This window comes from Nylanderia fulva, unplaced genomic scaffold (genome assembly GCF_048542155.1).
Source record: "Nylanderia fulva isolate GAGA-0341 unplaced genomic scaffold, ASM4854215v1 Scaffold688, whole genome shotgun sequence".
Lineage (NCBI taxonomy): Eukaryota > Metazoa > Arthropoda > Insecta > Hymenoptera > Formicidae > Nylanderia > Nylanderia fulva.
Window position 1 is genome coordinate 1 of NW_028190795.1, and position 53,947 is coordinate 53,947.

Sequence of the window (53,947 nt, forward strand, 5' to 3'; positions counted from 1 at the left end):
GAGAAAATAATTTTATATCTTGGCCGTGTCCAAGTAAAAATTTGGTGCCTTGTGCACAGGTATTTAATTCTAACGAAAAAATTTAGTTTCGTTTAGAATAACGCACTGTCATCCGCGATTTGGCTCTTATTGCCTATCTTATATATGTTAAATTTATATTTATATATTACAGAGCCTAGTTAAACTCTTAATTTATACACGCTGGCTTAAAGGCGTTTATTTACCAACATTAATATATATAACAGAGAAAAGTATAGAATCGAAAGGATCTGAATAGCTCAGTTGGAAGAGCAGTCGCCCGGCAAGCGAAAGGTCTCGGGTTCGATTCCCGATTCTGCGACTTTCGGATCTATATTTTTCTCTCGCACTTTATTTCTTTAGGGGGAATAGGGGATACATGGAATTAAAAATCTCTTGTAGAGATTATTCCAATTTTATATCTTGGCCGTGTCCAAGTAAAAATTTGGTGCCTTGTGCACAGGTATTTAATTCTAACGAAAAAATTTAGTTTCGTTTAGAATAACGCACTGTCATCCGCGATTTGGCTCTTATTGCCTATCTTATATATGTTAAATTTATATTTATATATTACAGAGCCTAGTTAAACTCTTAATTTATACACGCTGGCTTAAAGGCGTTTATTTACCAACATTAATATATATAACAGAGAAAAGTATAGAATCGAAAGGATCTGAATAGCTCAGTTGGAAGAGCAGTCGCCCGGCAAGCGAAAGGTCTCGGGTTCGATTCCCGATTCTGCGACTTTCGGATCTATATTTTTCTCTCGCACTTTATTTCTTTAGGGGGAATAGGGGATACATGGAATTAAAAATCTCTTGTAGAGATTATTCCAATTTTATATCTTGGCCGTGTCCAAGTAAAAATTTGGTGCCTTGTGCACAGGTATTTAATTCTAACGAAAAAATTTAGTTTCGTTTAGAATAACGCACTGTCATCCGCGATTTGGCTCTTATTGCCTATCTTATATATGTTAAATTTATATTTATATATTACAGAGCCTAGTTAAACTCTTAATATATATAATTATATATAAATACAGGGGCGTTCCAACCCGGGTGTGCAAAGAGTGCAGGGCACACGGGCGCCACGGGGGCGGCACACTCATGAAAATTTTTTCAAAAACAAGTCCTACCTCTTAGAAAATTGTTTATTAAAAAAACTTTTTTATTGAGTCCTTTTAAATCGAAATATATAAGAATATAAAAAGATATAAGTAGAGGCGGCAAATTTAGTGTGGCACCCCGGTGACCCCGGCGCCAAGTACCCTAGGAACGCCCCTGTATAAATAAAAAATTCTCCTGTAATCTTTCAAAGTGAAAGCGAAAGACACAGGAAAGAAAAAAAAGTAACATTCAATATGTGTGTGTGTGTGTGCGCGCCGTGCGGCAATATCTTATTTGCAAACAAATAACAATCAGCCGCGCGGCAACAACGCACGAACTCGGAAGATGCACAGTCCACTTTTCGTCGCCGAAGATAGAGGAACCAAGATGCCGCGACGTAAGTATTTCATATAATATCTCTCTCTCTCTCTCTCTCTCTCTCTCTCTCTCCCTCCCTTTTTTATCTAATAATTTTTTTTATTTATTTTAGCAAGAAGTGAAGGATACGTCATCCCGAAGAGGAAGACAGTAGACGCGAAGACGGCGACGGCGCCGCTGCCAGCGGACGCGAGGACGGCGACGGCGCCGCTGCCAGCGAAGGCGAGGACGGCGACGGCGCCGCCGCCAACGGATGCGAGGACAGCGACGACGCCGCTGCCAGCAGATGCGAGGACGGCGACGACGCCGCTGCCAGCGGATGCGAGGACGGCGACGACGCCGCTGCTAGCGGACGCGAGGACGGCGACGGCGCCGCTGCTAGCGAACGCGAGGATGATGATGACTTCGCTGCCAGCGGACGCGAGAATGATGATGGCCCCGCTGCCAGCGGACGCGAAGATGATGATGACCCCGCTGCCAGCGGACGCGAGGATGGCGATGACCCCGCTGCCAGCGCAAACAGTAAGACAGGTACTATTATATGTAATATTTTTTTACATTCACACACACACACACACATATATATATATATATATATACACAGATTGCTATCGATTTATTTAGCTATCTGCCTCTCTGTCTATCGATCTACCTATCTATCTATCTATCTATCTATCTGTCTCTCTGTGTTCCTGTCTCTGTCTCTCTGTTTCTTCTCTTTTCTACATTGCATTCTTTCATATCTGCACACGTATATAATAATTTTCAACATTACTTAAATAATAAAAATAATTATATACATACATATATACATACATACATACATATAAATATATATATATATTTTCATGTATGTATGTATGTAATTATTTTTATTTAAATAATGTTGAAAATTATTATATACGTGTGCAGATATGAAAGAATGCAATGTAGAAAAGAGAAGAAACAGAGAGACAGAGACAGGAACACAGAGGGACAGATAGATAGATAGATAGATAGATAGATAGATAGATAGATAGATAGATAGATAGACAGGTACATAGCTAAATAAAACGATAGGTATGTATGTATGTATGTATATATCCGATCTTTTCTGTACACCCTGTATATGTATATTTACACACACATACACACACACACACACATCTCTGTGTGTTTTTGTCTGTCTCTTCTTTCTTTTCTACATTGCATTTTTTCATACATGCACACGTATATAATAATAAATATTTTCTACATTACATAAATAAAACTAATTACATACATGTATGTATGTATATATGTATGTAATTAGTTTTATTTATGTAATGTAGAAAATATTTATTATTATATACGTGTGCATGTATGAAAAAATGCAATGTAGAAAAGAAAGAAGAGACAGAGAGACAGGAACATATATATATATACTATATATATATATATATATATATATATATATATATATCACTCAGGAAAAATCGTCTTCAAATGATACCAGGAATCTGCCATAAACTTTTTCGCCAATTCTGGGACACCCTGTATATCTATACATACCTGTATATAAATATATATATATGTAAATATAAAATTTCTTTTTTTTTTGCAGCGAATTAACACCGCGGTACGTAAGGCGGTGAACAAGGAGCGGGCGCGTCAAAGAAAATACGCCGATTGCCGCCTTCATACTCCTGTAGCACCAGGATACGTGCTTGCGCCGCCGACAGCACCAGGATATATACCGCCAGCAGCACCAGGATATATATATGCACCGCCGACAGCACCAGGATATATATATGCACCGCCGACAGCACCAGGATATATATCCGCACCGCCGGCAGCACCAGGATATATATATGCACCGCCGGCAGCACCAGGATACGTGCCCGCACCGCCGGCAGCACCAGGATACGTGCCCGCACCGCCGGCAGCACCAGGATACATGTCCGCACCGCCGGCAGCACCAGGATACGTGCCCGCACCGCCGGCAGCACCAGGGTACGTGCCCGCACCGCCGGCAGCACCAGGGTACGTGTCCGCACCACCGGCAGCACCAGGATATATATCCGCACCGCCGGCAGCACCAGGATACATGTCCGCACCGCCGGCAGCACCAGGATACGTGCCCGCACCGCCGGCAGCACCAGGATACATGTCCGCACCGCCGGCAGCACCAGGATACATGTCCGCACCGCAGGCAGCACCAGGATATATATCCGCACCGCCGGCAGCACCAGGATATATGCCCGCCTAGATTTTTATTTTATAATATTTTTTTTTCATTTTATTACATATTAGTCACACTTTTTTTTTTAGTTATATATAATTGATGACAATATGGTATATGTTCTTTTTTATTTTTATATGGTATGATCAAATGTATTTTGTAAAATTAACAAAATAAAAAAATATAAAAGAATATTTTATTTTATAACAACACCTGCCGAGAGATAAGTTGTAGAAATCTCTACTTATAAAATAGAATATTGTTATTTCACATTGTGTGAGATAGCACGGATGGCATATTATATATATATATATATATATATATATATAATATGCCATCCATGCTATCTGCTCACACAATGTGAAATAACAATATCCTAATAATATAAGTATGCTGTCTTCTAAGCTGGGCAATAGAGCCAAGGAAACGAAACGAAAAATTAATTAAACGGAACTGTATCTCAATTTGAGATCCCAAAGTTCCACATATAAATTAATTTCGAAACTTACATATGGAGAAATAAGCGAGAAAAATATAGGTCCGAAAAGTCGCTGAAGCGGGAATCGAACCCGCGTCTTTTACTTTCCGGGCGACTGCTCTTACCAACTAAGCTATTCAGACCCTTTCGATCCTATATTTTTCATTTGCCTTTTTAGTAGATGTTAGTAAATACCGCCCGGAAAGTGAAAGACGCGGGTTCGATTCCCGCTTCAGCGACTTTTCGGACCTATATTTTTCTCGCTTATTTCTCCATATGTAAGTTTCGAAATTAATTTATATGTGGAACTTTGGGATCTCAAATTGAGATACAGTTCCGTTTAATTAATTTTTCGTTTCGTTTCCTTGGCTCTATTGCCCAGCTTAGAAGACAGCATACTTATATTATTTATATTGAGAGCCGATAAAAATATTTATTTCTGAACAATATTCTATTCTATAAGTATAGATTTCTACAACTTATATTATATATAATTATTATTTTATTTTATTTTACTATTTATTATTTTATTTTATTTTATTATTTTATTATTTATTATTTTATTATTTTATTATTTATTATTTTATTTTATTTTATTATTTTATTTATTAATTTTTCTTATTTTTTAATTTATTTATTATTATTTATTATTTTTTATTATTATTTCTACATATATATATAAGTATGTAGGTATATAATATGCCAATATTATATATATGTATATATATATATATATATATATATATATACACACATAAATATAATATTGGCATATTATACCATATTTTCTCTCTCTCAAATCATTCGCATACAATTATGAACGAGCAATTTGAGAGAAAGAGAGAGAGAGAGAGAGAGAGAGAGAGAGAGAGAGAGAGAGAGAGAGACTGTGTGTCAGAAGACAAGACAGCATGAGAGAGACAAAGATAATATGACTGTCTGTCCTTGTCTAACTGCACGATTGCAGCTCCATCTATCGCGACATCGCGCAACTAATTTTGTGCTCTGTATTATTCCCAAATGTCATTTCGCACATACACATGTGAATGAAATATTCCATAACCAAGATCTTTTTTATTAGACTTCTAAACTTATTTCTGCAAGCTCACTAATATTCCTTTATGCAATCTTTTCCGCGAAGTGGTCTTATTTTGTACGTATAAATTGTGAAACTTTTATACAAGCAAATATTGTTATGACGTGACGCGAGAAGCCAGAAAAAAAACTTGTATTTAAAAATTTTTTGTCTTTTTATCACAAATTGAGACAGCTTCGCAGTTTATTATTGTATTAATTTTAATCGTGGAAAAGCATTTGTTATTCTATTAACGCAATAAAAACTTCTTGGTGTTGGAAAATATAATCGGTTCGGCCGATAATAGTAGACCTCCGGCATCCCCTTAATAATAAATAAAAATGGACAAGTAACTAATGTTTTACCAATAACGACAAAATGTACACGTAATAAAACAACAATATTTTGGAAATGTGGATCTCTATGTAGAATAAATGATGCTATTATAATTGAACGATTCAAACAATTTTTAACAACAATATCAAAGTGTTCAAAAGTGAGAAATATTTCTACATTTATTAAATCAATAGAAACATGTTCATATTCATATAGACAATCGAATAAACTTGGTCATTCGCAAGTATGTTACATTGATCCCAAATTATGTAAATCTAAATTGTTGGCTTTGCATTTCTTGTCACCACATTATCCAAAAGTGAGATATATACAAAGACTTGCTTCTCGCTTGACATATTATTACGACAAACTATTAAAATTGGACGAAGCTTTACATTCTGGTGATGTGCAAATTTTGGACAAAATTGTTGATAATATATGTAGGAAAAGTATGTTTACCGATGTTAATATCGAAACAGTTATAAACTTAAATGAAGATGAAATATTATTAAAGTATTCGAAAGCTTTTACCGTATTGACAAAACGGTCTACAGATACACCTCAATTTGTATGTTTATCTTGTGAAAAACTTTGCTTTAAACGAAATGTTTTTAATGTGGGAAAATTAAGAAAGTCTTTATCAGGAAAACAATGGAAGAAATTAATAAACTATTTGCATATTGATTTAAAAAGTACAGAGTTATATATTTGCCGATACTGTTTGACATACTTTCGTAAAGGCACTTTACCACCAATATGTATTTTGAATAATTTATACGTTGACAAAACACCAGACGTAATAACTACATTAAATGAATATGAAAAAATTTTGATACAAAGAGCAAAAGCTTTTCAAGTTGTACAGAAAATGGGAACAGTATCAAAGAAAAATTTACCACAATCACATCTTCAAAGTAAAGTTAAAGGCAGAACGTTTCACTTACCATTGCCAGTAAATAAAACGATAAAAAAAATTTGTAACCCAACAGACGTATTAAATTATGATCACGAATTATACATTGTAGTTCGTGGTGTTCCAACTAAATCTAAAATAATGTGGGAAAATTTAGTAAATGTTAAAAAAATTTATGAAGTATTAACATGGTTCAAAAAACACAATCCGTTATATACAGCAATTGAATTACCAAAATCACATGATGATCTATTAACTGACAAACTAAACGACGTCGAATATCAATTGAATGATAATGTGGAACAAATTCAGCAAGCATTATTGACACAGATTACGGATCCGGACACGTATTACGAACAGTTTACTATTTATCCAATGTATGATAAAAGAACAAATGAGAGTGCAACAGCGTTGTATCAAATGTTAAGAGTTGAAAATATTCCAATAGATGGTCGAGATAAAACTTTGGATCTTTTGTGCTTTCCCGATTTATATCCATTTGGAAAAAATGGTCAATATGAAGAAAGACCAATACGTCTGTCAGATAGCGAGTTTATCAAATCACGATTAATGTCCAAACATTCTCAATTTCGTTTAAATATACAGTATATATTTTATTTATTGAATAATGCAAATATTCGACAATTAAATAGTGGTATTTATCATAAAATGAATATAGTGAATTTGAGAGAACGATTTACAACAAAAAGCTTCTTGAATGCAATGTCAGAAAATAAATTAGAAGGAAACATAAGTACAATATTTTCAAGACTTCGCAACAGTGAACAATATTGGCGCAAACCTAGATGTGATTTAAGTTGTATGATCTATTATTATGGACCTGCTACCTGGTTTTTAACTCTAAGTCCAAGCGAATGGCTGTGGTCACATATGATTGAATATCTTCGAGAAATAAATCCTAATATGTCCACAAAATCTGCAAATGAACTTATTGCATCTGATCCCGTGTCCGTATCTAGATATATGGAAAATCAATTTCACGCTATGCTCGATTTCATATGTTCGAGTGATCATCCGATTGGTGAAGTAACACATTACTTTTGGAGACGTGAGTATCAAGGTAGAGGTACTCAACATTTTCATTTATTAGTATGGATAAAAGACGCTCCTTTAATCGGCGAATCTTCTAATGAAGAAATTGTTAAGTTTCTATTGAAATATATATCATGTAAATTACCCGATAAAGATATTTCACCTTTATTATATCGAAGAGTCAATACTCATCAACGTCACGTTCATAATAATTACTGTTTACGATGTAAGAAAAGTAAAAAGGGTGTTACTCGTGTTTGTCGATTTGGATTTCCACGTCCAGTCACCAAAAATCTAATTTTAAAAGATCTAGTATCGTCGATAGCAGGAAGAAGAACTTTAAAAGCAAAAAGCAGATTATACGATCTTCCACGAGAAGAAAAAGAAAAGAATATTAATGATTACAATCCTGTAATTTTAACTGCATGGGAAGGTAACATGGATATGCAATTTATTGGTGAAAAATCAACTTTGTTAAATTGGTACTGTACAAAATATACTACAAAATCTGAGTCGAGTTATGCAAATGATACATTCGAAGCAGTTAACTCTACGAAATCATTACGTAGTCGTCTTTGGAACTTTGCAATGCGTAATTTAAATAACAGAGAATGTGGTGCTCTAGAAGCATGCGACACACTTCTCGGTATATCACTATATGGAATAGATCCATGTACAACAATTAGATGGCTAGATGTTAATCAAATTAGAAGCCGAAAAATAAAAACACTTAAAGAAATTAAATTGTTGGACGCAGATTCAACAGACATTTTTTGTAAATCAATGATTGATTATTACTATCCAACTAGACCACAAGAACTCGAATCGTTGAGCCTTTATAATTTTGCGAAATGGTATGATATTACAAAGAAAATACCTGCCAATAATTTTTATACTTTGAAAGGTGAAGGTAAATATCCACATTATATTAAGAAAAGACAGCGTGGATATCTGGTGAATCATTATAAATACAATGTTGAAATGCAACCAGAAAAATATTACTATTCGTTATTATTATTATTCAAACCATGGAGAGATTTATCAGAAATAAAATCAGAATATTCTACTTATGCAGAAACATTTTTAAGTATATGTTCGCAACTACCAGAAGCAATATCTTATCATGAAAAAATTGTTAATGATCAAAATTACTTGAAAAATATTAAAGAAAATATTGAGAATTATTTAAATAAAATAGTAAAATCACAAGAGGAAAATAAGCAATCTAATAATGAAACAGAATTTCTTGCTTTGGAAGCAGGAAATGCTATGCAAGAATTTAGAGATGTTTTAGCTAAACCAGACGAAACAAATATCGATGATTTAATTTCTGGGCTAAATGATGATCAAAGGAAAGTATTCGATACCATTACAAATACCATTAAATCTGATTCGAAATGCTTGAGACATTATGTAAGTGGCGAAGGTGGAACAGGCAAAAGTTATCTCATAAAAACTATTAAATGTTGGGTGAAACAAAATTTAAATAAGGATGTTGCGGTAGCTGCACCCACGGGTATTGCTGCCTTTAATATTGATGGACTTACTATTCATAGACTTTTTCAATTACCAGTGGAGCATGGCTATATTCCTAAATACAGACAATTATCCGACGTTGTTTTAAAAACATTAAGAGATGAATTAAAGAATACTATTCTTTTTATAATCGATGAAATATCAATGGTATCAAATATCACTTTTATATATATCCCATATAACATTGGATATTCTATGAATATTCATTTTTCTTCCATGATATGAAAAAAATATCCTGTATATTGAATGTTTATACATTTCATATACATGATTTGGATATACATTAGAATATGTAATATGTATATTCATTGATGTATTTCATATGTACGTACAGTTTATTTATGTACAATGTATGTGAAATGTAGATACATAATTTGTATATACCTTACAGTATGTAATATGTATATACATTTCTGTATATCATATATACATACATTTTATAATCTCTAAATATATACATTTCATATATATGATTTGGATATACATTAGAATATGTAATATGTATATTCATTGATGTATTTCATATGTACGTACAGTTTATTTATGTACAATGTATGTGAAATGTAGATACATAATTTGTATATACCTTACAGTATGTAATATGTATATACATTTCTGTATATCATATATACATACATTTTATAATCTCTAAATATATACATTTCATATACATGATTTGGATATACATTAGAATATGTAATATGTATATTCATTGATGTATTTCATATGTACGTACAGTTTATGTATGTGCAATGTATGTGAAATGTAGATACATAATTTGTATATGCCTTACAGTATGTAATATGTATATTCCTTGATGTTTTTATATATACATATGGCAAATGTATGTAAAGTTTATATGTACTTTATATGTACTTTAGTGTATATAATATGTATATACATTTCTGTATATCGTGTGTACATTATGTTTCATAATATCTATAAAACACACTGAGAAAAAAGTTTTGTGTCAGTAACTAAAGCTTTGGTTGATATGTGACCAATTAAACATTGCTATTTTTTTCAGTACATATAGTATATTTTAAATACATAATTTAAATGTATATCATAATATGTAACATGTATATTCATTAATGTATTTCGTATGTTTATATAGTTTGTGTATATCTGATATATATAAAATGTAAATACATAAATTGTACATACCTAATGTATGTAACATATGCATATGTATGTATACATTATTTACATACATATTAAGACAATCTTAAATATAAGACCACTATTTAAATTCTATAGTATTTACATATATATGTCATATAATGCCAGACTTTTTGGTCAATTTGGAGACAATCTTTTTATAGTGAAAATGTCGAAAGAAATTATCAATTTTTATAAACTTTCTGTTTTTTTTTGTTATATATATATTTTTTAAAGGTTTATTAAAGTAAACTTCACATAAAATTAAAATTAAAGAATGTAATTATATGTTAGTCTTTTAACTCCATAAAATTTATACACCCTATGTATATATTTATTTATAGGTGTATATTTTATAAAATATACATCTGACTTCCATGACAAAAAAAATATATATGTCGAATGTTCATACATTTCATATACATAATTGGATATACATTATAATATGTAATATGTATATTCAATTTATGTATAAGAAATGTATGAACATTCGACATACAGAATATTTTTTTTATGTCATGAAAGTCAGATGTATATTCATAAAATATACTCCTAAAAATGTCCAACATTACATGAAGTAAATATTATTATCAATCATAGTATAGGTTCTTATTACATGTCATCCTTAAATCAATTTTAATAACATTTATACTTCTAGAATTGGTCATACATAATTATTTCACTCTTTTGAGGAATAGCTGTAATTGACCAGTTTAAGAAATTTAGTGTTATTAAACCTGATGTCTAAACGTAGTCATAATAATAGAAAGTACTGATAATTTGTCCAATGTCAAGTAATATATTATTAACATTAATATTAATAATAGAAAGTACTAATTACTGACCAAATTTATTAGTATAGCTTCAATAAATATATCTGAGGCTTAACGGAAAAATATTAATTATGTATCTACATTTTACATGGAATGTACATACATAAACTGTATATACATATAAAATACATTAATAAATATACATATTATATATTGCAGTGTATATCCAAATCATGTATATAAAATGTATAAACATTTGACATATAGGATATTATTTTTGTCATGGAAGTAAAATGTATATTCATAAAATATACACCTAAAATATCAAATGTTATATGAAATAGTATTATCATCATAGCCTCTTATTACACGTCATCCTCAATTGGATTTAATAATCTATACTTCTGGTCAACTTTTAACCATTCCAATCTTCCGAGGATTAGCTATAATTGACCAGTTTTAGAAATAGTGTTATCAAACCTGACGTGTAAATGTATAGTTATAATAATAAAAAGTATTAAAGCTTCAATGAACGTAATATCTGAAGTTTAGCGAGAAAATATTAATTATCTACATTTTACATACACACTATATATACATACTTACACACTAGTCATATATGAACTATATATACATTTCACATACACTGTACATACATAAACTGTATGTACATATGAAATACATCAATAAATATATATATTACATATTTTAATGTACATCCAAATTATGTATATGAAATGTATGTGTTTAGAGAATATATATATTTTATATAATCTTTCTATAAATTATAATTTGTTGTAAATTAAATTAATTTTTTATTTTTATGCACTCAAATTTCTGTACAATTTTTATTTAAAATGCCTCAATAATTATAGGTACATGCTGTAATAATTTTCCAATAATTAAATTACAGTTTCTAAAAATGCATTCAACAATAATTGTACTAAATGATTATTTTACTCATACATTTGTATTAGCATTTATTTTAAATATCAATTTTACAAAGATTGACTCGTTACATTTATAGTAATTAAATTTATTAGAATTAATAGTTTTAAAATTTAAATTTAGAATTATAATATAATATATATATATATATAAATAATATTTTTGTATTGTGTTAGGCCTTACGCACAAAATAGAAAAATATAAAGGGTAAAAATACATATTATAAATTAGTAAGAAAGGAAAGAAAAAATCTTTTACTTTCTTTCTTGTTTAATAATTATTTCTATTTCTAATAATTTTTCTGTTGCGTTGGGCCCTATTAGTACCAGAGATATATACGAAGTGATACATGTCTGTCGATCACGTGTTCAACATGTCCTAGTCACGTGTGCGCGTTTCGGCAGACAAAGAGTCTTCCTCGCATATTGCGACACGCGATTGTTTGAACCGCTCTGCGCAGCACATGTACGCGATCAGGCCTGTGCACGTTACTACATTTCCGGCAGCGAGTACGAGCAATTGTTTCAAGAAGTACTGTTGCTGTGTGATTATAATACTGATATTCTTTCGCGCCTAAAATTTTGTGAGCTGGTGTATCTTTTTGAAGAGATATCTCCTCTGAAGAGCTGCGAGAAAAGCTGATATCTCCTCTGAGCTGACCCCTCCATATTACATAATTGTGTGCATAGTTTTTTCAAGTATCAGACGAAACTTTTTTAAAGTAAGTACAATCATATTAATAAAATACACATATTTATAACTTTCACTCTTTTTCATTGTGTTCAGTGTTAGTCTAACCTCTAGCTTTGACTATGGATAAGTTAAGGATTAAAGATAAAATTAAATTCCATAGAAATCTTAAAAATAAACTAAATCGATCTCTAGAACTTATTAATAATAATTCTGTATTTTTTAATTTTCATATCAATGATAACATCACAGAAATTGATAATAATATTGCTACTGATAATTTAATATTGCCTACAAATTCATGCTGTAATAATAATGTAAATGTCAATATTCCATACGACAATGAGTTAGTAGATAGTTTAATATTGCCTATAAATTCATTTTGTAATAATGATATAAATGTCAATGTTCCAAATAATGAGTTATTTAATAATGATGTCGAAGAATTACCGAATAATATTGAGTGCAATAATAATGAAAATAATATATCGTTAACCTCAAAATTAGCTGTATGGGCTGTAAAAGATAATATAACAATATCGGCGTTAGGAAATTTACTTCCTATAATACGAGAAATACCGGGATGTAGCAATATTCCAAAAGATGCAAGAACAGTACTAAAAACACCTAATAAAATAATTGTAACAGGTTTAGGTTCCGGGACATATTTTTATTTTGGTATAGAAAAAACGATAAATTTATTTTGTATAAATCATAAAATCAACTTAGAACGAGATGAAGAGTTTTTATTAGCTGTCAATACTGATGGTTTACCGTTAAGCAAAAGTTCGAATAGTTCATTTTGGCCTATTTTATGCTCAATCAAATCAATAAAAGTTCTTATAAACCACATATTTTTAGTTGCTTTATATCATGGTTCGGAAAAACCAAAATCTGCTAATGATTTTTTTAAAGATTTTGTAAATGAATGTATTCATCTAACAACTAATGGCATATTAATAAATTCTTTTCGATACAAATTCAGAATTTTAATGTTAATTTGTGATTCTCCAGCGAAATCATTTGCTTTATTTATTAAAGGTCATACAGGCCATTTTTCATGCACAAAATGTGAAGAAGAGGGTGAAATGTTTAATCATGTATTATGTTTTAAGGAGACAGAACGTTTTTACAAAAGAACTGATCATACATTTAGAACTACTGCTCAACCGGAACATCATATTGGCAAAAGTATACTATTAGATATACCTAACTTTAACATGATAGATAATGTACCAATAGATTACATGCATAATCTTTTATTAGGTGGTATGAAAAGGCTCCTTTGTCATAAACGGTATGGATGGATTTATGGTAAACCACCCCATAAATTACGAGCTCGTGATGTAAATAAAATTTCAGAAAATCTTCTAAAATTAAAGCAATACGTTCCTTATGAGTTTTCTAGAAAAACACGTTTTATAATTGAGTGTAAGAGATATAAAGCCACGGAATATAGATTCTTTTTGCTCTATTCTGGTCCTATAGTTTTGAAAAAGGTTTTATCATCTAAAATTTATAATAATTTTATAACATTAAGTCTTGCTAGTTCTATAATGATAAGTCAATGTTATTCAAGAAATAAAGATTATGTAATATATGCTCACAGTTTGATGAAACACTTTGTCTGTCAGTCTATTAAAATTTACGGTCCGGATTTTGTATCACACAACATACATAATTTTTTGCATTTAAGCGACTGTGTAAAATTATATGGTTCACTTGACAATTTTAGCGCTTTTCCTTTTGAAAATTATATGCAACAATTAAAGAAAAAAGTTCGTAAATCAGCTCAGCCTTTACAGCAAGTTATACATCGCGTGCTTGAGGAAAGTAATATTGCTCAACATAACTTTAATAATATTAAAAATGATTCTTTTACCGAACTATCGATAAAACATTTTAACGGTCCTTTAACAAAGAATTGCACATCTCCACAATATAGAAGATTACAGACAAATAATTATTATTTAGATATTTCGAATAATGCTGATAAATTTGTAGAATTAAAGAATAATGTTATTGTGGAAATTAAAAATTTTGCTTTTTGTGAAAACGCTATATGTTTATTAGGATACACATATAATAAGCATGATAATTTTTACTCAAAACCGTGTTCATCATCTTTATTTAATGTTTAATATATAAAGAAAGAAAATAACTCACTTGAAGTATGGAATATTGACTTCATCAAAAGAAAATTAGTAGTGTTACCTTACAAAAACAAGCTTGTTTCATTTCCATTGTTACATATGTAAATTACTGTTAATTGAATTTATTAAAAAATGTATAATTTTCATTGTCAAAATTTATAATATTCTTTTCTTCATATAATATATAAATATGTTTATTATTAATCATAAAAATTGTTTTGTATTACAAATAATTCAAAGTATGAGATTAGCTGGATCTTATAAACTTGATATTTTATCTTCTGAAATTTATGTTTTTTTTTGTTACAAAATATTGTAGGTTTAAACGCGGATTTGGATTTTATTTTAAATAAATAAAATAAAGGATATGAATATTCAACTTCAATCAAATGCAGTTTAATTATATAAGTATAGATGCGCGTATACAGTTTCCTTTATTTCGCGTGATTCGCCAGGAGATTTTCGAGCGGCTTGTCTACGCAAGAACACGTCTTTTCTCTTTCGCTGGAAACGGTCTTCTGCCTTCCTTCTCTCCGAAATCATCAACAGTCTTTTATTTTCGGTTAACATACGCGGATTATTCGAGAAGGTCGCCGTAGCAGTTACCTGCTGATTTTTGCTCGCAATAACAAGGCTATTGTCTCGACAACGAACAACACAACACGCTCAAATAACAGGGGATATAATAAAATTTAGACAAATAACCTGTCTCGACAACACGCATGACGAGACATAAACATGTCGGTAGGATACACTTATTTTATTTTAACGGTAAAACTTCTTAATTCCTACAATCGGCCATTCTGCGCCAATATCTGTCCTCAGATATCTTCGGTTTCTTCTTCCGTTGTCACTTCGTCATTTTCGTCTACCCAGCGCTTAATGTACTCTGCCGCGGTGGAAGTTTCATAAGGCCCTTCGTGCTCGCCCATTTTCTCGACAATATATTGATCATTTCTCAGGATCTTCTTAATTCGGTATGGACCAAGGTATTTCGCCGCGAGTTTCAGTCCTGGCTTTGCCTGCGTTCTCTTAATGGCGACGAGATCGCCGATATGATAAATTGTCGCTGGTTTTCTCCGTTTATTGAATCCGTGACGATTCTCTTGCTGAATTCGCTTTATGCTCTCTTTGGCTTGTCTTCTCGTCTCATCTCGATTTTCCTCAAAAATAGTAATCAATTCCTTCTCTATTATTTCACGAATAGGGATATCGTCTTTCAATCTAATATGTATTCCAAAGAGTAAGTTGAAGGGCGTTGTCCCAATACCTCTATGCGACGTGGCGTTTAAATATTGCTACACAGTGCCCAAATATTTGTGCCATTCTTCCGGCCGAGGGTCAGACAGCTTTGTCAGTACTGGAATCAACGTCCGGTTGACTCTCTCCACCTGTCCGTTTGCTCTCGGCATACCCGTTGTTGTGAGGACGTGTTGCACTCCTTCCGCCTCACAATATTCTCGAAAATCGCTAGAGGTGAAAGCCGAACCTCGATCGGACACGATCCTCCTCGGATTTCCAAAAATACGCGCCTGCTTCGCTAAACACGCTAAAACCTCCCCCGCATTAGTGGTCCTAACCGCGTAAAGCCACACAAACTTGGTGAACGCATCCACCACCACCAATATATGTCGGTATCGTTTGCGCGTTGAGGGGAGAGGTCCCTGATGATCGACGTGTAGTGTATCCAAGGGAGCCTCGCCCTTTTCGATCGGATGCAACAGTCCTTCCTTCTTTCCATGCTTCCTCTCAGCCAAAATGCACGGCACGCAATTATGAACTACTTTCTCGACCTTCGCTTTCAGGCCTTGCATCCAATATTCTCTCGCCATTACTCGCTCGGTTTTTAACGCCGATAGATGTCCTCGGTCGTGCGCTCTTCTAATAATTTGTGATTGCAGGGCTCGCGGAACTACCATACGCTCCCCGTCGTCGTCTATTTTAAATAAAATACCCGCTCGTATTATAAAACCGACGGCCTTTTTCGCTTCGGTCATTTCTATTATTTCCCGCAAATGCGCATCCTCACGTTGCACTCTCCGGATTCGTGACGTCACATTATTCTCGCTCTCACACGACATGCACATCGGTAACGGATTCCGACTTAGCGCGTCGACATGCGCCATAGATTTTCCCGGACGATGCTCGATAGTGTAATTGAACTCTTCTAATTGCAGAGCCCATCTCGCCACTCGCACGCACAAATCTTTTTTGTTCATCGTTAAGCTAAACGCCTTACAATCAGTCACGATCTTAAAAGGTATTCCTATCAAATAAACGCGGAATCTTTTTAAAGACTTTATAATCGCGAGTACCTCAAGTTCGTAACTAGTATATTTTTCTTCTGCCGGTGTGGTTCGACCACTCACATAATAAATAGGACGCAATAAATTATTATCGTCGCGCTGCATTAAAATAGCACCATATCCATATTTTGATGCGTCGGTATGGAGTTCGGTGGTCGCATTTATTTTATATAGTTTCAGAACAGGCTTGTCGACCAATGCTACCTTCAACTTGTTGAACGCATTTTTCTCCTTTTCCTCAAAACGAAATACGACATTCCTTCTCAACAAATTTGTCAAGGGTCGCGCAATTAATGAATAATTGTAAATTAATTTTCGGAAGTAGCCAGACAAGCCTAAAAAACTCTGCACCTGTTTGACATTCCTCGGTTCGCGAAATCTCATAACTGCGTCTGTTTTTGCTTCCGACGGCCGCACGTTACCTGACTCGATTATGTGTCCCAAAAATTCTACCTTTGTTTTTAAAAATTGACATTTATCCCAATTAATCTCTAATCCGGACTGGCTCGCTCTACGAAATACTCGCCGGAGATTTTCCAAAGCGTCTTCATAATTTTCTGACGGTACTATTAAATCATCCATATAGGTTAAAACGGTTCCGTCGCTAATAAAATCTCTAAAGGTGGCGTTAACAAATCTCTGAAACACGGCCGGCAAATTGCACAACCCGAACGGCATTCTCAAAAATTCGTACTGCCCGTCGGGTATAATAAAGGCCGTGAATTTCCGACTATCTTCATCCACTTCGACGTGAAAAAACCCGTTCTTTAAATCTAAGGTGGTAAAAACCTTCGCACCTTGCAATCGAGCTAGTTGGTCGTCGATTAATGGCAACGGATATCTATCCTTTATAATCTTTTGATTCAAGCGCCGATAATCCACGCATAGCCGATACGCGCCGTTTTTTTTTTTCACCAAGACTACTGGACTTGCATATTCCGACAAAGACGGTTGCACGATACCGTCGCGCACCCATTCATCTACCTGCTGCTTAATTAGCTTTTTTCTTGTTCGGAGCATCGTCGCGCTCTCTGATATACGGGTTCATCGTCTTTAAGGATTAATTTCATTTTGATGTTTACGTCACGCGTTTTATTCGGTACATAATTACAAATGATATTTTCTAACGTGCTCCGATAATCGTTATTCAGATGTGCGCCGTCTAATTTGTCTGTTTCGCGTATACAATTGATTTGAAATATTTCCGGCAATTCGGGATCCGTTCTCTGTTTCACGATTAATATTTCGCCTTTCTTTATTGTAATATCTACCGTTCTTAAAAAGTCAGCTCCGATAATAAGATCGTATCTCATAAGCTCGTCAGAAATTACTCGTATTCTCATGGGACAAATGTCTTCGTCAATATTAACTTCCGCATCAAATTCGCCTAGCGTCTCATTGTTATCTGAACCGACACCGCGGAAATGAATCTTATTTCCCTGCAACGGGACGCCCAATCTATTATGACACTCCGCGCGCATTAAACACATGTCGCTACCAGTATCGATCATTGCTAAAATTTTACAATTATTTATACATACATTCTTATAATATTTACCGTCATAATATCCGCTTACCACGCAGCTAATTTTTCCAACGCTCGCCCCCCCCCGGTGCACCTCGCCGCTATGTGCCCGCGCTCGCCGCAACTATAGCATTTCACGCCGTTCTCCTTAGTCGGACAATTCGCACTCAAATGATTCTGTCCTCCACAATTATAACAGCGTCTCTGATCTCGACGATTCCTCTCTCCTCCGTCGCCTCTCCACTGTCTTGCTCCTCCATGGGGTCTCTGCGCTCCACGCTCCGTCACTGCAGCGTCCGATTGTCCCGTCAGCACGACACCGCTCTCTCGATGTCCTCTCGGCCGCAAAGTCACCTTCTCAAAAGCCTTCAACAGGGATGCCATCGTCGTGAACCCCTGAATTCGTGCTTGGTCTTGCAAATTCAAGTCTGATATGCCGTCCACAATGTAATCTATAAGGTCGTCATTCTCAATCGGCACCTGGTTTGCCAAAATGATTTTATCGTGCATGTATGCACCAAAGGTTTCGCCTCTCTTCCAGGTCCGTCCCTCGAATTCTCTCTTTCGGGCCAGCTTATTCGGGCGATGATCAAACATAGTTTTCATAGCAACGAGAAGGCCGTCCGTCGATATTTCAATGTGCTCGGGCTTTGAGCGGAACCACTCAGCCGCCTTGCCCTTCAGTCTCGAGCCTATCAGAATTTTTGCCATCTCGTCATGCAGTCTGTAGGTCGTCGTAAGGAGTCGCACTTGTTTCTCCCAGACCTCCCATGAGCCACTCACTCCATCAAAGTGCGCCAATAATTCGGCGATTGCAGTTATGCTCGGCCGCGCCGTTGTCCCGGTCGTCTCCGTCGGGTTCGCCGCCTGTCGTCCTCCCGCCCGATCCATTCCCCGCTCGGCCGCCTCTCCCCGCTCTCTCTCTCTCTCTTTCTCTCGCTCGAAGAAACTCCGTCTCTCGCCGCGCCAACGCCAACTCTCTCTCCAAAAGCTCTCTCTCTCTCCTCATCACCTCCATCTCTCGCAGCGATACTCTCGCCTTCTCTACGGGCATCTCGAACGCATCCCGACTCTCGGGTCCCACATCCAACTCGTCAGCAAGCCATCCGCCCTCAGGATCCTCCTCCATCAGTCGATTTATGAGTTCGTTCTTTGAGCCGGCCACACTCAATCCACGAACTCTGAGTTTGTCCTTAAGCGTCGCCACTGTAAAATCGGACGGATTCTTTGCGGTACTCATCCTATCTCCTCGTTGACTCGCCGAAATGTCAAATCCGCATCTAAGTCCACCACACTCAGCGTCATTCGCTTACTCAGAGCCGATGCAGCCGCACTCAGCACTACCGCACCTAACGTCTTAGTATTATCCCGGACGAGCCCCCAAAAATTTGTAGGTTTAAACGCGGATTTGGATTTTATTTTAAATAAATAAAATAAAGGATATGAATATTCAACTTCAATCAAATGCAGTTTAATTATATAAGTATAGATGCGCGTATACAGTTTCCTTTATTTCGCGTGATTCGCCAGGAGATTTTCGAGCGGCTTGTCTACGCAAGAACACGTCTTTTCTCTTTCGCTGGAAACGGTCTTCTGCCTTCCTTCTCTCCGAAATCGTCAACAGTCTTTTATTTTCGGTTAACATACGCGGATTATTCGAGAAGGTCGCCGTAGCAGTTACCTGCTGATTTTCGCTCGCAATAACAAGGCTATTGTCTCGACAACGAACAACACAACACGCTCAAATAACAGGGGATATAATAAAATTTAGACAAATAACCTGTCTCGACAACACGCATGACGAGACATAAACATGTCGGTAGGATACACTTATTTTATTTTAACGGTAAAACTTCTTAATTCCTACAATATTCAACAACAATATAATGACAAGATGACCTGGCTCGTTGTAAAATTTGATGACGAAGAAACAGTAGAAGCTGTTCCGAATACATGGTATAAAAATTCACAATGTTATTGGCCACCTGAAGGCACTGTACAACATGTCATAATAGATCTAATAAAGAAGAAACATCTTCCTACGACAGATTGGATGCTTTATAGAGCGAGTAGTTTGGGCACTTATGGTAAAGTATATATAAATTGTCACACACACACACACACACATACTATATTGTGTATTTGTGTAACAAATATATATTTTATAAATCTTTTGTATATATTTATATATGTATAGCAATTATACGAGTATTACATAAGTAATAGTCATATCTATATTATTTATTAAGATAATTTACTTTTTAATTAAAAATACAACTACGTATTTATTTTTCACTTCTTTAATCAAATTTTAATTGACTTATATATTTATATATTTAGTTATTACTTTAATTTTAATTAATACTAATTTAAATAATTATTATTTTGCAGACACTTATAAAAAAGCGCATCAAAAGGCAAACAAAGCCAAAAGTACAAACAATCTTACTTCTAATAATGAAGAGTTGAAAGAGAAAGGAAAACGTAATACGAAAACTAAAAAGCGCAATAACAAATCTGAAAGTGAATCGTCCTCCTCTGAAATAGATAGATCATCATCAGATGATGATGCACTATATCCTGACGTTCCAAATTTTAACGAACAAACTGACTCAAACAATAGTAAGTAAAAAATATGATGTTGGTATAAGATATTATAATTATATAATAAAAAATTCATTAAGATTATATTTTGTAAAAAATATTTATAATAAAAATAATTAATATTAAAAAATACAGAAATATAAGAAAACATAAAAAACAAATAAGAAAAATTTAAGATTTTAATTGTACTTTTTCTTGATATAACTTTAAATCAGTACTTACTTAAAATTTGTAACAGCTATTAATGTAGAAAAGAGAATATAATTATATGTAAAAAGATATATATTTAATTTATATTTTTTCTAGGAAAGAAAAATCAAATAGAAAATAACACTCATAACTCTAAAGTTACTGTTGATACTATTTCTAATTCTGGTACTAGTACTCCTATTTCTAATATTGTTGAGTCATATCATAAAAACCCGGCTTTGGAATTAAATTCTGGTGAGATAGTTCGTATGATATTTTATAATTTATTACATAAGATATACGTATATAATAAAATAAATACAATTTAAAAATTTAAAAAATGGTATATATGTATATATGTAAATAAAATATTGGAAAAAAATATTACTAAACAATAATTTATAATTAATTATTTACATTTTAGAATTTGGAAAACGGATTTGTAGAGAATTACACATTCTCAGTTTGAAAATGGATGATATTTCCGAAGGTATTAATGTTCTACTAAAAAATAAAGCAGATCCAGTACAAAATGTTGTATGTAATGAAATTCCCGAAATTATGCAATCATTTCCTGTAAATGATAATTCTTTGGCTGAATTGGAGAACTGGTTAATGACATCTGAAAATAATAAAACAATTTTGGTACGAGAAATTAAAATATTCTTTCTACTATTGTAAATAAAGTATAAATAGTATGACAAATTATATGTATATATATATTTTAATAAGATAATTTATACTTAATTTAGTAAAAAGAATATTTAAACTTGATTATATATGTGTATAATTGTATCTTATATTATTATATTTAAATATTTTATAAAGACAACATAAATATATATATACATATATATATATATATTTTAATAATTTAAATAATTTGTAATATATTTTATTTATATTATATATTATATTTAATATATTTTATATATTTAATTTCAAGATTTAAAAGGATCGGTAAAAATTATATTATATTTAATATTTAATATTTGTATTTTATATTTATATTATATTATTATATTTAAAATATAAATAAATATAATGATCTTATTGTTTTAGTCTCAAAATTTAAGTCGCATTGGAGGATGTACCGTTAAAGAAATCGTTCGAAGAATTATGTATCGCATTTTTACCAACGAAGTTGGTATGTCCTACTCATGGGAAGGGGCAAAGAAAAAGAAAGTTTTCAAAAATTTAGCTGTGGCGTCTGTAATTCTCTGTAAGTTATTTTTATAATTTTTATTTATTAAATTATGTTTTAAAGTTTTTGTTTTTTCCAATTTTTTTTAACAAAAATAAATAATAAAGTGTTTTTAAATAAAAATATATTAAATAATATTGCTTAATGTTTTAAAAACAAGAAAACAAAAATATTTAAAATATTGTTTAAAAATATCATCATATGTATATTCATAAAAGTTGTAATCTTTGTTACTTATTTAGACATGTAAATTCTTTGAGTACATTTTATTATATATTTGTTGTATATGCATACATATATCAATATTTTTTTTATAAATTTGTATAATATTATGTACAATTATGTGTGTGTGTGTATGTATGTATGTATACACATATAAATATATTTTTTATAATATCTTGTGAAAATATTTAAATAATTACATAAAAATAAATTAAATTTTACAGCTGCTGTACGTCTTAATAAAAATACTCAAGAGTGTACAGATTCAGAAATAATAGGCTTTATAAAAGCGTGGCTTGTAAGGAGTAAGGATCGCTTTAATAATAATAAAGACAAAAATATAGCTCTTCAAATAGTTGAAGCAATTGAAGAGTCAACTAATCAGCAATGAAACAGAAATATATAATAGCGTTTTCGAGCGAGACGCATTTTGATCGCTCCGGGAGCGAATTATGTCATTGACCAATTATATCATTTCATTTTTTTTTTTGAGAAATGGCTGTGATTGATCAATGCCGTCATAATTCGCTTCCAGAGCGATCAAAACCCGTCTCGCTCGAAAATGCTATAAGATTCAAGATTCGAAATATTTTTAAGTTTTCAGTTTTACTCCACGTTTGAGATTATGAACATATGTGTGTATATTATATTTAAAGCCCCTCGATAGTCACCGTAAAACTCTGAGTTGACGATGCCGACATTATAGTTCTGTTTCTTTCTCTCTTATGTACTGTATAGTTTTGTTTCTTTCTTTAAGAGAGAATGACAGCGAAAAATTCTTGCGTGCCATTTCGTAATTATTAGGTTTACGCTAGTATTGCGACGTGTCATATATTCATGAGACCCGTAAGATTGTCCGGAAACTGAACTGTGTAAGAAATATATTACGTGAAAGGAACATTGATTTTCCTTTCAACAGTTGTCAAACTACAAGTTTTTCTGCATTTTTTGACCTTGTTTCACACTCATTTTTCAGTTATTTATGACGTGTCAAGAGAGCAGGTCAGTTTTCGGACAATCTTTTAAGTATGCTAAAGCGATCAGTAGCGTTATTTTGTTCAAACATGTTTTTATCTAAAAATGGCACGCAAGAATTTTCGACGTGTCATTTCTCGCTTCTGATGTCATGAATCCAATATGACCGCGGTGACTACTGAGGAGCCTTAAAATATATTTAACATAGTGTAAATTTACGTTTTTATATTATATTTAGAATAGAATTAGATAAACATTATGTCTTTAAATTTTTGTGTTTAATATATTCTGTCGGGTTACAATTCTATTCTATTAAGTTACAATACTAAATTAAAAATATAGTATAAAGAAAAATTTATATATTTAATAATGTATTATGATAAAACAGAAAGAAGAAAAGTGCAAATAATAATGCTAGTCTGTATTATTTTATAAAACAAAAGAAAGAAAAGTGCAATTTTTTTTAATTTTATGAAATAGATTTTAAAATACATCTGTTATTAACACACACATTATATTTATATTATGTATTCATATATATTTGTATTAATTATTAATACGTTTAATTTGTTTAAAAAAACACATATTGCATCGTATAAATATACTCGGCTGTTTATATATGTAAAATTATATATATTTAATTATATATATATAATTTATTATTAATTATAGTGTTTTTTATTGCAAACTTGTCTTTTTTTAATAGATTATTGTATTAACTCTTTCCCTTTAATATATCATTCCACACGACTTTATATGTATACACACACATATGTAATAATGTCTATATACATGTATGACACATATGACTCATTCAACTAAATAAAACTACTATTGTATATTTATATCTATAACAAAATCATTATAAAAGGCGATTTTTGGCGATCCTTTGGTATATATACCAAATAGGCAGATCAAAAGTGCCTTTTTGTATAAATTTTGTATCGAAACACACATCATATGCATTTTTTAAATATAATATAATATGTATATACTATATATGTAGCTGGAATAATGTACATAGAAGATTCAAAATGTGTTATGTGTGTGTGTGTGTGTGTGTGTACGTGCGCGCGCGCGTAATTAGTATAGTTTATGTATTGTATACTCTGTATATACATTCTTTATATATATATATATATATATATATAGCTTGTATCACATATCATACCAGTAACAGCAATGCCTAATACATGAATTTATGTGCATACATATATGCTTCAATTTGTGCATTACATCATGTGTTAAAACATTCCTATCTCTTTTTACATAAACTGTATTCTGATATTCATTGTCATTACTGAAAATCTATAGTATATGTGATGTTTCAGTGAATATCAGAACGTAGTTTATTTAACAAACACAGGGATAGATACATGGATTTATGCACATATTGGAGTATATATATGTGCATAAATTCATGCGTTAAGACATTGCTGTCCCTGATATTGTACATGCTATATATAAAGAATGTATGTACATAATATATAAATACATAAACTGTACTAATCATGCACATATGTATATACTCTGCATCTTCTATGTACATTATTACATTTACATATACATTTCAAATTCGATGTATCTACATGCATAAAAAAGTATATACAAAAAATATACATAAATACATATACATAAAATGTACATAAATATACATCTAGGTGCATTAACCCTGTTTAATTTTCATATACATTTCACGTTTTCTGCATGTATACTGTATCAAGAAAGTATATACATGGAATATATATGTATGTGATATGTACATGTTACATATAATAATATAATGTATGTACAGAATATACATATCATATACGTATGTATATATTTTGAACCTTCTATGTACATTAATCCGGTTTCATTTGCGCATACATTTCACATTTAATGTATGTATATTACATTAAAAAAGTATATACCTAGAATATGCAATATACATAACAGTATGTACAATGTATGTACCCAGTATATTTTTACTATCTAATGTATGTACAAATGTGTATATATATGATATGTACATGTTACATATAATAATATTGCATGTACAGAATATACATACATACAATGTACATATCATATGCATATGTATATACTTTGAACCTTCTATGTACATTAACCTGGTTTCACTTGCGCATACATTTCACATCCATTGTATGTATATTACATCAAAAAGTATATACCTGGAATATACAATATACGTAAATGTATGTACAATGTATGTACTAAGAATATTTAAATGTTTTGTGGGATACATCTTAGATTAACAGAAATATTCAACACGTTTGATGACGATGATGGATGGTTCGGGAAAAAGCACATATTATTATTAGGTGATTTATTACAATTGCCACCAGTACGCGAAGAGTCTGTTTTTATTAATATGAGTAAAGCTAAGACAGAAAAATATTTGGAAACATTAGGAGCTACAAATTTATGGAATGATTTGTTTACTTATGATGAACTTAGGATTAATATGCGTCAAAAAAGTGATATCAGTTACAGAGATTTACTTTCTAGAATTCGACTTGGAATTGTAACAGATACTGATATTGAAACATTGAATTCGAGAAAAATAAACTTTAAATCTACATCATGTAATGATAGATTAGAAGAATTATGTAATTATATTGCAAAATTGCCGTGCGATCCAGTGTGCTTGTTACCAACATGTAATTTATGTAATGTTCTTAATACCGCAATGTTGGAACGCATACCTTCTGAAAATATTTCATTGTTAGCACAAGATAGTATTGATTGTCCACAATATTTAAAGAAAAAAATATTGAAAATTATTGGTGCAGATGATGAGGATAGTACGAAAACTGGTGGACTGTCAAATGAGATAATTGTGAAAATAGGGGCAAAAATTATGCTACGTAGAAATATCGACGTCACATTAGGACTTGTTAATGGAACTATTGGTACAATTACGAAATGTTTACGTGATATTGATAATAAGGATGTAAATACATTAACAATTGCTTTATCGAATGGAAAAGAATTCGATATAGAACGTGTAAGTGTCAAATTTGAAGTAATGGACAAAGCATACATTATTCGAAAACAATTTCCATTGTCACTTAGTTATGGAATAACAATTCATAAAAGTCAAGGCTTAAGTTTGAATTCGGTTGTTATTGATGCAGGAAATCTTATTTTCAGTTGCGGTCAAACATATGTGGCATTGTCACGAGTCACATCTATAGAAGGATTACATTTGATAAATTTTGATCCAGGATCTGTAAAAGCTAATGAATTAGCCATTGTTGAATATAATCGTTTAAGAAACTTATATCGTCAAGATATAGAAAGCATTATTATGCAAAAAAATCAATGTAATAAGATTAAAGATCGACAATGGACAGTGTCTGTCCGATTTCTTGCTGGACAGGAAATTTATGAAGAATCAACAAATTTTGAAAATATTTCATTAACGTCCATTAAAGGCTTTATCAATACAGATAATGTTTCCTGCTATGCAAATACCGTTTTACAATGTATTGTACATAATACTGTTATTAGAAAATTATTATTACAACACGATGAAACAGATGTTATGAAGCAATTAATTAACGATTATATTGGTGACAAGAATGTATTAAACAGTATGAGTATAAGACAATTTCTTGGTAATTCATTTTTACTGAATGTTCAACGAGATGCGGCAGAATTTTTAATAGCGCTCTGTGCAAAGATTACAATTCTTAAAGATATCATTGAACACGACTTTTCTACAACAATCCATTGCAAAAAATGTAATTACACAAACGTTAATAAGCAAAAAAATATAATAGCTACACTAACTATTCCCACAAATCTAAAACAGAGCATAGATATGCAATATTTAATGAAACACAACTTTTCTCATTGGATATCTGTCGAAGGAATGTGTGAAAATTGCAAAGAAAACAATCAATTGCTTATTAAATATGATATATGTTCTTTTAAAAAAATAATTGTAATGCAATTAATGATATTTTTATCAAATGATAAAGACACATCTAGAATTATAAATAAATGTAACATTAAAAGTCTTTCAACTGCCAAAATATCTATTGGAACAAACTTTTATAAAGTCGTTAGTGCAATATTTCATCATGGAAATAATTTACATGAAGGTCATTACACAAACATGTTAAGAGACTATAAAAGTAATAAATCAAAATGGTTTTATGTTAATGATGAATCCATTTCATGTAAACAATGGCCACGAGGTGGTAAGAATTTATATATATTGTTTTTAGAACAATGTGAGTAAATTTTATCTATTAATATGTTATATAATATTCTCACATATCAATGATATTAATATATATGTATAAAAAATAGAGGAATTAATAGAATGTTTATTAAATTTCTAAATTATAATAATTAATAAATATTCCTTATAATTATAAAGATACACTAGTGCTCGATACAAAAATGTAAACATTTAAATAAATTATTAAGCTTCACGATATACTTATTAATGAAATCATTATTGATTAAAATCATACATTGATATGAATAATTTGACATTTTAAGAAAAAAAAATTAATTTAAAAAAAATGTGTAACATATTACACAAAGAATTTTATTTTGAATTTAAAAAATATACAAAAATCATTAAATAAAATCCACATGTATATATAAAAAAAATAGTGTGTGCGTGTGTGTGTATTTATATAATTTTTTAATTGCACGCATGTATACTGACAATATATATACGTTTGTATCTTAAAACAATAAAATGATTAATGATCAACGATTATCCACATCATCCATGAAGTACCACCATTGGCATATTAAGTTTTTAAAAGTGAATTGTTGTCTGGCGCCATATACTACATTATATTATTTAATATTGTATCTAAGAGTAAAAGAAGAATCACAATGGATAAATATAAATATATAAATAATAATCCAATAAACAGTGGCTATCTTATCATTCATATATGACTTTTAAATTTGGGATACTATAAAACTTTTTCTTGACCAAAAAGATTATGAATCAAAAATAAAAAAATCAAGACAATATTTATTATTTCTGATATATTTCTAATATAAAATTCTAATGTGTGGCATATTTCCTATTTCTAAAACATAGTTTAAATTTTTTCATTTTTCCAAGTTCTAGAAACAAACATTTAATTGTTGCAGCCAAAGTCATTACAACTTTTAATAATAATTTTCCAAATTATTTGAAAATCAGCTTTTAAAAAAAGGATGTGATATTCATTTTAGATTTTCTAAAATAGATAGTAGAGAATTACAGCAATTAGTAAGTGATATTAATCTAATATTTGTAAAAAAATGTCTCGCGAGAAATTAATGAAAGAAGAACACGCAGGCATATTTAGAAATGTTCAAGAGAATTATCTACAATTTTGTATAACTGCTACCGAGGAAATTAGTAAAAAATTATCCATTAAAAATAGATTAAAAATTTTCCAACAAGATATAGTATTCTACATATAGTATTGATAAAGAAACATTATTTAATGATATTTTCTTTTTCATTTAAATCCTCGGTGGTATTAATAACAATGCTTTAAAAATTATATAAGGAATTATATAATATTACATCTACATTTTACAAGTAGCAGAAAAAGAACATTTATCAAAAATAAAAAATAAATAAATTTTGATGAGATGTGAAAATAAATTTCAAAACACAAGTATCTCAATATAAAGTTTCTTTTGAATGCTCTTAGATAACTTTCCAATTGTAATTCAGAAAAAATGTTTTATGCTATCAGATATAAAAACAAAAAAAATTGAAATAAACTTTTGTGCGAATATATAAATGTTAGTTGTGTGTTAAAATCAATGATAAAAGCAAGAAAAAAATTTCATCTGGACATGAAGATTAATAAATGTAAAGCATTTGTTATAAAGGGTACAAATTATATTCTATTTGTCCTAAAAAAGAAAGCATAGTTCAACGTTATATGTTACCGATAATAATCCTAGTATTTCATTAGCTAATGATGTATAGAATGATATTTTTCAAAATAAAATAAATTATATAAATGGACATTATTATTTTTATAATGTAATAATAGTTTTGCTCACTTAATTATATATATGTATATGAAATAAAATTTGTCTGTAATAGATGTCGTACTTGTAAAAAATCAGTATGTAAAAATATCATCTTTAAAAGACAAGTGTGTAAAAAATATTTTGTGAAAGACATTACATTTATAAATAAGAAATATAGTACAATATTATGTAATATAATGTGGTATAATATGGCTCCAGGCGAAGGTCTATTTAAAAAAACCTAACGCGCCATTGATGGTACCTCATATAGGTGGTGTGGAAAATCATCATTAATTTCGTTGTTTCTAAATACAAATGTATACATGTGTAATCCGTATATGTTTGTGTCAAAAAAGAATTAAAATTATTACATATATACAAAAATTATGTAATATATAGGTAGTATTAAAAAATATTATATTTCATAACAGATTATTATTAAAATATAATTTGAATAAGTTAACTTTAATAAGTATTAATAAATATAACTTTAATATATGTATTAATATTAATAATCTTTTATCGCTTTACAAAAAGCAGAGATATAAACATATATTACTCGTTATATTAAAATTTATTCTTTGTATGTGAGTATCAATTTGAATTGAATGTGAGTGTGATGTTATATTACTAAACATGATATATATATATATATATATATATATATATATTGTATATATATATATTGTATATACTATAATAATAATAAAAAGAAAAATAATGTCAATATTATAAACATACCTATTTTATTGTTTATAATTGTACTATTTCTTTCTTTTTTTCTTTATTTATTCTTTATCCTTTTTTGACTCTTTTATATTGTATGTTTAATTTCCTTTGCATTTATCCTTTGCATGTGTATCCTTTGTATGCATCAATTTAAATTAAATATATGATGTGTTAACTTAACTGAAAATAATAAAGAAATACAACACAAAGTATCCTTATTCAAATTAATATTCAAAGTTGGAATAGGATTGTTTTATAAAACTTATCTGAAGAAAATTCTGCTTTTTGATTCCTTCTTTTCTCTAATTTTCTTTAATTTTGATAATTTTCTCTTATATATATAATGTGGACATACTGCATAATAAATCTTCTATTTCATATGGTACAATTTATCTTCTAATGTAATTTGTTTTGTTTTATATAATGAACACGTGAATATATTTCATTTACATAAATATTTTCATTTCATTAAGATTCTGAAATTAAATAAAAAAGTATTAAAAAAATATGATTCAGAATATTTGCGATAATAATATTACATGTACCTCTCATATAAAATAATAAAAAAATTAGAAAAAAAAATTTTAACAGTATGGGGTTTTGAACCTGAGTTCTCATGGTTACTAGCCCCGCACTTATCCACTCCGCCATACAGCCCCAATCGAAAACATAAATTTTGTCATATATTTTTTAAACAGTAAGTAGGTTAGAACAGGTGAGCCAATTGTTGAGTTTAATTCACCCTAGACATAGTCGTACGTATGTCGTACTATTTCACTTTTAAAAGGTGGCGGGCATTACATTTTGATTCAAATTCACTTTGTTTACTACGATTGAGGTAGCAACGCATAGATATGTCTCGTAAGTATAATTTATTATTAATTTTGTATAATAATTATAATTAATCACTTTTTTATCCTGCCGTACATCTTTTTTAAATAGAATTATGTAAAATTATTATATTTTTTTTAGAAAAATCAGATGATCTATTAATGGAGACGGACGAAGAGCCGATGCTGCTCATTCTCCGGCAAATGCTGGAGGAGCAGCGACATACGCGGCAAGAGCTGCAGGCGATCCAACGCCAGCAGAGGAGCATTGCTCCACAGCGGCAGCTGCAGCCACAGCAACAGCAACCGCAGCAGCAACCGCAACAGCAACCGCAGCAGCAACCGCAACAGCGACCGCAGCAGCATTCGCAACAGCAACCGCAGCAACAGCCGCAGTCGCAGCCGCAGTCGCAGCCGCAATCGCAGCCGCAGCCGCAGCCGCAGCCGCAGCCGCAGCCGCAGTCGCAGCCGCAGCCGCAGTCGCAGTCGCAGCCGCAGCTGTACAATGAAAGTACGTGTTGTCTATAATTTTTTTTCTAAACACACACGTATACATGTAATATATACAATTTTACTATTTCAGATTTATTCAGATATAGACGAGGAGCCGGGCGAGCGAGGGCCCGATGGTATCGGCAACGAGGGGGCCATTTTCATGGCCGTGGTCGCGGACAGAACGGCCGCGGTAGTCACGGTGGCCGCGGTGGTCGCGGTGGCCGCCATACAATAATTAAAAATTATTATTTGAATTAATATTATTATTATAATTATTACATTATTATTATTATTACTATTATATTATTACTATTATTATTACTATTATTATTACTATTATTATTATTACTATTATTATTACCATTACTACTATTACTATTACTATTATTACTATTACTACTAATACTACTATTATTATTAATATTACTTTATATATTTACATTAATATTATAAATATAAAAAAATATACATTTATTTAATGCATTTTATTTAATAATCTTTGCAAAAATATGTGAAATCCTACAAAAAAGACATCACAGATGTAAAAAAAAAAGCGCTAAGTTATATCTTTCGCCAGCAAAAATAGTTCTTTATAATAATAAAAAATATTATCTTCTCAAAAATTATGTTTATAGGAAAAATAATTCTTTGCAATTCTTTGGACATCGAGAAACATCATAGTTTTTTGAGAGCAGGCCGCCATGTTATTTTTCTGAGTCATTAACAAATTGGTACTCTGGAATTACGAGCAATTATTTTTCATTGTACGGGCTAGTATGAATTTCAAATCAAATCTCTATAAACGACTATTATATTTTGTGCACTAAGAATAACATATCGCACTTATTTTCTAGAATCAAATTGTAATCAGTTTTACTTATATGTATGTATATTCAATGTGAACTTGCACCTTGAATAAAATATCACAGTTACTTTTCATGGTAATAGTATTATTACTAAATTTAGATAATATACACTTTACGTATGTTCACTTTGAACTGGCACCTTGAACATATCAGTTACTTTTCGTGATAATTTATTATTAGATCGTTTAAATTTTTGAGTACCTTCTTTTGAACATGGCCTGACCTTTTCATTTTTATGATTTTTTTAGGATATATATTTTCATCATATATTTTATATATATATTTTTTTATCAAATATTCCGATTTATTATGTACGTAAAAATGCGCGTCAGATCTTTCGTATTTGCGCGGTATCAGTAGTATGTATGTACCACAGAAATCCGCGCGTATTATACGTTGATATGATCTACTGTGCGACGCCTCACTCACGTCGCGCGGTGCTATGCACGTTCATACGCGTAAAAAGCAGCGTATACTTGAGTTGTGTGTTGTCCACACTATGGGACGAAAATATGACGCCAAACATTTGCCCCTTTCGAAACGTAGAGTTTCCTTCAAGAAGGGCTGGATGTACAGGTTAGTTTATTTATATACATTTTCTATATATGCATACATACACATATATATATATATATATATATATATATATATATACACATATATATAATATATACACATATCTATTGATTTATTTAGCAATCTGTCTACCTATCGAACTATCTATCATCTATCGATCAACCTATATCTATCTATCTATCTATCGATCTATCTGTCTCTTTTCTCTTTTCTACATTGCATTCTTTTATATATGCACACGTATACATGATTTTTTTAAAATATTGTACATTACAAAAGTAAAAATAATTAAATTTATAATCTAAAAATATATAAAAATCTTTTATGAATATAATAATTACAAAGTTTTAGTAGATAATTTTTTGTAATAAATAAATGATTTATATAATTTATTCTTATCTAACTACTGCTCTGTTTTGATAATAATAGTATTATTATGTATTCAAAATACTTTTATATAAATCATTTATTACAAAGAATTATTTACTTTATAATCAATTATAATTATTATAGATAGGCCTGTTTATACACATACACACACACACAATATATATGTGTATGTGTATAAACAGGCCTATCTATAATAATTATAATTGATTATAAAGTAAATAATTCTTTGTAATAAATGATTTATATAAAAGTATTTTAGAGATTGAATACATAATAATGCTATTATTATCAAAACAGAGCAGTAGTTAGATACAACTAAATCATCAATAGTAATAATAATAGTTATAAAGTTGCAGTAGTAACAAAAAAAGATATTTCATGCCAAAGATGATCCATTCGTTTGCTAGTTGCTTTAAAAATATCTTCTCCCAGAACAATTTGCATGTGCGTTCTGGTTATTAAAAAAAGATATTTTACATCAGAGACGATTTATTCGTCTGTTAGTTGCTTCTAAAATATCTTTTCCTAGAACGATTTGCATGTGCGTTCTGGTATGGTAATTAAAAAAAGATATTTTATATCAGAGACGATTTATTCGTCTGTTAGTTGTTTCTAAAATATCTTCTCCCAGAACGATTTGCATGTGCGTTCTAGTTATTAAAAAAAGATATTTTACATCAGAGACGATTAATTCGTCTGTTAGTTGTTTCTAAAATATCTTCTCCCAGAACGATTTGCATGTGCATTCTAGTTATTAAAAAAAGATATTTTACATCAGAGACGATTTATTCGTCTGTTAGTTGCTTTAAAAATATCTTCTCCCAGAACGATTTGCATGTGCGTTCTGGTTATTAAAAAAAAGATATTTTACATCAGAGATGATTTATTCGTCTGTTAGTTGCTTTAAAAATATCTTCTCCTAGAACGATTTGCATGTGCGTTCTGATTATTAAAAAAAGATATTTTATATCAGAGACGATTTATTCGTCTGTTAGTTGCTTCTAAAATATCTTCTCCCAGAACGATTTGCATGTGCGTTCTGGTTATTAAATATTTTATATCAGAGACGATTTATTCGTCTGTTAGTTGCTTCTAAAATATCTTCTCCCAGAACAATTTGCATGTGCGTTCTGGTTATTAAAAAAAGATATTTTATATCAGAGACGATTTATTCGTCTGTTAGTTGTTTCTAAAATATCTTCTCCCAGAACGATTTGCATGTGCGTTCTAGTTATTAAAAAAAAAGATATTTTATATCCTCATATAATTGAAGCAAGTTGTAACGACAAAAGCTTACAAATTATTGGAGAAAATTGCAGTAATCACTGGCGATGTATTTTTTTTGACGGCATCAAGCTTCGAGTGTACGACAATCTATCTGGCTGTACATACGAAACATTGAAGGCTAAAGAAAAAAATTACATTCATCGCCGTTATCCACAAATAAATAAAAATAATATAATATTTGAAAACGTTCAAACACAACCTGATGGTATATGTTGTGGAATCTTTGCTGCCGCATTTGCTACAACTATAGCTTTAGGAGAAAATAAATCCTTGTAATGAGACATATTCTGCTGATGTTAAACGTATGAGATAACATTTCTTAAAAATTATAGCAGAAAATAAACTGTCACCTTTTCCTAACTAATAAAATTTTATCATTATACTAGAAATGTGTAATTCTAATAAATATTGTTGCAAAAAAGTGTCTAATACAAATGTCTCATTTGCAAAAATCGGAGAGACGAAAAAAATACATATATTATGGTTGCGTTCTCACGGGAATGGGCGATGGAGGGGCCCATTTCATTCTATATATGTATAAAAATGTTTTGTATATTATATAATATTCTGTTATATTATATAAAAATATACAGCTAGTTATTTGAATATATTTGCTATTTTCTCAATTATTGATAAGAGAAGAAAAGCGAATTGTGCGTACTGCATACATTGTAATTTATAGAAAATTACAGGTAATATCAATATACGTACCATACACGTATGCTTATACCATACACAAATGTGTATATGTATTTGTATAGTATGTATGCATTTATGCATGCATTTATATATGTAAGAAATATATACATATATATACATGTATATAGATGCATATATCCATGCATAAACATATATATAATATGTACATGGTGATTAAAAAATCTGGCAATGGCCAATTATCTTCGAAAATAGTGGTCTTATGAAAAAAATACTAAAGGTGTTGACTTTTACCTAGGTGTCAAATTTTGAGATCATTTATAGGTCAACTTTTTAAAAACCTTTATTTTTTATTAGATATTCTTGTAGCTTATCTCGACAGCTTTCCAAAGCATTATAATAAAACATTTTTTCATGAAGTACTTTTTGAATTATAAAGATTCGAAGCAATTGTTTGACATAAAATTATATCTTTGTAAAATATTCAGTTTTACGTTATCATACTTTTTATTATTATGCACATAATAATGAGACCAATTTGGTATAAAGAAAATGCACCCAGCAAACACAAAAAATATAACTGCTATGTTACATGTATATAATACTATATAACGTAATCAAAGTATATACTCATTTTTGTTTTTGCTACTGCCAAAAGAATATGATTTCTACTTCGCCATCACAAGCATATTTAAACTTTGCTGAGATTGCTCTACAAAAATGTTGTTCCGCGATGTGAGAATCTGTATGGTTCAGCATTCATTTCATATAATGTGCATGGTCTTCTTCATCTCACAAATGACGTGAGGCAATTAGGTCCTCTTGATTCATTTTCTGCTTTTCCTTATGAAATAAATATGCCACTTTTCAGAAAATATTGTAGAAAATCTAATTTTCCTCTTCAACACATTTTCCAATAGAATATCAGAGATGGAAGCTTGTGAAACAAATTTGCATCATAGTCAACTTATTTTTTCCAAACTCACTGATTCTTCTACGCAAGTATTTTCAGCGCATAATAAAGGTCCTCTTCCACCTAATATTAATCAAAACAACTGTCAGTATCGGAAATTGATATTCAACAGAATTTTGCTGAGTTTGAATACACGAGATAATTGCTGTATTTTACATGACGGATCAATTTGCCTCATTGTCAATATCTTCATGGACAAAACCAAATATTATCTGGTTGTAAAAAAATTTCAAAAGGTAGATTCATTTTATGATATTGGCATTTTGTCCTCAGCACTTCAAATTTTTAAGTGTTCTGCAATAAGTAATGACATTTTTTGTATCCAAGTAAATGAGGTACGCTTTAAATGTTATAAAATGCCTTATTGGAGTGGTTCATCAATAGGTAACAGTAGTAGTGATGAAAATGAGTCAGAAGTTAGCAATGAGTATGTAGTTAGTGCAATTGTACATACAGATGATCTGTAAAAAAATAAAAACGTTTATAGCTGTTCCCTTAGATATAATTTACAGGAAGAAGAATAATCTTCAGGATGACTAACAGAATACAGGTTAGTATAATTGAGTCATATAATTTTCACTCAGTTTAATTATAATGGCAATAATAACTGAATTCTTCAAATATTTTAGATGCTCTCTATATTTCTGCGCTTAAGGAAAATAAAAACAGGAATCATACTTAAAACAAATACAAATGTAATTACGTAAGTTATATGATTATTCATTTGCTTTTTCTGTCGTTTAATTTGCTATTTTCTGATATTCTTGCATAAAATAATATATAATTTTTTAATTTTTTCTAGGAACTGTTTTGCATGTATTGATTTTCTTTAATGCTCTATATATGCTCCAACTACTGGTGACTTCTGATTTCCTTGAGAATAATATTTAAATATATATATATATATGTATATATATATATATATATATATACATATATATATATATATATATATAGGGTGGGCCATTTTAAAAATTACGATCAATTTTCTCGTAAACTAAGCAAAATATCGAAAAATGGTTCAGACATGTGTTGTATGGTTTTAAAGGGGCTATAAGATGGTGCCATTAGTTTGACCTTGGATATTCATTTGAAGATTACGCGAAGGTCACCTCAATTTTTTTAAATGGCACCCCCTATTTTTTGTTACATATTCTTGTAGCTGACCTCGAGAGCTTTCCAAAATACTATAGTCAAATATATATATATATATAATATATATTATATAAATATATATTATATAATATATATATATATATTTTGTATTTTTATCAAATGTAGTAACTTTTGAGCTCTATAACTCGAAAAGTACGCAATGGAAAAACATTTGACTATAGTATTTTGGAAAGCTCTCGAGGTCAGCTATAAGAATATGTAATAAAAAATAGGGGGTGCCATTTAAAAAAATTATATATATAAATATTATATAAAATTATATAAAAATTATATTATAAAAAATAGGGGGTGCCATTTAAAAAAATTATATATATAAATATTATATAAAATTATATAAAATTATATTATAAAAATAGGGGGTGCCATTTAAAAAAATTATATATATAAATATATATAAAATTATATAAAATTATATTATATATTATATATATATAATATATATATTTCTTAAAATATTCATTTTCCGATAGTCTTATTTTACATGCTCCGACTAATCAGGGCAAAGTCCAAGCATGATTCAGCTAGTCAAGACAAGATCCGGATACGATCCAGCCAGTCAAAACAAGATACGAACACGATCCATCCAGTAAAGGCAAGATACGAACACGATCCAGCCAGTCAAGACAAGATACGAACACGGATCCAGCCAGTCAAGGCAAGATCTGAACACGATCCAGCCAGTCAAGGCAAGATACGAACATGATCCAGCCAGTCAAGGCAAGATACGAACATGATCCAGCCAGTCAAAACAAGATCGTTGATGGTTCTGTCAACTAAAGTAATATCGAGAAGAATCCTGCCATCGAAGGCAAAATCGAGAATAATCCAGTCAAAAAAAATTTATCGAATCAATTGTTCGAAGTTGTCTCCATTGACTTGGATACATAATGCCAACCTATCTTGGAAATGTCTTACTGTCTTGAGTAACATATCGCGCGTTATCCTTCTGCAAGCTTCTCGTATCCTTTCTATCATATTTTCTCTTGTTGTAGGCGTTTGCTAGTACGCGACATTTTTTAGGTATCCCCATAAGAAAAAGTCGGGCGACGTCAGATCAGCAGATCGTAATAATCTTACAGGGACATAGAGGAATACGATAATAATGCACAAAAGGTTATTATACTTACTAAAGGAAAAATTTGTATACAAATTATCAATTGTATCCCTTCATTATCGCTCAAGGATTTTACAACTACGGAAAAAATAATGCCAGACTATTCACCCTCGGAGATCATTGATTTTATTCTCATTCTTGGAAAATGTCATTTAAATTATCACGAAGCTTTGCGAGTTTACCGAGATCGGTATCCTGAAAGGGAAGGACACTCCAATCCTGCTTTAATCTGAAACCTCGAACGAAGTGCTCGTGAAGATCATCTCAAACGTAAAAGGAAAGATCATGTGTATGATGAAAACGACAATCGTGTGGTCACGCTCCTGGCAGCAATTCATCTTAATCCTCATGTAAGTCAGCGGATTTTAGCAAGGGAACTAAGTATTCCAAGATCAACAATTAGGAGGATTATAAAGAAACTTAAATACCATCCTTATCACATAACTATGACACAAGCTATGAGTCAAAGAGATATGCAATTGCGTATCCAATTTTGTCAATGGGCACAACAAATGATCAGAGCTGAACCAAATTTTTTTTAAATTTTGTCATGTTTTCTGATGAGTCGACATTTAAAAATAATGATGAGCTAAATAGGCATAATTGTCATTATTGGTCAGATGTTAATCCCCATTGGCATAGACCAATAGATAATCAGAATCATTGGAGTGTTAATGTTTGGTGCGGGATTGTGAATGGGTATTTGATTGGTCCCTATTTCTTTGACGGAAATGTCAACGTGGAAAACTTTTTGGCATTTCTTAGAGATGACTTACCATAATTATTTGAAAACGTTGACCTGCAAACACGTCAGAGGTTATGGCTACAACTCGATGGCGCACCACCTCACTATACAAGATGTGTTGAGATTACCTGAATTAACGTATAATGGCAGATGGATTGGACGAGATGCACCCGTCGCGTGGCCTCCACGATCTTCTGATCTGACGTCGCCCAACTTTTCTTATGGGGATATCTGAAAAAATGTCGTGTACGAGCAAACGCCTACAACGAGAGAAAATATTATAGAAGGGATACGAGAAGCTTGCAGAAGGATAACGCGCCGATATGTTACTCAAGACAGTAAGACATTTCCAAGATAGGTTGCATTATGTATCCAGCCAATGGAGACCACTTCGACAATTGATTCGATAAATTTTTTTGACTGGATCATTCTCGATTTTTGCCTTCGGTGGCAGGATTCTTCTTGATCTACTTTAGTTGACAGAACCATCAACGATCTTGCTTGACTAGCTGGATCATGTTCGTATCTTGCCTTGACTGGCTGGATCGTGTCCGGATCTTACCTGACTGGTTGGATCTGTGTTTGTATCTTGTCTTGACTGGCTGGATCGTGTTCGGTATCTTGCCTTTACTGGGTGGGATCGTGTTCGTATCTTGCCTTGACTGGCTGGATCGTGTTCGTATCTTGCTTTACTGGATGGATCGTCTCCAGATCTTGCCTTGACTGGCTGGATCCGTGTTCGTCTCTTGCCTTGACTGGCTGGATCGTGTTCGTATCTTGCCTTTACTGGATGGATCGTGTTCGTAACTTGCCTTGACTGGCTGGATCGTGTTCGTACCTTGCCTTGACTGGCTGGATCGTGTCCCGGATCTTACCTTGACTGGCTGGATCCGTGTTCGTATCTTGCCTGACTGGCTAGATCGTGTCCGGATCTTACCTTGACTGGCTGGATCCGTTGTTCGTATCTTGTCTTGACTGGCTGGATCGCGTCCGGATCTTGTCTTGACTAGCTGGATCATTGCTTGGACTTTGCTCTGATTGGTCGGAGCATGTAAAATAAGACTATTGGAAATGAATATTTTAAGAAATATATATATAATATATTATAAATATAACATATATATATATATATGTTGTATTTTTATCAAAATGTAGTAAACATTTGACTATAGTGTTTTGGAAAGCTCTCGAGGTCAGCTAAAAGAATATGTAATAAAAAATAGGGGGTGCCATTTAAAAAAATTGAGGTGACCTTCGCGTGATCTTCAAATGAATATTTAAGGTCAAACCAATGGCACCATCTTATAGCCCCTTTGAAATCATACAACACATGTTTGAACCATTTTTCGATATTTCGCTTAGTTTACGAGAAAAATTGATCGTATATATATATATATATATATATATATATATATATATGGAATTAATAATAAGTACTTTCTATTTTTAGTGACACAAGTCGATACAAATCTAAGGTCTGTTTTTTTAGCGCACTAGTTCAGAGTTTATCTTTTCCTTTCCAATGTGGAGTAAAAAAATAAACTTTGAACTGGTGCAGCTAAAAGAACAGACTTAGATTTGTGTCATTGAATGGCAAGCACCCAAAAAAGTGAAATAAAAAAGTACATATACAGGGTGGGCCATTTAAAAATACGATCAATTTTAGATATATATATGTATATCTATATATATACTATATATATATATATATGTACAGAAAGGATCATGGAGAATCGTCCCAAACGGAATATCATCAAACCGCTACGATTTCAAACGACATCTTCGGACGAGGCGGGAAGATTCAGGAAGAAAGACGACGGAGCTACAGGGCACTCCAATTAGAAAAGGATGTTGCTGAGTTACGGGGAGTATTAGAAGAGAGTCATTCGCCCGGTACTAATATGCATGCTAATCATTCACTCATAACTCACAATCATTTACAGAGTCACTCACACAACACAAACACCTTTTATGCATGAAACACAGTCATCATTCTACGCACAACCATCAACAGTCACTCACACAACACAAGCACCTTTTATGCATGAAAACACACAGTCCATCATCTTACACACACCATCAACAGTTACTCACACAACACAAGCATCTTTTATGCATGAAAACACACAGTCATCATCCTACGCACAATCATCAGCAGTCACTCACACAACACAAAGCACCTTTGATACATGAAAACACACAGTTATCATCCTACGCACAACCATCAACAGTCACTCACACAACACAAGCATCTTTGATACATGAAAACACACAGTCATCATCCTACGCACAACCATCAACAGTCACTCACACAACACAAGCACCTTTTATGCATGAAAACACACAGTCATCATCCTACGCACAACCATCAACAGTCACTCACACAACACAAGCACCTTTTATGCATAAAAACACACAGTCATCATCTACGCACAACCATCAGCAGTCACTCACACAACACAAGCACCTTTGATACATGAAAACACACAGTCATCATCCTACGCACAACCATCACAGTCACTCACACAACACAAGCACCTTTGATACATGAAAACACACAGTCATCATCCTACGCACAACTTATCAACAGTCACTCACACAACACAAGCACCTTTTATGCATGAAAACACACAGTCATCATCTACGCACAACAAAATTTTCATGATACAACGCAAACATTCACACACAAACCACATGCTGCTGCTACTCATACACAACACATTGATAGCCAATTAAATACACCGCATAACACTCAGTTACAGCCTTTAAACATCTGGCCAATTTATCGTCAAGTCATCTGTCCAAGCTCTCGTTACCAAGTCAAGCTTCAAGAGAATTTTACAATTTTCATGTGAGACCGGAAATTCAGTGAGTGTACATTGAACAGAAATTTTTATAATTGGAATATATGTATGCTATAGTCATATATAGAAATATAATAATATATTTACAGAGCCATACATGGAAGAATGGATCAATTAGCTTTGGAAGTTCAGTAAGTTTTAAATGTAATATGTACATAAACAATGTCAGTCATTTTATATCCTAATATATAATATTATTATATTATTTATATGATATGCTTTTTATACAGACAAATACACCAAAAATTGGACAGAGTGTTGACGCAGATTAGCAATAACCGAAGGCATATGCCGGAGAAACCAGCATTTTTGCCATTATCATTAGTTGAAGATGTTGAAATATTTGAAACTGCTAATGATGAAGAATATATGAAATTGGTATGTAAAATACAGTTTTATCATTTATATATATGTTAGGGTGTTTGTTTTGACAATTTATAAAATTCTTCTGGGACCCTTTTCAATTTTTTAGTCGATAAAAAGAGAAAAATTTTTATTCTTTGTAAAACATAATACGATGAGTCTAAGGGTTCCCACATAGACTTTACAAATTTCCATTTAAAATACATGAAGTTTTTTCATTAAGTTTTCTGTTGTATTTAAACAAGATCAATATTTTGTATTCTTGTAATTAAAACCTTACTATAAAATTGTATAAAACGTAACTGTATAAGACTTAATAAGCAATTCTAATTTGTTATAGTCTTTCAATTTAGATAAAATGTAAAAGTTCTTAGTTTTTCAATATTTTATTTATTTAAAGTTCTCAATAGGTTTCATGTAATTAAGTTTTACATTTACAAGAATGAAAAATATTGATCTCGTTTACATACAACAGAAAACTTAATGAAAAAACAATGTATTTTTAATAGGAATTTAAAGTTAACGTGGGAACCCTTAAACTAGATTACTAGATGTAAATAAAAATATAAATGCAAAATATTCTTTATAGGTGAATTATTTAATTTTTATTGGTGGTCTTAATGCCAAAGAAAGTGTTAATTTGTGCTTCAAAGAGATATTTCAAGATTCTTTGATGAACTTATACACTTGGTTCGGGCGTGAGGATAATCAACGACCATTATACAATACCCGTTTGGTGAACGCTATTTATGGTATATTGTTACACATTAAGCTAAAGTTGTGTTATCAATGGTACTATTTTATATTTGTTTTTTTTTACAGATGCTATCTGCGAAAACAAAAATTTTGAAAGACCAATGCGGGCTGCATTTCAAACATATATGCGGGATGCTCTGCGAACGGCCAAGCAACGACACAGGAATAGAGCGCGCAACAACTTGCATCGTCCGGAAGGAAGAAATAGAAATGAACGAGCACTATGGAACGACGAACACGACGAAATACAACCAGAAGAAAATTAGGTCAGTTATATGAAATTGTTTATAATTAATTCTTTATAATTAATCTTTTTCATTCCTCAATATTAAAAACTGGTCGACTGTTGTAGATTTACAGGAAAAATGTATGATGAAGAAAGAAGATCAAAATTCCAATTCTTGAGCATATACAGTGTTGTGTTATATGATTTTAAAATTAGCTAGATTAAAATGAAAATAATTTTGTTTTAAATATATATAGATAAAAGATAAAATTATATGGCAATTCATCTAGATAACTTTCAGATAATATTATTTTTAAAAGTACTTATATAAACACAGTTTAAAAAAATGTAAATTATGTGAGAGGGATATAAAAAATATATTTATTTTAATTTGAACGTTTTTAATGCTCAAGTTTTGCTGAAGTTTTCCTATTTAAGTATTTTTATGTCTTATGACTCTGAACGAAATTATCTGAATATTCTACATAATTTAATAAAGAGATAACACTTTTTATCTAAGATGCAGATATAGATAATACATATTTTTATTATCTATAAAGATAAGATGACGCCAAAATTTTATCTAAATCATCTATATAATTTTATTTAGATAATGGCAAAGACTAAGCATATACGAACATCTTTCATACAAACAATGATTCGTATTTGAATGAATATTGTTTTAGTATACAAAAATTGTTCGTGTATGCTCAAGAATTGGAACGAAGAAGAAAATAGAAGCGGGAGAAGATGGAGTGACCCTACAGACGAAGACAAAGAACAAAAAGAGGGCAAAAACGAAACAATACGCACTTTTTAGCTTCGAACTGGCACTTTTCATTGGCTAAACAGCATTGAAAAGTGTCACATTTTTAATCACTCACAACAGTGGAATTAATCTCGATTTGCACTAAATCGGCACTTTTCAGTGCCAGATGGAATTCACTTCGATTTCACATTAAATCGACATTTTTTAATGTCACTATAGGCCTATTCTATAAGGCCTATTTTTTTAACGAAAATGTCGCTATCGTGTTGCGTATTATTGCGGATGTCAAAATACATGTATTTACAATAGGCACTTTTCGTAAACACGTTTGGGTGAGCGTGGCTTAGCTCGATAATTATTGTTCTGCCAATATCGCGAATCGGGAGAGGATCGTTAAGACGGAATAGTTATTAGGTGTTATAATTATATTCACTGCGTTTATTCGGATTATATCAAATACAGACTTTTACTCTCCACCGAGGAAAACCCTGTATCGCGAGCGCGAGTCAAAATCTATCTGCCCTTCGAGGCCGCGCATTGTCTTGCTTCTCTCGATTTTTCCACGACCTTATTTTTATTTTTAGGTGATTAGCCTATCTATTATTTTGAAGAACTTTCGCTTTTTATTCTGTTCGGAAATCACAATCTACCTTCGTCATGCTAGACGCTTATTTATTTATTTATTATTTTGTGTCACCGGTCGCGATATCCTTAACTCTCGTCGCTTGTCATATATTTTATTTCGTGTAAATTTTATTTTCTATATATTTTAATATGCTTGTGGCATTTATCGCCACACACGTAATTCGAAAGTATTTGATCGACTAATCAGGATTAAAGAATCTTTGTCCTTATTGGTTATGGAGATGAAAGTATTTGTAATAACTATATTAGATATCTATATTATCTATATTACCTATTCTGTAATATTTAATAATTTATTTATTAAATATTACAGAATAGGTAATATAGATAATATAGATATCTAATATAGTTATTACAAATACTTTCATCTCCATAGACCAATAAGGACAAAGATTCTTTAATCCTGATTAGTCAATCAAATACTTTCGAATACTTTTTAATGCCAATATAAATTTAAATTCGTGTTTCCTAGAAAAGAAACGAGACAGATTCCGCCAATTATCTAGCATCAAATATCAGATGCGCACACATTGGAGAAGTTTGAGTGCCTGCTTGGAGAATCATCTACAAATTACCCAAGGATAAAGCAGTAAGAAGATATATAGAAACAGCAACTACATTCAATTACTACTAACAGAAGGTCACAGAAAAGCAAAGCTACTAAAGAAGCAGCTTAGGAGAAGGAGCATAGCCTACAATTTGGAATAACAAGCAAAGTAGGTAATTTTACAAACTTGCATCTCACCAATATCTGGAACTTATAGTTCTGAATCAATTGCAATTTAAAATAAAAATGAAACTTTCTAACATATTATTTTAAAACGTAATGAAATCTAAAATTTTATTGTTTTTATTTTAAAAACAGTCACATATTTATTTTCTCTCTATAAAAAATGTTTATAAAAATAAAGCAAACTATACACGTATTAGATATATTTGTATTATTGTATATATATTTCAGGTGTTGCTGTTATTATTAGTTGAGAACTCCCAAGACGAAATTAATGGTGTTCAACTTGGCTCAGCGTCCAATAACATCGTCAAGAAATAAAAAAACGTTTCCGTTATTCAATAATTAGATATATCACCGTTAAGGCCTGAAAAACTCAATCAATCAGATGTCGCAGATGAACTGACAGAACATCTTTTTTTTTCGCTATTAAACAATAATGCGTTACTTCACGCGTATTTAAGCGGCGGAAAAATTGATGCTATTTATTGCAGAATTATAATGGCTTTAATATAATCAACATATATAGTTAATTTAAAATCTTGATACTACAGTCATTTGTCATGTTTAAATTTTTAATCTCTTTTCAAATATAATAATTATAGACAAATATATGTATATCTACAGACAGTATATTTATATTTATATAGATAATATATTTATATTTGTCTATAATTATTATATTTGAAAAAAGATTAAAAATCTAAACATGTTACAAATAATTCTAAGGCTCAAAATTTAAATTAACTATGTTGATTATATTAAGATGCATACAGATTTGCAACAGAACATCGTAACGTAACGCCGTTGCGTGACATCGACGCAATGTATGGACAGTACCTCGCACCGAACATTTAACGCGTTACGGGGTATTGTCCATGCATTTCGTCGGTGTTACGCGATGGTGTTACGTTACGATGTTCTGTTGTAAGTCTGTACGCACCTTTAAGGTCATTATATAATTCTGCAATAGATGGTGTCAATCTTCCGCCGTCTAATACGCGTGAAGCAAAGCACAATTGTCTAAGACTGATATTACATTCATACTACAAAATGATGGTGGTCGGGTACGTAACGATTGAATATTAGATAAAAACTTTAGAAATTCTCTATTCGTTAACCAATTGCTTACGTTCGACAAACTCGTCGTACGATATATGTAATATCATTATAATAGCAAAAGAAAAGGTAGCTTCGGTCAGTTCCTTTCGTGAACGCCGATTGATCGAGTTTGTCAGGATTGATCAGTGATATATATACTAAATTAAATAGCGGTCTATATATACATATAAAACGCTTATGTCTTTATATATATGATTATAAATTATAGATATCCGATTTTTTTTAAAATAAAAATATGAAGATAAATATATGGATATAAAGATAAAACATTTTGATAATAGAAACTTAAAAAAATTGCTTAAGTATTATCCCTCTATTTAGAGAGATTAATATATAGTATTAATTAAATTTGATATAATCAAATATATAAGCAAATTTGTAGCAAAAATAGAGCAAAGGTTTTAAACAGTGCGGATTGTAATTAATAATAAAATAATGAGGTCATTAAAAGGACTTTAATAGCATTAATTAAATTTTATATAAATAAATAAATATAAAAATAATTAAAAATTCTATATATTTTTTATTAATATTAATAATAATAATAAAATATTTAAAAAATTTAATTATTTTTATCTATTTATATAAAATGTAATATATCTATTAATTAAAATCTTTTTAATGAGCTCATTAATTCATTAAATTATTATATTAATTACAATCCACACTGTTACGACAACCTTTTGCTTTGTTCTTGCTATAATTTGCTATTAAAGTCATGCACAGCAAGGTTGCTTTGTTATTTGCGTGAATTTTGCGTATCATCGTGTCAGAGCAAACTTTGCCCTGTTCTTGCCACAAATTTGCTATCACATCGTGCACGGCAAAGTTTGCTTTGTTATTCGCGTGAATTTTTGCGTCTCATTGTGTTAGAGCAAACATTGCTCTGTTCTTGCCACAAATTTGCTATCACATTGTGCACGGCAAGGTTTGCTTTGTTATTTGCGTGAATTTTGCGTCTTATAGTGCCAGATCAAACCTTGCCCTATTCTTGCCACAAATTTGCTATCATGAAGCGCACGGCAAAGGTTACTCTGTTATTTACGTGAATTTTGCGTCACGCTTGTTGTGACAAACCTTGCCAACAAAAGCTCAGCTTAATGCGAACACACCTTGTCGCAATTTTGCTACAAAGGCCTGCTCGAGTTTGCCGCAATCTTTGTGCAAAGTTTGTATCATTTTGCTAGCTGGGTTATTGGCGACAAACGCGCATAAACGCAAGTATGATGCGCAGAGTCAATTGCGGAGTAACAAGGAGCACAAGTACAAAGATTATAATCGCACCGTTAATGCAGATTGAACCGAAACAGCTAAAATCTGGCAGGGGAATGCCTCGCGCTATGACGCTAACCGATAATAAGATTGATTACGCACACTGAAAACGACCCTAACGAGCTAGTGGATCGCCTACGATTGCTCGACGCTTTGCGCCAAGCCGGCAACAACGCGCACGACAACGAGATCCTGTCGATAATCGAGGAATTTTGGGAAGCGGGCATTAGTCGCAGTGAAATAACAAATACAAAACAATATTTAACGACTCAATATTTAAACGATTATGATTTGTAACTTTATTTTATAACTGAAGATGGTTTAAAATAAACCGAAACGTTTTATTCTTATTTTACTTGACATATTAGTTAATTATTTTTATAGCATGACTTTCTTGCTACGGCTCTTTGTCCTCTTTTTGTATTTTAATTTTATCGAATAGAGCCTTATTTTTTATTTTATACAAAAAAATTCTTTATAATTTAAATTACAATTTGAGTGCGCGGAGACCTCTGTACCGTCCGATGAGATGGCAATGATCGCGAACACGTGTATCGTCTTCCTCAAATGGGCGTTCGCAATATATGACAATGCGTCGCGCTGCGAAATTTTTACCCACTCGTCAGATGTTAAATTTACCATAGAGATATTTGTCGTTAAAATGTTTTTTTACGCGTATTGCTAAATTTTTTAGTTCTTCTCGGCGAACCATGCAACGCAATCGACATTACAACGGGAATTATAAGTAGATAACGAATTGTCAACGAACACTGTACATAATAAGCTAGACTTGATGGTGTTGATAGTATGACGCGTGTTCCAGTATCTTCCTCAGCACACACTCCAAGTCGGCGTATACCACAAACGGCAGCCGCTCCTTCCTCGTGTAGTTGTCGAAGCCGAGCCACTTGTCTTTATCGCTCGGTAACCGGATAGCGCAGTCATTTAATTTTCCACAGTCTATCGTATGTGTCTGCAACTGGTCCTCCGAATAGAAATAATGTAGGCATCTGTAAAAATAAAAAATTATAATTTTATTTAAAATTATTTTAATAGAATTTAAGTATAATAATATATATATACGTACCGATCACAGATATATTTTCTACATTTGTGTTTACTCAATTGCAAACTAACAAGTCAAGATAGATTTTTGTCCAAACGAAATGTCTGACGCTGTTTCCATTTTGCACGTACAGCAAATTGACGTGCCTGTCTTTCTTTTTCTCCAAAAGACGTAACGGGACGATGTTCTCGTTCTCGATGATGTACACATTTACGGAGATGCCGTTTGCAAGTTCAAATTTTTTAATTTGATTTCACTGAAAACTCAATGTTCTGGAGATTCAGCATTGTTGTGTAATGCAGTAGGAGGATTCTCGTTTTATATGTCTTTCGGCAGGGTAAAGAGCGGCCACTACTGATCATGCAAAACACGCATTGTTCACTGATAGCACATTAACCCACCGCTTCTTTTTGTCAATTTTTTGCGGGTAATTTGACATGACATCCCGTGCGCATTGGATTGTACTTATTTATATTCACGGTTAAATCGATTATTTCGCGACAATGCCCCACCGCTATCGCGTTCCTGGAACTCTTCTAGCGATTGCTAGCGTGGGCTCGATTACGCGGCGCTCATACCACTTGCGTATATAGACGTGCGAAAGAGTTCAAAGTTTCTTGTATTGATACTTTTATTTGGCACGCTTGTCCACCAGATACAAACTCGCCGTTAATACAGTGTTCACCTTCACACTGGTGTGTCTCTGCAACACATTTTGCACGTTCTCGATAACATTGTCTTTGGCATTTTCCAAAAATTATAGCGGTTCGATATAATCTGCATTAATTACCGCACCGGTCAGTATACGGCTATCGAACGCCGTATCGATCTCGCACCAAACGAGTCTTTGCGCATTATTGCCGCCGCCACTGAATCCAGGCATGGATCCATCATCAATACACATATATCGTCTTTGCAAGTGCACCTTTACACCTCGAATCGCGCTATTCTAGCCACCATAGATTGTTCTATGTCCAATCGAGAGTCGCGGACGCTTGACACGGCTGCATTCTTCAAGCTATATAATAAATTCTTCACATTGTTGCAACCATTCAAAAAATTCGCTCAAGGTGGCAACTCGATGGGAACGCTCCAACAGGTAGCACTCAATATGCTCTGCGTTCTCTATGTTCATGAAAAATTCACTTTTCACACGTATTACACAGGAGTACTACTTTGAGATTACACACTAAACTTGCAGACTGACCTATGCGCTCTCAAATCACGTACTATGATTCGACGGCAGCAGTCCTCATTATATGTATATTCCGTCAACCCTTTGTTCGTCAACGTATGAACAATTGTTTAATTTCCCCGATTGCGTATCTTCCCAGTGATAATTCGCATGAATTTTTTTTAGGAAAAATTTAGATTACGTAGTAATTGATATCTGATTATAAAGCGGCCGCTGATTTCGGCGCTCGCCAAAGAAACGGTATAGATTTCGCAGCTTTTGTTAACTTCCCCGATTGCATATCTCCCCGGGGATAATTCGTAAAATTAAATAACGTAGTAATTGATTATAAACCAGCCACGCTCAGCAAGCAACTAAATATTGTTTTTGTTTATAAATTCCTACAGCCGCTGGTTATCGGCGCTGGTATTCCTTCCTAAAATAAACAATGAAGAACCGCTGCTTATGGGGGGGGGGGACACTCTTTACCCCCTCCCCGCGAAAACATGTCTCGATGCGTTTGCCGAAGATATCTTGTAATAGATATCGTTGTATTAGATATTTGTTTATCTTATCTTGTTTATGCAATAGATATCTTATCTTGCAATAAATGTCGTTGTAATAGATATATGTTTATCTTTTGTTTATAAACATATTAGATAACATGATCCAATAATCGCCCCTTATCTGGTAACTTGAGCTGATAAGATAAGCTTATCAGCTGATAAGACCCTCCGCCGCGTGACGTTATACTCCTCGCCCCTGATTTTCCCCCGCTCCTCAGCCCCCCCTCAGAGAACCTGGGTTAGAACCCCTATAGTATACCTACTTTTATGGACCGATTTTTTTGAAATTGATACCAAAATGTTGCAAAATTTTTGGAGATGACAATGTGGGTTTTTTCCAAATGTTACATTCCACTCACGCATCCACCCCACACGCATGCGCATTTATATATTTTCACGAAAACTGGTATCAAAATGTTGCAAATTTTTGGAGAAGGCTGCTGTGTGATTTTTTTAAGTTTTATGCCACCCCACGCATTCACACATTTCTTCATCGATTTTTTCGAAATTTGTATTAAAATTTAGTAAAGGACCCCGCACTAAACCACGTGATTTTGGGCCCCGGTGAAAATGGGTGAATTTTTAATATGTTGTACTTTTTGAGTCACTGAACAAATATTTCCTCAGGCAAAATTACAAAAAAATGGACAGTTTTAGCGTTTCAAACTCTTAGAAGCTTGAGGTCAGACGAGCAAAGATATCACTTTCGGATCAATGCGGTTACTATTATAAGGGAACAATATGAATTTTTAGTGAACAAAATAATTAAAAAGTAATTTGTTTGTGATAATATTGTTTAAACAATATGATAGTATTGTATAAACAATGGTCGTGTTCAAGCCGGACGAAGCTGCTAGCCTGCTCGCCGAGCGATTGAATGTGATTAGTTGGATCTATAAGTAAAACTAATCGTATATAATCGCTCGGCGAGCAGGCTAGCTGCTTTGTTTGTATTATGGCTTCTTGGATACGCAAGTCATGAACCAAATGTTTCGTATCCTGCTACGTCTCTACTAAATAACATTTTAGATGCAGCTCATAGAGCGCAGCCTATCAATCCAAATGATGCTATGGAACTAGGTGAATAGAAGAGCGAGATTTATGAGTCGTGACTAGGGGTCGTGACTATGAGTCGTGCAAGGGGACTCACGTACAGAAAGCACCCCGAATCGTGAGAGGCAAGGGGACTCACTTATAGAAAGCAACCCGAATCGTTCATGTAAATAATGTTTTTCAAATTGTTTAGACAATACTAATCATATTATTTAAACAAATATTGTCATAAACAAATTACTTTTTAATTATTTTGTTCACCAAAAATTCATATTGGTTCCCTTATAACAGTAACCGCATTGATCCGAAAGTGATATCTTTTGCTCGTCTGACCTCAAGCTTCTAAGAGTTGAAACGTTGAAACTGTCCATTTTTTGACATTTTGCCTGAGGAAATATTTGTTCGATGACTCAAAAAGTACAAACATATTAAAAATTTAGCCATTTTCACGGGGCCCAAAATCACGTGGTTTAGTGCGGGGGTCCTTGTCAGGGGTGGCTAATATAAATGATTTTTAAAAATATATATATATATATATATAAGTTGCAAACTTTTTGGGGGAATAGGATGAGATGGTGTGTTTTTTAAATTTTTAAAATTTTTTAACATAGAGGTGGCTATGTTTTCGTCGCGAAAAAATAATTTTTTACAGATTTCTAATGCCAATGTGTTCAAAAGTTCCAAAATATCGAAAAAATCACATTAAAATATTTTTATATGTAAAACTTCTACCCACGTACTCAGACATATATTGATTTATTTTTGGTACCAAAATCTTGAAAATTTTGGGGGTGACGACGATGGTGGTTTCATTGGTTTTACACCCCCACTCACTCACGCACTCAAGTATCCACCCATGCACTTACACATTTATTGACTAATTTTCGCGTAATTCGCACAAAAATTTTGCAAATTTTTCGAGAATGGCTACTATGTGGTTTTTTTTTTAGTTTTACACCTCTATTCACCCACCCACTCACACATTTATTGACTGATTTTTTCGAAATTAGTACCTAAATTTTGAAAATTTTTAAGGGAAAACAATTTAAAAAAATTTAGTGTATTTCCCCACAGCGCAGACTTAATTTGTTTGACCGCATATATGAAAAGATTAAATAAATTAAAAGATTTAATAATATATTATTAATATGTTAGGTAACTTTTAAGACAGTGCAAAAAATGAAAAAAATATAAATTTCAAGGAGTTAGTTATGCTTTGAAGTATGTATATAAATAACATATATTAACTATGCATATTGCATATTTATTAAGAAACATCAATAAAATTATATAAAATTAAAGCTATATAATATTTAATAATATTTATTAATAATATTTAATATCTAATATATATATATATATATATATATATATATATATATATATATATAAATCCCATCCGTCTATCTGTCTGTCTGTCGTCGCCATCCCCGAAAAATTTGCTAAATTTTGATAATAATTTCGCGAAAATCGATCGATAAATGTGTGAGTGCGTGGGTAGGGGTGTAAAACTTGTAAAGGGGTGTAAAAAAAAGGGGCGAGGGGGTATGACGTCACGCGGGCGGGGGGTCTTATCAGCAGATAAGCTTATCTTATCAGCTCATGTTACCTTATATGTTTATAAACAAAAGATAAACATTCC

General features: G+C 31.8%; 3 protein-coding genes across 4 annotated transcripts; all 3 read left to right on the forward strand.

Moving 5' to 3' along the window:
• The first annotated feature begins 1,469 nt into the window (after positions 1 to 1,469).
• Positions 1,470 to 32,150, forward strand: LOC114940605 (uncharacterized). The gene is made up of 8 exons (XM_085488369.1): positions 1,470 to 1,521; positions 1,615 to 2,033; positions 3,085 to 3,183; positions 6,106 to 9,264; positions 26,086 to 27,592; positions 31,289 to 31,345; positions 31,563 to 31,931; positions 32,020 to 32,150. The coding sequence occupies exons 1-8, from the start codon at positions 1,470 to 1,472 to the stop codon at positions 32,148 to 32,150; spliced, it is 5,793 nt and encodes a 1,930-aa protein (XP_085344495.1).
• On the forward strand, positions 12,416 to 23,309 carry LOC114940610 (uncharacterized). 2 transcript variants are annotated; one of them, XM_085488368.1, is made up of 7 exons: positions 12,416 to 12,696; positions 20,544 to 20,736; positions 21,041 to 21,271; positions 21,560 to 21,697; positions 21,867 to 22,087; positions 22,505 to 22,664; positions 23,093 to 23,309. In XM_085488368.1, the coding sequence occupies exons 2-7, from the start codon at positions 20,544 to 20,546 to the stop codon at positions 23,257 to 23,259; spliced, it is 1,110 nt and encodes a 369-aa protein (XP_085344494.1). In that variant the 5' UTR covers positions 12,416 to 12,696; the 3' UTR covers positions 23,260 to 23,309. The 2 variants fall into 2 exon arrangements, with proteins under 2 accessions (XP_085344494.1, XP_029171159.2); XM_029315326.2 differs by lacking the exon at positions 12,416 to 12,696 and having other exon boundaries at positions 20,152 to 20,736.
• Positions 32,151 to 42,494: 10,344 nt separating the features above from the next.
• Positions 42,495 to 43,948, forward strand: LOC114929746 (uncharacterized). Its single transcript, XM_029301409.2, has 5 exons — positions 42,495 to 42,567; positions 42,653 to 42,694; positions 42,794 to 42,941; positions 43,516 to 43,678; positions 43,749 to 43,948. Exons 2-5 carry the CDS (start codon positions 42,669 to 42,671, stop codon positions 43,946 to 43,948), a joined length of 537 nt encoding a protein of 178 aa, XP_029157242.2. The 5' UTR covers positions 42,495 to 42,567; positions 42,653 to 42,668.
• The last annotated feature ends 9,999 nt before the right edge of the window (positions 43,949 to 53,947 follow it).

Excerpts from the sequence above, each read along its gene's own strand:
- LOC114929746 (XM_029301409.2), top strand. The coding sequence starts at position 42,669 with ATGGATCAATTAGCTTTGGAAGTTCA. Across the intron at positions 42,695-42,793 it reads CAATTAGCTTTGGAAGTTCA|ACAAATACACCAAAAATTGG; the intron begins GTAAGTTTTAAA and ends CTTTTTATACAG. Across the intron at positions 43,679-43,748 it reads TTTGGTGAACGCTATTTATG|ATGCTATCTGCGAAAACAAA; the intron begins GTATATTGTTAC and ends TTTTTTTTACAG.
- LOC114940610 (XM_029315326.2), top strand. The coding sequence starts at position 20,463 with ATGTCGGTAGGATACACTTATTTTATTTTAACGGTAAAACTTCTTAAT. Across the intron at positions 21,698-21,866 it reads GGCTTTGGAATTAAATTCTG|AATTTGGAAAACGGATTTGT; the intron begins GTGAGATAGTTC and ends TTTACATTTTAG. Across the intron at positions 22,665-23,092 it reads TGTGGCGTCTGTAATTCTCT|CTGCTGTACGTCTTAATAAA; the intron begins GTAAGTTATTTT and ends TAAATTTTACAG.
- LOC114940605 (XM_085488369.1), top strand. The coding sequence starts at position 1,470 with ATGCACAGTCCACTTTTCGTCGCCGAAGATAGAGGAACCAAGATGCCG. Across the intron at positions 3,184-6,105 it reads CTCCTGTAGCACCAGGATAC|TATTCGAAAGCTTTTACCGT; the intron begins GTGCTTGCGCCG and ends ATATTATTAAAG. Across the intron at positions 31,346-31,562 it reads AATTCACCCTAGACATAGTC|AAAAATCAGATGATCTATTA; the intron begins GTACGTATGTCG and ends TATTTTTTTTAG.